Here is a 72,089-nt window from a genome sequence, read left to right as displayed (position 1 = left end):
CTTGGTGATTGAAACCCCAGCAATACCAAACACAACTAGACGTAGGCTTTACCTTCATCGTAAGGGGCCGAACTAGTATAAAACCTCTTGTGTCCTTTGTCCCGATTAACCCCTTTAAGCTTCCTAGTTGCGATGGCCCTATGACTAAGTCCTTCCACTAGGACATCTGCCGTGACAATTCCACGACAACTCCGGTAGAAACGATATGTACAAGGAACGATAAAGATCAATTACGACAACACTCCGGTTGGAAATGGAAGGTAAAGAATATGAGCTTGGCAAAATGAAAGCACTTGGATGAGAGTCCGGTTAGAAGAGGAATGATCTACACAACACTCCGGTTAAAACAAGACAGAGAAGGAATAAGAATGATATAATTTGGGCATCACTCCAATTGTAAATGGAAGGAATTGAACATGATATTGACAAAACAAGATGATGGGGCGAAGAGAGCAACATCACAATGCCTCCGGAACAAATGTAAGAATGGAATCAAAAGAAGGGAGGAGAAAACAATATCTTCTACCTCAAATGAGCTTGAAAAAGCATCTTTAGGCGAAGGGTCGAACGGAGTTGTTCGAAAACCAACAACGAAAAGAGTAAGCTTGTTGTGGGCTTATGGAACACATCCCAAAATTTGAGGTGAAATTTTTCCACTAGCAGAAACAAATATTGATTGGTATCAACAAGGAGATGAGAAGCTTATTTCACCGGGAGGATAAATGAAGAACTTGGGTCATTTATGAGCACCATAAGTAGCAAAAATCCTTAGGGGAAGTTTTAGGTGAAATATAACCCAAGATAACTCCAATGAAGAGGTTGATTGGTTGAAAAGATGTCCTGAGAGAAGAGAAAATGATGGATTTAGATATGTCACTCTTGAAAACTTGTGAATCATGAAACACGAAGGAAAATTTTCAACAATGACATAACACCACCTCAAAAGATAAGGGAGAAGGGATTAAACTTTGAAATGCAAGATGAAGAATACTAGAGCTACTCTGAAAATAATCTCGATGAACACTTTGAGAAGGAATTAAATCCTTGATGAACCATCATGTAGAGCCTCCATGAAGAACTCCGGTAATAAAAGGATGATAGAAAGAAAGAGAAGTTCAAACACAAGGTGAATCCTTGCAATGATTTAGATGAATCTTCGAGGTGATATAGTTGAGAGATCTTGAAACTCTGGGAAAAGTATGAAGCACTTGAACAGAGAATTTACTCATCGTGAACAAACTCTGAAGGAATGGATTGAACATTTGGATGAAACAAGAATAAGAATTACATTATGTGTATCCTTCATCAATTTAAATTGATGACCAACAATGGATTTGGCATACTACTTAATCTCGTAGAAAGGATTAAGATAGATATAGCGTAAACTTGAGAAGGTATTGATGGAACCACCAGTGGGATTTGGAAACAACGAATGAATTAATGTGATGGCAAAGTAAGAAGAAACTTGAACGAACCACCGTAAGAATCTGAAAAATCAACGAAGATAAAGAATGAATCACCGGGAAGAATGGGACAAACGAGCGAAGTTACTTGAGGGAAAATAGATACAAGAGAACGAAGAGATCACGAGCTGATTAGAGGGTACTTGAATGATGCGCCGGAAGAATTCGAGAATGAGAACTGAAAGCTGAGAATGAATAAACCCGAAATGATGGCCTTCGGAGAATCAAACTGAAAAGACTCCTGAATAGCTCCGGATGGGTGAAAATAATTCTCACAATCAAAAACAATTATGAGAGGATGGCATCAAGCTAGAACTTGGCATCTCTGAGAGAACGACTAAGATTTGGAGGAAAAAATTTTCTTCGGTCTTAAAATCTGAGTATGACGACAAGAAACACCACCATGAATTTTTGATGCACTCCGGAATGAAGAATAGAAAGGTTGAACCAAAAATGAAAAAAAATGTGAAAGATCTTGGAGAAAGGCATATGACTGATGGCAATTCATTCTTACATCACACTTTGAAATGAATTTGAGAATAACTTCGGAAAAAAAAGAAGAGTCAGGTAAGATCCTAGGAAAAGACCCGTGGGCTAGGGCCTACTCAAAAGATACACTATTGAACGATTATTTGAAAGGGAGATTGCACCAGTTGAATTAAATGGCCTGAATGAGATAACAATCTCGAAAGGGGTTGAACCGATCTTGAATGAAAAGACAAGCCTTCTGAGATATCTTCAGCACTCCAGAACAAATGAATAGAGAGAAGTGAATGATTAAGAGGTGCACCGACATTAGAAAGCATTTGAAACGAGGAAAAGATGTGATCAACAAAGCTTGAATTGAATCCACCATAGAAGAAAAGAGAACGAAGAATAATAAACTTGAAGCTCCGTTAGTATCTTCTTTAGAATCACCGGATAAGAACATTGACAGAAAAGAATGGAGAGACTTCCCATCAATAAAAAATATACTTGATTAAGAAATCCGAGTCCTTGAAGAAAAAGGGTGGGAGGGCGGGAAAACAAAGGCAACTTGGGAACAGATGAAACGAACAACATTGGGAAAACCGAGAGGTGATCTTGCGGATGTTGAAATGATCGGGTCCACTTGAAGAGAAACACACCGGTTGAAAAAGATTGACATGACAATCTCGATTATCATGAAGGATTAGTATTCACATAGAAATATGAGAACACTGCTTAGGAAAGGTATGGAATCCACATTTAACTTCAAAGCAACTCGAATACCACAACTCAAAACAAAACAAGGATTGGTTTGCAGAATAAGACGGAAACAAACATATGATAGACACCATATCGTATCATGTGTCTGTTGGAATGATTATTCTAGGAGCTAATTGAATTCCAACTTATAAACTCCTGAAACTTTCTGGTTATGCAATCAGGTGTTGGGGATACAGGGGAAGCATAATATCTCACCCAAACTAACAATCCCTACATCCAGCTGTATCCATCCTTCAACACAAAACCAAGAAACCTTCGGAAATCATGTACCTCAACCTTTGAAAAGCATCCGTTATACGAGTTATGGAAATACTCCCGAACTCCCTCCCCAGTACTGGGTGACCTCGAGGTTATCTCACCAACAACTGCATAAAAGAGATTTTCGATGTCGGCGAACTCAGGTATTCCAGAACTGCAATGATAAAATTGTGATGACAACACCTCGGAGCTCAACTCCCCGGGACACTGCCACAACCCCTAAATGTCAGGAGGCACCAAGAACAATGTTCTCATCACAAGAATATTGGAACAATTCCAAGATACCCGCGTGATCCAAAAAAAATCGTGAAAGTTGAGGAGAAAAAAGTCAAAACTTCTATGTCAGGAGGCCTCACTAGAGCGACAAAGGGACTGAGGAGTAAAAAGAATCCTACTCTCCGATATATATAATCCTAAGACTCAAAACATTATGTTCTAGACTCAACAACGTCAGCGATTCGATCAAGCAGGGGGCTCCTAAGTCGAGGATGGCTCTGATACCAACTTGAAACACCCACAATGCGACTATATCTCCCACGTGTCGAGGCACGACTTAGAGGCATAACCGCATGGTGGTTTAGTCGCGAGTTGGGTAATCTTCACACAATCCCATGTACTGAATAAGAAAGGGATAAAGAGTTGGCTTACAATCGCCACTTCACACAATTACAAGTTAAACATACATCATCCAGAGTACAATCAAAGGTCCGACTGCGGAACTAAAATAAAGGAAGACAACCCCAATTGCTAGATCCTCGATCATCCCAACTGGACTCCACTACTGATCAACCAGAAAAGACACAAAACAATGATCAAGATCTTTATCGAGCTCCCACTTGAGCTCGGTTGCGTCACCTGCACTGGTATCATCGGCACCTGCAACTGTTTGGAAGTATATGTGAGTCACGAGGATTCAACAATCTCACACCCGCGAGATCAAGACTATTTAAGCTTATGGGTAGGATATGGTAATGAGGTGGAGCTGCAGCAAGCGCTAAGAAATATATGGTGGCTAAAATACGCAAATAAGAGCAAGAAGAGAAGCAACGCAACGGCCATGAAGCTAGAAGTGATCAAGAAGTTATCCTGAAACTACTTACGTTCAAGCATAACACAAGACCGTGTTCACTTCCCGTAGTCCGCCGAAAAGAGACCATCATGGCTACACACGTGGTTGATGCATTTTAATTAAGTCAAGTGTCAAGTTCTCTACAACCGGATATTAAAAAATTCCCATCTGCCACATAACCGTGGGCACGGCTCTCGAAAGTTTATACCCTGCAGGGGTGTCCCAACTTAGCCCATCACAAGCTCTCACGGTCAACGAAGGATATTCCTTCTCCCGGGAAGACCCGATCAGTCTCGGAATCCCGGTTACAAGACATCTCGACAATGGTAACAAGACTAGTAAAGCCGCCTGATGTGCCGACAAATCCCGATAGGAGTCGCATGTATCTCGTTCTCAGGGCACACCGGATGGGCCAGACGTCGGGTTGGCATAGACCTTGGTTGCCTAGGGGGCGCCGGACATCGCCCAGTTTGGACCAACACTCAGAGGAGCACTGGCCCGGGGGTTTAAAATAAAGGTGACCCTTGAGTCTGCAGAACCCAAGGGAAAAAGGCTTTGGTGGCAAATGTTAAAACCAAGGTTGGGCCTTGCTGGAGGAGTTTTATTCAAAGAAAACTGTCAAGGGGTTCCCATAACACCCAACCGCGTAAGGAACGCAAAATCAAGGAACATAACACTGGTATGACGGAAACTAGGGCGGCAAGAGTGGAACAAAACACCAGGCATAAGGCCGAGCCTTCCACCCTTTACCAAGTATATAGATGCATTAATTAAATAAGAGATATTGTGATATCCAAACATATCCATGTTTGAACATGGGACAAACTTCAACTTCACCTGCAACTAGCAACGCTATAGGAGGGGCTGAGGAAAAGCGGTAACATAGCCAAACACCGATTTGCTAGGAAGGTGGGTTAGAGGCTTGACATGGCAACATGGGAGGCATGTTAGAGCAAGTGGTAGGTAGCGCAACATAGCGATAGAATGAACAACTAGCAAGCAAAGATAGAAGTGATTTCGAGGGTATGGTCATCTTGCCTGAAATCCCGCAAGGAAGAAGAACGAGTCCATGAAGAGGACAAACGGACGTAGCCGAACGCATCCTCACAACTCCGGAACGGAACCGAAGCTAAAGAGAGAAGCAACCCGGAAAGAAGCAAGCAACATAGTAAACAACCATCACATAAACATGGCATGATGCACAACCAAGTATGATGCATGTCCGACTTAAAAAGCATGGCATGGAAAAGTGCACAAACAACACTACAAGTTAACTGGAGCTCAATATGCAATGAGTTGCATATTGACGAAACACCACATTTGATTATTTAGTTCACTCCCGTTTATGTACTCAACAATATTAAAAGTTGTTAAACATGGCAAGAGGTGAAGCATAAGTAAACTAAACATTTAGGCAAGTTTAAATGAGGCCGGAAACGTCAAACAATGATTATGGTAAATCCTCATGTGCATTAGCAATTTAATGCAACAAAAATTTTAAACATTTTAAATGTTATTATCATGATGCGCATGACATGTGCAAGTTATGCAATGTTATGAAAATATTGACATGAGCATATTTTGAAGCATTTGTCATCGTGGCGGAAACGAAAGTGGTGCTGCGGCAACGACATCGGAAATGGTGCCATGACAACATTGCGGTTCTGGTAACTCGATTGAGATGCCGGTGCAAAAGAAAAAGTGATGGGAGCATGATAGAGCACAAACTAGCGAGATGCTAAATTGTGCGAGTGACAGTCCGGTATTTCACGATACTATATGAAACACGACGAACGATAGCAGCAGCAGTTGAAGATAATTAGTAGTGGAAGAATAAGCCTTCGGATGTTACTAGAGAGCAGAAACCGAAGGAAAAGGACTTGCGTCAAAAATTAACACAAGGTCAATCATGACGTAGCAACGAAGAATCCCTTGTCATGGATCGCAAAAACTCATCACGTTGGTGCCCCTGACACAAGGCGTTTTCTGGTTTCTTTATTCGACTGCTCAAAAACTAATCTCCGTACACGGCCGAAGCCAGCCCATTATATAGGCGAGACATACGTATAGACCAAACCGACTCATAGTTCCAACTTTAGATTCTAATAGACTCTATCTCTGATTTGAACTAATTACAGATTAACTAATAAAATATTCAGCCACACCGTTCACCTGTAGGATTATAAAAGGAACTAGTACCCTACTTGACAATGCAACTACTAATATGACTACGTAGGAAATAAGGACTATGTGCACATTCTTTCCAAATAGCCTTCAGATGTGTTAAGGCACTTGGATTAGAATTGCACCAATCATCACCTAGCTTGGCATACGAAAATTTGGTTTCACCTCCTCTGGCACTACTAACTTGACAGGAATTTCGCCACAACAATTTATGCTAGCAGATTGAGCACACGGTGCAATTTCCAGTATCCCTTTGCCATTCTTCTTCTACGGCACAAACAACACTTTATCACTGACATGTTCTCGATTCTGCTTCGCAGCCAAAGAATCTCTAGTGGCCACATCATCCCCTCCCTCTTGAAACGAAGCCGTCCTCGGTTTCATGATAGCTCCATGAACCTTGTTCGGATTTGAAATGATAGCATCCACCTTGATAGCATTGGCAAACATTGGTTGCAACACATATCATTTTCTGTTATTCCAAAATGAATAAGTGTTGGACCTTCCGTCATGTGTGGCACCACGATCATATCGCCATGGTCTTCCCAATAATAAGTGGCATACATCCATAGGGATAACATCACATATCACCATGTCATTATAGTCTCCAACCAAAAAATTCACACGTACCTTATGAGTAACCTTCAACTTTCCAGTATGGTACATCCATTAAATGCGATGAGGCTGCGATGTTTCCACGGGCGCAATCCTAAAGCCTCTACCAACCCCTTGCTGACCGCATTGGTGTAGCTTCCACCATCAATGATTACCTTACATTTGGTTTCATTGATTTTGCACTCAGACTGAAAAATATTCCAACGATGTCCCTTATTCTCAATGCGATCCTCTTGCACTCGTTGCACCATCAGTGAAGGATATGATTCAACTACTTCAATACCCGCAACCACATTTTTAGCATCCTTAGATTTTTCACTAGAAGTGTCAGAAACTGACTCTTCATCACTAGCGGATGCATAACCATCTCTCGTGAGCAACACTCTTTTCTCATTAGGACATTCATGCTTCATATGACCCCTTCCTCCACACTTGAAACACTCTATGTCACTAGTGCGTCTGGTCGACTGTGCACTAGAATCAACCATCGATAGTCCTGATTTTGAGGCATCCTTTTGCACGGAACCATGAGAGCGATTTGATGATGTCGCCCTGGATCTAGGACCGACATCCTCATTCTTATGATGCGAGCGTCTCCATGTGTTGAAAGTGTTAATCGGAACTGTGCTGACTTGGCGCCGCTTAATCTGTTGTTCCGCACGCATAGCTTGGTGCACAAGATCTTGTATGTTGTAGTAGACCACCATCTCAACACGATCCTCCACCTCAATATTTAGCCCGTTAAAGAAACATGCCATGGTAGCCTCCTGATCCTCCTTTGTCCCTGTACGTATCATAAGCAATTCCATCTCCTTGTAATATTCATCAACACTCATATTACCTTGAGAAAGCCGCTGCAACTTGTTGTACATATCTATTTTATAGTGCTCAGGAACAAAACGTCGCCTCATGAATTCTTTCATCCCTCGCCAAGTCGTCGGGCGATGTCTTGAATGACAAATTTGATTCCACCAAATTAGCGCGTAACCGGTGAACTCAATTCCAGCAAGTTGAACTTTCTTCTCCTCGCTATAATTATGGGCATCAAAAATTTGATCAACACGCATCTCCCACTCCAAATAGCCTTCTGGTTTGCACTTGCTGGAGAACGAAGGGATTGAAATTTTTATGCGTCCAATTCCATCATCCAAAGGCACATGCACAGCTTGACCAACTCGGTCATGCACTCTGCCACGAACGGAAGTTTCAGGACAAGGCTCATAGTGTCGTGCTCGTGGCGCGTATCTCGCCTGGTCAACATCGTCACTGAGACCATCATCTCCAGCATGAGGTTGTGCCGCCAAACGGCGATCATCCACGCCAGCATGTCCATCGCGAGCCGGTGGTGGATAATATAGTGGAGCAGCCATAGCAGTCTGTGGTGGGGTAAAATTCGTAGTTGGCATATTGATGATGTCTGCCAAACCATCGAACCGAGTGATCAAGACATCTATCCTTTTGCCGAGCGCGTCATGACATTGCTTGATGTAGTTGCATGTGTGGTCAAAACCATCCCGGATATTTTGAGGAATATCATCTGCGTACACTGGACGTACAATTTCCTCAGAATCAGCAGCAACCTCATCATCCTTGTTGACCGAGGTTGACATCTTGATCAACACAGTACCGTGAAAAACCTTAGCTCTGAATACCACTTGATAGAGCACAAACTAGCGAGATGCTAAATTGTGCGAGTGACAGTCCGATCTTTCACGATACTAGATGAAACATGATGAACGATAGCAACAGTAGTTGAAGAAAATTAGTTGTGGAAGAATAAGCCTTCGGATCTTACTAGAGAGAAGAAACTGAAGGAAAAGGACTTGCGTCAAAAATTAACACGAGGTCAATCACGACGTAGCAGCGACGAATCCCTTGTCATGGATCACAAAAACTCATCACGTTGGTGCCCCCTGACACAATGCGTTTTCCCGGTTTCTTTATTCGACTGCTCAAAAACTAATCTCCGTACACGGCCGAAGCTAGCCCATTATATAGGCGAGACGTACGTATAGACCAAACCGACTCATAGTTCTAACTTTAGATTCTAACAGACTCTATCTCTGATTTGAACTTATTACAGGTTAACTAATAAAATATTCGGCCACACCGATCACCTGTAGGATTATAAAACAAACTAGTACCCTACTTGACAACGCAACTACTAATATGACTACGTAGGAAATAAGGACTATGTGCACATCCTTTCCAAATAGCCTTCAGATGTGTTATGGCACTTGGATTAGAATTGCACCAATCATCACCCAGCTTGGCATACGAAAATTTGGTTTCACCTCCTCTGGCACCACTAACTTGACAGGAATTTCGCCACAACAATTTATGCTAGCAGATTGAGCACACGGTGCAATTCCCAGTATCCCTTTGCCATTCTTCTTCTCCGGCACAAACATCACTTTATCACTGACATGTTCTCGATTCTGCTTCACAGCAAAAGAATTTCTAGTGGCCACATCAGAGCGTGTCATGCAAGGATGGTGGGGTGATCCCGGATACCGGGTTCCCACGGGTCGACGATGGTGCCAAGCGAGGGAAACAACTAACGTTCACGGGAGGACACAACATCCAAACATGCATCTCATACAACACATGCATTCGTTCACGGGCGTTCGTCACGGGGTTATACCTTCGAAGCATGCAAACGGGATGGTTCTCGTTCGGTGCAAAGTAGAGGAAGTAGACATTCTCGGGACGTTCGTACTAGAAGTAGTCGTTCTCGCTTCGTAGTTTTACACACTCCGTAGGTGTTCGGGGTCACAACGAGGAACTTGACGTCCACGGGGTCCTCGAGGGTCGGCGGTAGTGGTACTCAGTCGTTTTGAAGAGGTACTTGGGGTATTCGAACTTGTCGATCTCGTCAACTCGAAGGGGTACTTAGCATTTCTGCTACCCGGGTCATCGGTGACGGTAGTTGCACTATGCATCAGGCGTCAAGGTACTTGTCGTTCTTAAAGATTCCAAAGACGGCGGTAGACGAACATGACGTGTCGTCGTGGTACTTGGCAAAAATATCAAAGAAGATGCCTGACGGTCTCAGTTATAGGTCTTGGCGCCTCTCTTGCTGACCCAAAACAAAGAGATACCAAAAGGGCCTCTGGCCAGAAGCAGACAAGGCATGGCGGCGCGCGAGCAGCCATGGAAATGGGCACGGGGCTCGTGGTGAAAACATCGACGAACAGAGGCGCAACGACATCCATAGCGAGCGGCACAACATGACATTGAGCAGAGGAGGTGAGGGGGTTGGCCGGGGAGGGTGGCAGTGGCATGCAGAAGCCAAAGAGGCGCACGATGAAGGAGGCCAAGGCACGGGTGAGGGGACGGCCACGGCGGCGCTGGTCGCCGGCAAGGGCGGCTGGAGGTAGCAACCTGGCAGGGGCGGCTGGAGGGTCAAGGGGCTCCTGTCCATGGCGGACAGAGGAGCTCCAGTAGGTCCTAGGCGGCGGCAGGGGAGGACCCCGACGAAGTGCAGCTTGATCCGTAGTGGCGACGGGCTCCGGAGGCTAGCTAGTGGTGCGGAGGCGACGAGGGGCTCCAGGAAGGAAATGGCGGCGGGCGGAGGCACGGGGTCGCGCTGGCATGTGGAGGAGCTTCACTCCGGCGAGGTCGAGGTCCGTTGGCAAGGGAGCCCTGGCCTGGACGGCATCAGGAGGCGCGAGGGGATCGGGGGAGAGAAGTGGATCGGGAGAGGGGTTGGCACTGTCCTCTCCCTGCGTGACGGCGCTCGGGAGGGAGATGGGGATCGGGAGGTAGAGCGATGGTGCGGGATAGATTTAGGATTAGGAGGGGGTCAACTGGGCCTTTGCCTTCGGCCAGTTTGGTGGAGGGCTGGTTGAGCTTAAAGGGCCGGCCTAGTTGGTCAGGCCTAAGAGGCCGGCTGGGCTGGCTCCTCTCTCCTTCTCTCTTCTTCTTCTAAAAACAGAAGAAAAGAAAAGAAAAAAACAAAGAAGAAAAAGGAGAAGAGATAGGACAAGAATTTTGCGCAAGTGAGTAATTTTCCCGGACTCACAAAAATGAGCTTGATCCTAGAAAAATAGAAGTGGGCATGCGCATGAAGTTGAATTCAAACTCATTTGAATTTCATTCAAATGGTTTGAACTAGGACGAAGTTTTAGGACTGTCCAAAAATGTTCGGATTTTTGGAGGAACCTCGGTAAATGGGAAGAGAATTTTGGGCAAGGTTTTGAAGTCAATCTTGAACTAGAAAAGACATGGGGAATATTTGCAAGTGTGTTTATGGGTGATTCCGAAAAATGGAATATTTTATAATATCTCCCTAAATATCGGGAGGGTATGTTTTAAAGAGAAACCACCATGTGAGTTCCCTCAATTTAAATGGATCAGAAATCCATGCAATTTATTTAAGTGAGTTTTAGTTAGCTTTGAGAAAATGATGGCATGATGACATGATGCAATGCAAAATATGCAAAGAAGAATGCAACAAGCAAAACAAATCACATGATGAAACTCAGAAAACATGGAAGGCATCTGAAGCATCGGTGTTGGGGCGTCACAGTATGGCACTGTCGCCACGCGGCCCGCGACATCACCCATGGCAGAGAAGGCCATGCTCCCACTACGAACTGTCGATACGGCCACAGGCAGTGGGCCCTACATGTCCACGAGGAGCCAGCGGGCGACGAACCCTGACCAATCGGCTCGAGGAGAGGCCGGCCCCTGACCAGGCGGCCCTCCTCTCCTCAAAGTCCATGCGCAATTAATCAGAAGAGATGGGGGATGCCTACAGTGATCGCCCGCCAAGCGGCGGTACTGTAGCCACGCCTCCCCCGACAAAGCATGCATCATTACCAGCATCGCTACAGTGCTGAGCAGCCGGCCAGACCCGCAAGCGGTGGGTACAGCCTGTCGGCCAAGTTCGAGACAGCTAACAGGGCCCACCAGGCAGCGGGCCCCAGCGGCCGGTAGAGAAGCCGACGAACATAGACACTAACAAACGGGCCAACACCCGACCAGATTACCTTTGTACCCCTAGGGGTAGGCCTATATAAAACCCCCAGGGCACCCGTGCAAAGGGTTCAGACCTTAGTTCATTTCACGCATACATATAGAGAGAGGAAGCTAGGGCTAGCCTTGTTCTTCTTCCCCCTCTAGAGAAACAGCTTAAGGACCAAACTTGTAGCCACTAATGTTTCTTGAGTGATCATGCGGAGATCCCACGAAGCAGGACTAGGGGTGTTATCTCCTAGGAGAGCCCCGAACCTGGGTAAGATTCGCCGGCGTGCATGTTTGTGCCTTATCCCGTTTCCTGGCACCGGCGACGTATTATTAGCCCCATCCATGATAAGCCATCCTTTGGCATATGTCGCACGACACCCCCTACAACCGCCAGCACGGCAGGACAGAGGTCATCACCAAGCCCACCACGGCGTCACGACGAGAAGCTTTGCAGGCAAAGACCACATTTCGTCAAGATAAGATGTTCTAGTTGTTTCCCTTCGAATTTGGCCGTTGTGGGATCCCTTCTCGCCTACATTTTGGGGGAAGAGGACCAAGGCCACTGCAAATATAGCCTAGCCACCACCATACAAGGGGACAGATCATTCAGATCATCCTTTCCCTCACCAGCTCAAGAACACACCTCCTAAGGTTGTTCTCCCACTGTACTAGTTCATCTTCAGCCCACCTCGAGGCTAATCCACCAAAAAGCAGGAGTAGGGTTTTACACCGCAAGGTGGACGGAACCTGGGTAAACTGCCTTGTCTTGTTTCCTTCCTGTTCATTGAGCTAGGCTATGAGATCGGCGAGTAGGCAAACTGAGGAGGTTGAGTTCTTCGCACGCACCCCAGAGTTTGAATCTATCCCGGGTTTGCGGAGCCCGGAATCCGACACAACCCCTTTCATATTACTTTTAAGATATACTGCCCACATTCTTTGGCCATGCCGGAATGCATCCCTCCTCGCCTTGAAAGATTTGCATCCCAATAAGTTGGAGAAAACAAATAGGCATAGCTTGGGTATTCTTCAAAAAGAAATAGTGGGCTACCTATTTTCCCAAAGAAAAATTGTTGGGCTGGTCATGTTCTTAGACGGGCCACACAGACCACACAACCCAGTTTATAGCCTGCTCCTCCGAACAAATCCTCAAGAAAAAAGTTGTGCAATTCTGTCATTAATTGACTATACATTGACAATCATGTGGGTCCCAGATATCAGCAGGGTGGATTAGAGTAAAAATGAGGGGTGCATCTGAGTAGCAAAAGTGGCGCTTGCTTGTGTTCGGGAGTGGACTTGGTGGGTATGTACTGTCATACTCACAACTATAGTCCTCTCCAAATTCACTATGTTGACAGGGCCGGACAGCGGCGCCACGACGAGCGCACCAAGGCGGAGGATAAAGTGGCGTCACGAATGTGTTGGGCTGGGTTGGGCATTCTTATCAAAAAATAATAATGGACCGGAACTATTTACGATGTTGACTACGGTTTGCTGAAGGAAATATGCCCTAGAGGCAATAATAAAGTTATTATTTATTTCCTTATATCATGATAAATGTTTATTATTCATGCTAGAATTGTATTAACCGGAAACATAATACATGTGTGAATACATAGACAAACAGAGTGTCACTAGTATGCCTCTACTTGACTAGCTCGTTAATCGAAGATGGTTATGTTTCCTAACCATAGACATGAGTTGTCATTTGATTAACGGGATCACATCATTAGGAGAATAATGTGATTGACATGACCCATTCCATTAGCTTAGCACCCGATCGTTTATTATGTTGCTATTGCTTTCTTCATGACTTATACATGTTCCTATGACTATGAGATTATGCAACTCCTGTTTACCGGAGGAACACTTTGTGTGCTACCAAACGTCACAACGTAACTAGGTGATTATAAAGGTGCTCTACAGGTGTCTCCAAAGGTACATGTTGGGTTGGTGTATTTCGAGATTAGGATTTGTCACTCTGATTGTCGGAGAGGTATCTCTGGGCCCTCTCGGTAATGCACATCACTTAAGCCTTGCAAGCAATGCAACTAATAAGTTAGTTGCAAGATGATGTATTACAGAACAAGTAAAGAGACATGCCGGTAACGAGATTGAACTAGGTATTGAGATACCGACGATCGAATCTCGGGCAAGTAACATACCGATGACAAAGGGAACAAACTTATGTTGTTATGCGGTCTGACCGATAAAGATTTTCGTAGAATATGTAGGAGCCAATATGAGCATCCAGGTTCCTCTATTGGTTATTGACCGGAGACGTGTCTCGGTCATGTCTACATCGTTCTAGAACCCATAGGGTCCGCACGCTTAACGTTACGATGACAGTTTCATTATGAGTTTATATATTTTGATGTACCGAAGGTTGTTTGGAGTCCCGGATGTGATCACGGACTTTACGAGGGGTCTCGAAATGGTCGAGACATAAAGATCGATATATTGGATGACTATATTTCGACACCGGAAAGGTTCCAGGTGAGATTGGGACAATACCGGATCACCGGGAGGTTATCGGAACCCCCTGGGAGGTATATGGGCCTTATTGGGCCTTAGTGGAAAGGAGGGGAAAGGAGCAAGGGAGGGGGCGCGCCCCCCAAGCCCAATCCGAATTGGGAGGGGGGCCGGCCCCCCTTTCCTTCCTCCCTCCTTCCTCTTCCTTCCCTCTCCTACTCCTAATAGGAAAAAGGGGAGTCCAACTCCCTGTGGGAGTGGGACTCCCCCTTAGGGCGCGCCACCCTCCTTGGCCGGCCCCCTCCTCCACACCTTTATATACGGGGGCAGGGGGGCACCCCATAGACACAACAGTTGATCATTGATCTCTTAGCCGTGTGCGGTGCCCCCCTCCACCATAGTCCTCGATAATATTGTAGCGGTGCTTAGGCGAAGCCCTGCGACGGTAAAACATCAAGATCATCACCACACCTCGTGCTGACGGAACTCATCCCCGACACTTTGCTGGATCGTAGTCCGGGGATCGTCATCGAGCTGAACGTGTGCTAAAACTCGGAGGTGTCGTAGTTTCAGTGCTTGATCGGTCGGGCCGTGAAGACGTACGACTACATCAACCGCGTTGTGCTAACGCTTTTGCTTCCGGTCTACGAGGGTACGTAGACAACACTCTCCCCTCTCATTGCTATGCATCACCATGATCTTGCGTGTGCATAGGAATTTTTTTGAAATTACTAGGTTACCCTACAGTGGCATCCAAGCCTAGGTTTTATGCATTGATGTTCTGCACGAGTAGAACACAAGTGAGTTGTGGGCGATATAAGTCATACTGCTTACCAGCATGTCATATTTTGGTTCGGAGGTATTGTTGGATGAAGCGGCTCGGACCGACATTACGCGTACGCTTACGCGAGACTGGTTTTACTGACGTGCTTTGCACACAGGTGGCTGGCGGGTGTCAGTTTCTCCAACTTTTGTTGAACCGAGTGTGACTACGCCCGGTCCTTGCGAAGGTTAAAACAACACCAACTTGACAAACTATCATTGTGGTTTTAATGCGTAGGTAAGAACGGTTCTTGCTAAGCCCGTAGCAGCCACGTAAAACTTGCAACAACAAAGTAGAGGACGTCTAACTTGTTTTTGCAGGGCATGTTGTGATGTGATATGGTCAAGACATGATGCTAAATTTCATTGTATGAGATGATCATGTTTTGTAACCGAGTTATCGGCAACTGGCAGGAGCCATATGGTTGTCGCTTTATTGTATGCAATGCAATCGCGCTATAATGCTTTACTTTATCACTAAGCGGTAGCGATAGTCGTGGAAGCATAAGATTGGTGAGACGACAACGATGCTACGATGGAGATCAAGGTGTCGCGCCGGTGACGATGGTGATCATGACGATGCTTCGGAGATGGAGATCACAAGCACAAGATGATGATGGCCATATCATATCACTTATATTGATTGCATGTGATGTTTATCTTTTATGCATCTTATCTTGCTTTGATTGACGGTAGCATTATAAGATGATCTCTCACTAAATTTCAAGATAAAAGTGTTCTCCTTGAGTATGCACCGTTGCCAAAGTTCGTCGTGCCCAGACACCACGTGATGATCGGGTGTGATAAGCTCTACGTCCATCTACAATGGGTGCAAGCCAGTTTTGCACACGCAGAATACTCAGGTTAAACTTGACGAGCCTAGCATATGCAGATATGGCCTCGGAACACTGAGACCGAAAGGTCGAGCGTGAATCATATAGTAGATATGATCAACATAGTGATGTTCCCCATTGAAAACTACTCCATTTCACGTGATGATCGGTTATGGTTTAGTTGATTTGGATCACGTGATCACTTAGAAGATTAGAGGGATGCCTTTCTAAGTGGGAGTTCTTAAGTAATATGATTAATTGAACTTAAATTTATCATGAACTTAGTACCTGATAGTATCTTGCTTGTTTATGTTTGATTGTAGATAGATGGCCCGTGCTGTTGTTCCGTTGAATTTTAATGCGTTCCTTGAGAAAGCAAAATTGAAAGATGATGGTAGCAATTATACGGACTGGGTCCGTAACTTGAGGATTATCCTCATTGCTGCACAGAAGAATTACGTCCTGGAAGCACCACTGGGTGCCAGGCCTACTGCTGGAGCAACACCAGATGTTATGAACGTCTGGCAGAGCAAAGATGATGACTACTCGATAGTTCAGTGTGCCATGCTTTACGGCTTAGAATCGGGACTTCAACGACGTTTTGAACGTCATGGAGCATATGAGATGTTCCAGGAGTTGAAGTTAATATTTCAAGCAAATGCCCGGATTGAGAGATATGAAGTCTCCAATAAGTTCTATAGCTGCAAGATGGAGGAGAACAGTTCTGTCAGTGAGCATATACTCAAAATGTCTGGGTATAATAATCACTTAATTCAACTGGGAGTTAATCTTCCGGATGATTGCGTCATTGACAGAATTCTCCAATCACTTCCACCTAGCTACAAGAGCTTCGTGATGAACTATAATATGCAAGGGATGAAGAAGACAATCCCCGAGCTCTTCGCAATGCTAAAAGCTGCGGAGGTAGAAATCAAGAAGGAGCATCAAGTGTTGATGGTCAACAAGACCACTAGTTTCAAGAAAAAGGGCAAGGGGAAGAAGAAGGGGAACTTCAAGAAGAATAACAAGCAAGTTGCTGCTCAGGAGAAGAAACCCAAGTCTGGACCTAAGCCTGAAACTGAGTGCTTCTACTGCAAGCAGACTGGTCACTTGAAGCGGAACTGCCCCAAGTATTTGGCGGATAAGAAGGATGGCAAGGTGAACAAAGGTATATGTGATATACATGTTATTGATGTGTACCTTACTAGAGCTCGCAGTAGCACCTGGGTATTTGATACTGGTTCTGTTGCTAATATTTGCAACTCGAAACAGGGACTACGGATTAAGCGAACACCGGCGAAGGACGAGGTGACGATGCGCGTGGGAAATGGTTCCAAAGTCGATGTGATCGCGGTCGGCACACTACCTCTACATCTACCATCGGGATTAGTATTAGACCTAAATAATTGTTATTTGGTGCCAGCGTTGAGCATGAACATTATATCTGTATCTTCTTTGATGCGAGACGGTTATTCATTTAAATCAGAGAATAATGGTTGTTCTATTTATATGAGTAATATCTTTTATGGTCATGCACCCTTGAAGAGTGGTCTATTCTTGATGAATCTCGATAGTAGTGATACACATATTCATAATGTTGAAGCCAAAAGATGCAGAGTTAATAATGATAGTGCAACTTATTTGAGGCACTGCCGTTTAGGTCATATCGGTGTAAAGCGCATGAAGAAACTCCATACTGATGGACTTCTGGAACCACTTGATTATGAATCACTTGGTACTTGCGAACCGTGCCTCATGGGCAAGATGACTAAAACACCATTCTCCGGTACTATGGAGAGAGCAACAGATTTGTTAGAAATCATACATACAGATGTATGTGGTCCAATGAATGTTGAAGCTCGTGGTGGATATCGTTATTTTCTCACCTTCACAGATGATTTAAGCAGATATGGGTATATCTACTTAATGAAACATAAGTCTGAAACATTTGAAAAGTTCAAAGAATTTCAGAGTGAAGTTGAAAATCATCGTAACAAGAAAATAAAGTTTCTACGATCTGATCGTGGAGGAGAATATTTGAGTTACGAGTTTGGTTTACATTTGAAACAATGCGGAATAGTTTCGCAACACACGCCACCCGGAACACCACAGCGTAATGGTGTGTCTGAATGTCGTAATCGTACTTTACTTGATATGATGCGATCTATGATGTCTCTTATAGATTTACCGCTATCGTTTTGGGGTTATGCTTTAGAGACGGCCGCATTCACGTTAAATAGGGCACCATCAAAATCCGTTGAGACGACGCCTTATGAACTATGGTTTGGCAAGAAACCAAAGTTGTCGTTTCTGAAAGTTTGGGGCTGCGATGCTTATGTGAAAAAGCTTCAACCTGATAAGCTTGAACCCAAATCGGAGAAATGTGTCTTCATGGGATACCCGAAGGAGACTGTTGGGTACACCTTCTATCACAGATCCGAAGGCAAGACATTTGTTGATAAGAATGGATCCTTTCTAGAGAAGGAGTTTCTCTCGAAAGAAATGAGTGGGAGGAAAGTAGAACTTGATGAGGTAACTGTACCTGCTCCCTTATTGGAAAGTAGCACATCACAGAAACCGGTTTCTATGACACCTACACCAATTAGTGAGGAAGCTAATGATGATGATCATGAAACTTCAGAACAAGTTACTACTGAACCTCGTAGATCAACCATAGTAAGATCCGCACTAGAGTGGTACGTTAATCCTGTTCCAGAGTCATGCTACTAGATCATGATGAACCTACGAACTATGAAGAAGCGATGGTGAGCCCAGATTCCGCAAAATGGCTTGAAGCCATGAAATCTGAGATGGGATCCATGTATGAGAACAAAGTGTGGACTTTGGTTGACTTGCCCAATGATCGGCAAGCAATTGAGAATAAATGGATCTTCAAGAAGAAGACTGACGCCGACGGTAATGTTACTGTCTACAAAGCTCGACTTGTCGCAAAAGGTTTTCGACAAGTTCAAGGGATTGACTACGATAAGACCTTCTCACCCGTAGAGATGCTTAAGTCTGTCCGAATCATGTTTGGAATTGCCGCATTTTATGATTATGAAATTTGGCAGATGGATGTCAAAACTGCATTCCTGAATGGATTTCTGGAAGAAGAGTTGTATATGATGCAGCCGGAAGGTTTTGTCAATCCAAAGGGAGCTAATAAAGTGTGCAAGCTCCAGTGATCCATTTATGGACTGGTGCAAGCATCTCAGAGTTGGAATAAACGCTTTGATAGTGTGATCAAAGCATTTGGTTTTATACAGACTTTTGGAGAAGCCTATATTTACAAGAAAGTGAGTGGGAGCTCTGTAGCATTTCTGATATTATATGTGGATGACATATTGCTAATCGGAAATGATATAGAATTTCTGGATAGCATAAAGGGATACTTGAATAAGAGTTTTTCAATGAAAGACCTCGGTGAAGCTGCTTACATATTGGGCATTAAGATCTATAGAGATAGATCAAGACACTTAATTGGACTTTCACAAAGCACATACCTTGACAAAGTTTTGAAGAAGTTCAAAATGGATCAAGCAAAGAAAGGATTCTTGCCTGTGTTACAAGGTGTGAAGTTGAGTAAGACTCAATGCCCGACCACTGCAGAAGATAGAGAGAAAATGAAAGATGTTCCCTATGCTTCAGCCATAGGCTCTATCATGTATGCAATGGTGTGTACCAGACCTGATGTGTGCCTTGCTATAAGTCTAGCAGGGAGGTACCAAAGTAATCCAGGAGTGGATCACTGGACAGCGGTCAAGAACATCCTGAAATACCTGAAAAGGACTAAGGATATGTTTCTCTAATGTGGAGGTGACAAAGGGCTCATCGTAAATGGTTACGTTGATGCAAGCTTTGACACTGATCCGGACGATTCTAAATCGCAAACCGGATACGTATTTATATTAAACGGTGGAGCTGTCAGTTGGTGCAGTTCTAAACAAAGCGTCATGGCGGGATCTACATGTGAAGCAGAGTACATAGCTGCTCCGGAAGCGGCAAACGAAGGAGTCTGGATGAAGGAGTTCATATCCGATCTAGGTGTCATACCTAGTGCATCGGGTCCAATGAAAATCTTTTATGACAATACTGGTGCAATTGCCTTGGCAAAGGAATCCAGATTTCACAAGAGAACCAAGCACATCAAGAGACGCTTCAATTCCATCCGGGACCTAGTCCAGGTGGGAGACATAGAGATTTGCAAGATACATACGGATCTGAATGTAGCAGACCCATTGACTAAGCCTCTTCCACGAGCAAAACATGATCATCACCAAGGCTCCATGGGTGTTAGAATCATTATTGTGTAATCTAGATTATTGACTCTAGTGCAAGTGGGAGACTGAAGGAAATATGCCCTAGAGGCAATAATAAAGTTATTATTTATTTCCTTATATCATGATAAATGTTTATTATTCATGCTAGAATTGTATTAACCAGAAACATAATACATGTGTGAATACATAGACAAACAGAGTGTCACTAGTATGCCTCTACTTGACTAGCTCGTTAATCGAAGATGGTTATGTTTCCTAACCATAGACATGAGTTGTCATTTGATTAACGGGATCACATCATTAGGAGAATGAAGTGATTGACATGACCCATTCCATTAGCTTAGCACCCGATCGTTTAGTATGTTGCTATTGCTTTCTTCATGACTTATACATGTTCCTATGACTATGAGATTATGCAACTCCCGTTTACCGGAGGAACACTTTGTGTGCTACCAAACGTCACAACGTAACTGGGTGATTATAAAGGTGCTCTACATGTGTCTCCAAAGGTACATGTTGGGTTGGCGTATTTCGAGATTAGGATTTGTCACTCCGAGTGTCGGAGAGGTATCTCTGGGCCCTCTCGGTAATGCACATCACTTAAGCCTTACAAGCAATGCAACTAATAAGTTAGTTGCAAGATGATGTATTACAAAACGAGTAAAGAGACTTGCCGGTAACGAGATTGAACTAGGTATTGTGATACTGACGATCGAATCTCGGGCAAGTAACATACCGATGACAAAGGGAACAAACGTATGTTGTTATGCGGTCTGACCGATAAAGATCTTCGTAGAATATGTAGGAGCCAATATGAGCATCCAGGTTCCGCTATTGGTTATTGACCGGAGACGTGTCTCGGTCATGTCTACATCATTCTCGAACCCGTAGGGTTCGCACGCTTAATGTTACGATGACAGTTTCATTATGAGTTTATATATTTTGATGTACTGAAGGATGTTCGGAGTCCCGGATGTGATCACGGACTTGACGAGGAGTCACGAAATGGTTGAGACATAAAGATCGATATATTGGATGACTATATTTGGACACCGGAAAGGTTCCGGGTGAGATTGGGACAATACCGGATCACCGAGAGGTTATCGGAACCCCCCGGGAGGTATATGGGCCTTATTGGGCCTTAGTGGAAAGGAGGGGAAAGGAGCAAGGGAGGGGGCGCCCCCCCAAGCCCAATCCAAATTGGGAGGGCCCCCCTTTCCTTCCTCCCTCCTTCCTCTTCCTTCCCTCTCCTACTCCTAATAGGAAAAAGGGGAGTCCTACTCCCTGTGGGAGTTGGACTCCCCCTTAGGGCACGCCACCCTCCTTGGCCGGTCCCCTCCTCCACTCCTTTATATACGGGGGCAGGGGGCACCCCATAGACACAACAGTTGATCATTGATCTCTTAGCCGTGTGAAGTGCCCCCCTCCACCATAGTCCTCGATAATATTGTAGCGGTGCTTAGGCGAAGCCCTGCGACGGTAAAACATCAAGATCGTCACCACACCGTCGTGCTGACGGAACTCATCCCCAACACTTTGCTGGATCGGAGTCCGGGGATCGTCATCGAGCTGAACGTGTGCTAAAAATCGGAGGTGCCGTAGTTTCGGTGCTTGATCGGTCGGGCCGTGAAGATGTACGACTACATCAACCGCATTGTGCTAACGCTTCCGCTTCCGGTCTACGAGGGTACGTAGACAACACTCTCCCCTCTCGTTGCTATGCATCACCATGATCTTGCGTATGCGTCGGAATTTTTTTGAAATTACTACGTTACCCTACATTTGCATGGGTCCGTTGGTTGCAAGAAGAAAATGATGGGAGAAAAAAGACTGGTTGCTATCTTTTCCTAAGAACAATATCGACTGAGTGTGATGACACTCTCATAGGAGATAATATCCTCCTATTAAAATTTTACTTTTCAAAAGAACTGGTGCATGAGCATTTAGATTTATTTATTGTTTATTTATGTTTAGGGGACCATGACCATGTACCTGGGCCGGATTCATGTGAGATCCCCCCTTGCAGTTAATTATGGGCTCCTCTATTGGGCCTTCATAAGTGGGCTACATGTTATCGACAAGTGGAAAATGTGTTCTGTACCAAAAATAGTATGCGCTACATACGGTATGGGGCACTAAAGGATCGGTCCATGCAATGACTTCCAAAACATTGTGTTTATCATTCTAACAACACATTTATTCAACCAACAGACAAAATATACTATTGATTGTACATTGAAAACAACAGCAGTAGCAACCAGGGCTGGGGTGCAACAGAAGCAGTAAGCAGGCCAGAAGAGTAAAGACGCAACTCTCTCTTCCAAAACAAACAGCAACCATCATTACAAAAGGGCTACCAAAAAATAACAAGTGTATGCATCAAACTAAATAAAGATCCTACTACACCAAGTCTACGCATCTAACTAACTGGCTCAGCTAGATGTTACTATTTATTAAGCCGCGGAGATTGGCTGACGACTTGAATCAGATGGGTGCCTAACGGGGGAAACTCTAGCTAGCAGGTCGAATTCTGATACTTGCGACCCTCTCTCTTACTTTGGGCTGCAGACCATGGCAGCACATATCAGGGAATGGTGCATGCAGAGACGCATGGTATGCTGTGTACACACAGTTTTTCCTAATGAATGAAATCGCATTGCCACCATGATCCTTGTCGGCGGTTATCTCCTGGTTAATCGGACAATTCAGTCCGAGAAACAGAGAGTGTCAGATTTCAGGTTCCGACAGAACCTTGAGGTTCGAACACTGGGGTGCGCGCGGAGATCTCTCCCCTACAGATCCACGTCCAATCTCCTCGCGTGATCTAAACTGGATACAACGAACAACACAAGGGACACGATGTTTATACTGGTTCGGGCCACCATTGTGGTGTAATACCCTACTCCGGTGTGTGTTGTGGTGGATTGCCTCAGGGGCTGATGATGAATAGTACAAGGGAAGAACAACCTCGTGAGAGGTGTTCTTTAGCTGGTGCGATGAACTGCTTGGGTGAGTTCAGTCGCCTCTCTCTCTCTGCTAGGGCTCTATCAGATCTCTAGATGTCTAGGTGTGTCCATCTCTTCTTTTTCTACTCTGTGGTGGCTAGCTCTATTTATAGAGGCCTTGGGCCTCTCCGCAAATAATGAGCGGGAAGGGCGCCAACAATTGGCCATTTTGAAGGGGAACATCTAGTACAAGTTATCCTGACCAAAGGTGGTCTTCGGCTGCCAAAAGCACTGGTGATGACGCCGTCTTGGGCTCCATGGTGACCTCCATCCTGCTGCTCTGCTAGTCTTGGTCTCGTTGCACCGGAATGGTAACCTTTGCCCGATGCCTTGGCCTGTGCTTGCTCCCTTAGCACCAAAGGGGAAACAAGGACACTGCACAGGCCGGCGCCCTCCTGGCGCCCGCCTAGTCTCGATCGTCATGGCTTGCGTCACGGGCTCCTCGCGATGTATCCCCGCCTTGATCTCTCCGCCTCCTCGCGAGCCTGCCTGATGAGGCTGCCTCTGAGGAAGCTTTCCGTCGTCCGCCCCGCGAGGCTTGGCCCCTCGCGAGGGTCTTGAGCTTGAGCTGATGAAGATGGGCCGCGCTGGACCCCACTTGAGCCACGCCGCAGGCCGTAGGCAGGCAAGTCTGGGGACCCCCGTTCCTAGAACGCCGACAGTAGCCCCCGGGCCCAAGGCGCGCCCGGGCTTGGCCTAGCAGGGAAGCGAAGGGGCAAGCGTGAAGCGCCGCGGGCCCCAAAAGCCTGTGGCCTTGGGCGCCGCGTGGCGATTGATTGGACGTGGGCGTCTGCGCTTCCCCACGACTCCTCGGCAACTGTCCATCTGACAAAAGAGGTGCCCGTGCCAGACTTACTTGCTTTGTTCTTGTTTGCCTTGCCCCAGATCCCCTTTCTTGCTCTCCTCCTTCTTGCTCCTGAAATCCTCCAGATCTATCTCAATCCTCCTCATCCAGCACACCATGGCGCCTCGCAAGTCCCCGACTGAGGCCTGGTACTCACCGGCTCTGGATTCCCCAAACCTGCCGGAGAAGAACCACTCCCTCACGCGCCCGATGACAGTGGCGCAAGGCAGCAAGGGGGCGACTGTGCTTAAGGTCGGCTCCGACCAGCCTGAAGGCAAGGGGAGCACCTTCTATCCGCTCTTTGTGAGTGCCATCGTCGCCGGTCTGGTGCCTCCTTTCTCTGAGTTCTTCTTTGCTATTCTCCGCCAGTACAACTTGCAGGCTCTGCATCTCCACCCCAACTCTGTTCTTCTCCTGGCGATTTTTGCTTACTAATGTGAGGCTCACGTCGGGGTAAAGCCCTCAGTGGCCCTGTTGCGTCACTATTTTTCCCTCCGGGTTTCCGGTGGCCATATCTCCGCATGTGCGAGCTTCATCGCATACTCTAATTCCAATGCTATCTTGAAGCCTGGGAAGAGAATCGAAGGCTTCCGGAGCAAGTGGGTCATGGTGGACGTCGGGCGCCTCCACCCCTGTCTGGTGTTGCCTACGGGGCATCCCAAGGCTGTCGACGCGTGGTCTCGCGCGGAGCTCGTCGACCCCCGTGTGAAGGCGGTGCTGAAGAGGATGAACGCGGACCTGAGGCCAAGCAACTTGGGGGTGGCGAAGCTGACCGGGGCCACGCTCCTGAGGGAGTTCTTAGAGCACCAGGTGGCTCCACTCCAAGAGCACTCGCTCCCGTCGTGGAGGCTTGGGGAAGCGGACACCGCCTTGCCCCTAAGCTCTGAGGCCCTGACCGATGAGAATCTGGTCGCGGCCCTCCATTCCTTGGTTGGGGGAGACGTGGCGAAGCCGGTGGGTGCCCCCGTCCCCCTGTTCCCTCGTGACGACTGGGAGCAGGTGGTGAACGCCATGCCCACCTTCAATGGTGAGGGGATGGTGCCCGCGGAAGCTCCCGAGGGTCTTGCGGCGCTGGCGATGGTGAACGTGTCCTCCGACAGCTCCAGCGGGAGCAAGGGGGAAGAAGAGGCGGAGGAGGAAGAGTCTGACTCTGAGGCGACTAGCGAGGAGTCGAGGTAGTCTTTCCCTCGGCGCAGGTCCCAGGCCCTCCGCTCCATGCTGGACGACAACGAGGCCGGCGCCAGGCAAGGAGGGGAGGACTCTCCCTTGGTCACAAGGAAGGGCAAGTCAGGGCTGGTTCCCCCAGGGTCTGCTCTGGTCCCTGGGCGGTCTTGGGCCAGCTCCAGCCCTCCCGACGTGCCCTCTGCTTCCGGGCCTCTCGAGGCTGACCCCAGCTGCAGGCTCTCGGGCTTCAAGTTTGGCCGGAGGTTTCTTGAGTTCGCGAACGATGACTAGTAAGTGCTTGATTCGTGCTTTGCTTGGTTTCTGCCGCCGAGGCTTAATGTCCATATTCTTTGTCAGGCTGGCGCCTGCGGCGAAGAGGTTGAGAGGGGCTTTTGCGGCCCTGCTTGGGGTGAGTCCATGTGCCGGGGCGGCGCCTTCGTCCGCTGGGGAGGAAGACGGCGAGGCTCGCGCCTCCCCTGCCCGGCCGTCCTCGCGAGGCCGACTGGGATGCCTCGGCGAGGAGTCAGCCCCCGTGGCCCTGCTGACCCTGGAGTCGACTGCGCTCGATGCTGCAGCCGGGGCAGCCATGGCCCAAGGGGTTCCTTCCTGCCAAGCCGTGATCACGCTGCCGTCCTCTTCGCTTGCTCCGCCAGTTCCCGCTTCTTCTATTCCCTCTGCCGCCGTCTTGGACCAGGTCGCCAGCGAACTGAGCCAGCTGCGGGAGGATCTTCTGAGCGCGGACCCTCGCCTAGTGGCTGGGCGCCTGGAGCTAGCTAGCTTCTGGCTGGGCCCGTTCCGCTGCCTCCGTCCGAGTAGCGCCGAGCGAGGCCGTGTCGTCCTCTGATGGGGAGAAGCAGGCCACCAACCAAGCCAAGGCCGCTCGCGATGCTGCCCTGGGCGACGCTGCGGCTGCCAAGGCTCGCTGCGAGGCGCTGGAGACCGAGCTGCAAGGCCTACGCGACGAGCTCGCCAAGGAGGTCCACGGCCGCCAGGAGAAAGAGAAGGAGATGAAGGCTCGGGAGGCTGCCGTGAAGGACCGGGATGTCAAGCTTGATGACCTCCACGACCGATTGGAGACGCTAGAGCGGTCGCTGCAGGCGGAGAGGACCGAGCTAGACGCCAAGGCGAAGGTCCTGGCGGAGGATCGGGTGGCCTTCGCGGAGATGGAGAAGAAGGCTCGTGCCGCGCTGAAGACGCTTTACGGGAGCGGCTTGGAGGAGCCGTTGGCCGGTGCAGAGGACGGCCCCGCCAAGCTGCTTCCCTTCCTGGTCCGTGCGCTTGAAGATGTCATAGACGGCCTTGGCCCCACGGCCGAGGCTGAGGCGCGTGCCCTGTCTTCTGCGGTGCTGACGCATGTCCTCAGCCACGTCTACCTGCGCGACCTCGACGTCGACTTTGACAGCCTGCTGGAACCCGTGAGCGGCGACCTTGCCGTCGCTGCCGCCGAGGCCGTGAAAGGCCGAGCCGAAGCTTTGCTGGGGAGGTTCCGCGCCTTCAGCATCTTGCCCGAGTGCGGTGCCGCCAGCTCCGCGGCCCCGGGAGGCGGAGTTGTCCAGCGTGACTCCAGCACAGGCGGCAGCGCCACTGGAGAGTGATCCCTTCGCGGCTTCCGTCCTGTTTTTATTCCTGCAACATGCACCATGCCTCGCGGAGGCGTTTAAACTTGTGTTTGACATTGTGAAACAATCTATGGCTTGTAATATTTGCTTTGAATTTCTTGGAATTTTCCTTTTTCTCCCCTACTTGCTCACGCTCTATGTCGCCAGGGCCCGGCCCCACGCATACCTCACCCAGCATTAGCCCCGACCGGAAACCAGGACGGGACTAAGGAGTGAGGGGCTACGGGGAAAGTTAGGCTCCTGAGTGGCGATGCTCAGGAGTCCCCCTTGACGTTCAAATGGGTTTCTATACCTTGGCTCCGCTCGGGGAGGGGCGCGTGACGACCAGGTCCGAGGGATCTGGCTGGGTGGCGTGCGCTCGGGCCTTGCCCGAGAGTAGCCCCCGTGTCCAGCCCCCTCGCGCGGCGCTCATGAGGGGAGGCGTTGCGATGGTGCCGGACACTGAGCTCTGGGCTCCATGAGGTCGGTACGGCCATAGGCCGCCCTTAGTTGTTTATCACCAGCGCGGAGCATAGCGCTTCCGTATGTGTACGGGCATAGCCGCTCCTCGGCAGTGTCATCAGCCAGCGTGGAGCATGGTGCTTCCACTGGTACGTGGGAGGGGGCTCCCCTCCGGGAGGAGCCCCTGGGGCGTGTACAGCCCCGCCCTGACACGTGGCCGGCATGGTAGGGCTAGGAGAGGTGTATCTAGGCACTCGTGAGCCAGCACGGGACTCACGAGGCCCTACCTCGAGGCAGGTTGCGCCTGGCTCTGGGCCTTTATCAATGGTGTGTTCCTGCAGGGTGGTTAGAAAGTAAATGCTCTACGTCCTCAGGTCCCGGCCCTCGAGCTAGCTCAGCCGCCGCTAGTATGACAGGTAGTGATGCCGTGGGTCAAGGCCAGGGGGTGAGGGCTGGAGAGCCAGTTGGAGCCCATGAGTCGCGATGCTCAGGTACCCCCTTTTAACGTGCAAGTGCTTTGCATGAAAGCGGACAAGTCCGCGATGAGAAGCAGATGACAATTAAGCACGAAAGAGCAAATTCATTTTAAATAGATGCGAGAAAAGCAAACGCCGCTGGGCCAGGCCCGAGCAGCTCGGGGATGATGCAGCCCGAGGGGCGCCCCCAACAAGGTAAGTAAAGATCATAAGCAAAACGGATACATGCCACAGGGATGGACCCACGCAACCTGGGAATGATGCGGCCCTGTGGGCGCTCCCAGCTAAAAACGTAACTTAGAAAGATGTCACCTGGTGCCGTTGAAGACGAAGTGATGCTGAAGAAGTGGGCGATGCGCGACGATGACGTCGACCCTCATGAGCTCCCAGGCCCAGGAGTCTCGGGAGGCTCCGGGGGCACAGGTGGGTTTCCGAGGGCCATCTACATCTCCGCCAGGACCGCACAATGCCTGACCTCCTGAGCCTCCAGAATGCTCCTCAGCAGGCGCTGATGAGCGGTGACCGTGTTTGGCAGGCCGAAAGGCACGCGAATGTAGCTATGAGGTGGACCCTCGCAACGCTCCACGCGCGAAGGCCAGAGGCGCTGCTGAGACGCGGCTCGGTTGAGCCCTGGCACGTCGATGCAGACGCGCAGCCCACCATCCTCGCCTGGATGTGGGGCTACGGCGGGCAAGCGGCGGATGCCGCGCATGACTTTCAACTCTTGTAGCTCCTGGGTGTTTCTTGCGATGAACTCCTGAGGGTTTGGTCTTCCTTGCCTTGTATCTTCCTGAGGGAAACGTGCCTGGAAGCACCCCTCCAAGTGGTGCCCGAGCACCTCCCTCACGACCTTGGCAAAGTCGGTGGCTCTCCAAGAAAGAGCCCCCAAGCCCTGCCTGAGGAGGGCACCGGGCGCGCCTTCCTATGCGAGAGAGGGTGGCACTCCCTGATTGGGCGCAGACCCTGACGCAACACCTCCGGAGGTGCCTGCCTCCTTATGTCTTGGGCCAGGCGAAACCTTCTTCTTCTTAAGGGTCGCCTCGGGAAGTCTTCCGTTTCTGTGGTCCGGGTCTTCGATTGCTGCGGCTTGGAACGCGCGCTCAAGTGAACACATCATGTCCCTTTCTTCACAGGGTACGGTGATGACTCCACCGCTTCCTGGCATCTTGAGGACATTGTATCCATGGTGAGTTACTGCCATGAACTTGGCCAGGGCTGGGTACTCGAGGATGGCGTTGTATGGCAGACGGATGTGGGCGACGTCGAAGTCGATGAGCTCGGTGCGGTAGTTGTTGTGCTGCCCGAAGGTTACTGGAAGGCGAACCTGCCCTATTGGAACAGTGGAACCATCAGTGACTCCTGAGAAGGGCTTGGTCAGCTGAAGCTGATTGTACGACACTTGGAGATTGTCGAACGTCTCGATGGACAGGACGTTGAGTCCTGCTCTGCCATCAATGAGGGTCCTAGTGACCTGCACGTTGCTGATGACTAGGGAGCAAAGCATCGGGAGGACTCCGGCCGTTGCCGCGCACTTGAGCTGATCCGCTGAGCTGACCGTGATAGCGCACGCAGACCACCTGGGAGGGTGCGTGGCCTCAAGCCTAGGGAGGACTGCATTCACCTCGCGAGCAAACTGCTTGAAGATGCACTGTGAGGCTAGGGCCTACGCTCCACCCAAGATGCAAGCGATTACGCGCGGCTCTTGGAAGCCCCCAGCCCCCTCGTCTTGATGTTGGTCTTTGTTCCTCCTTGTCGGTGGCGGCAGAGGAGGAAGGCCTGCGTTGCCGCGTGGGCGATCCTCACGAGGCTGATCTCTCCAGCCTCCCTCGTGAGGTTGGTCCTGCCAGCGATCCTCGCGAGGTCGGTCACGCCACCCTTGGCGAGGGCCACGGTCTACCCATCGTCCGCCACCTCTTCCTCCTCCTCGGCCATAGCCCCTATCATTGCGCTCGGGGCGTCGGCCGACATGTCCATCTCTCACGGCCCTGAGCTCTTGACATTCGTTGGTGTTGTGGGTGTGGAGGTCATGGTACATGCAGTACCGGCTGCCCTTGGATGACTCAGGCTGATCCCTGCCTCGCTTGGTGTCTGGTTCCGCTGCTAGCACGACAGCCCCCTTGCGCTTCACGTCCTTGGCCTTGGGCTTCTTCTCTTCTGTGTCGGCAGCCGGGAGTTCGAGGAGGGAAAGGCGCCCTTCCTCAGCCCTGGCGCACTTGGTCGCCAAGTTGAACAGCTCCAGGGATGTGCATATGTCTTCATGGATTGCTTGCTCCTCCTTCATCTTGATGTTGCATACGCCATCGGAGAAGGATGAGATGATGGCTTCTTCACTCACCTTGGGGATCTTGAGGCGAGCGTTGTTGAAGCGCTGGATGTATTTTTGCAGGGTTTCCCCTTGCTGCTGCTTGATGCGGCGCAGATCGCTCACGGCCGGGGCCGGTCGCGAGTGCCCTGGAAGTTGGCGATGAAGCGAGTGCGCATCTCGTCCCAGGAGGAGATCGTGCCAGGAGCCAGGTTCAGGAGCCAGGTGCAGGCCCCGTCCTTGAGCGCCATGGGAAACCAGTTCACCATGACCCTTTCGTCTCCATTGGCGGCTTCAATGCATAGCTCGTAGAGCTGTAGGAACTCCGCTGGGTATGCCGTGCCATCGTAGCGAGGGGGCAGGTCAGGCTTGACCTTGCCTGGCCATGCGATGCCGCGTAGCTCGGGGGTGAGGGCACGGTAGCCTGCCGTGGCCATCGACGCCTTTTGCTGGTGCTGGGCTTGTTCCTGGGGATTACCGCGCGCCGCCGCTTGGAGCAGCGCGGGGTCTTGGTGTGGAGGTGCAGGGATGCGATCTTGGCGCACCGGCGCTAGGAGCGCGCGAGCACCTTCTTGGGGGCGAGGGATCTCTTGGCAGCTCCTTTCTTGCTATGCAGGCGCCGGACGCGGAGGGTCTCGCCCTGGGGCTGCGCGCCTTGGAGCCAGGGCGCCTTCTTGGGGAGGAGGTGGTGGAGGCACCTCATGATCTTCACCTCCTACGCGGAATGGTGGGTGAGGCAGCGAGAGGGACGGCAAGGGGGAGCCCCTCGCGGCGCTGACGAGCTCAGTGATGCGGGCGAGCCAGTCCTCGTAGAGGTCCTCGACGGGGCGGTAGTGCAAGAGCTCTCTCTCTAGGAGCAGCGCGGCGTGCGCGTCCGTGGGGGCGCGACGGGCGTGGGACGACGAAGCGGCTGGAGTAAGCGACGGTGTGGCGGTGCGGCCCTCCCGCCGTACCGAAGGATGCTGGGACGAGGCCTGCTGCTCGTTCCCCGCCGGGCCAGTGGTGGCATTGGCGGCAGGCGATGAGGAACGACGAGGGCGTCCGCCAACGGGCGTCGTCTGGGTGACGCGGGTGGCGAGAGCAGCCCGGCACTTGGCGCGAGCCCAACGAGCGTCAGCCATGGACACGATGGAATATCACATGCGAACAGCGGAAGAAAGATTCCGGCGCACCCCTACCTGGCACGCCAAATGTCAGATTTCGGGTTCCGGCAGACCATTGAGGTTCGAACACTGGGGTGCACGTGGAGATCTCTCCCTACAGATCCACGTCCAATCTCCTCGCGTGATCTAAGCTGGAAACAATGAACAACACAAGGGACACGAGGTTTATACTGGTTCGGGCCACCGTTGTGGTGTAATACCCTACTCCAGTGTGTGGTGTGGTGGATTGCCCCAGGGGCTGATGATGAACAGTATAAGGGAAGAACATCCTCGTGAGAGGTGTTCTTGAGCTGGTGCGATGAACTGCTTGGGTGAGTTCAGTCGCCTCTCTCTCTCTCTGCTAGGGCTCTATCAGATCTCTAGATGTCTAGGTGTGTCCATCTCTTCTTTTTCTACTCTATGGTGGCTAGCTCCATTTATAGAGGCCCTCGGCCTCTCCCCAAATAATGAGCGGCAAGGGCGCCAACAATTGGCCATTTTGAAGGGGAACATCTAGTACAAGTTATCCTGACCAAAGTTGGTCTTCGGCTGCCAAAAGCACTGGTGATGACGCCGTCTTGGGCTCCACGGTGACCTCTGTCCTGCCGCTCTGCTAGTCTTGGTCTCGTTGCACCGGAGTGGTAACCTTTGCCCGATGCCTTGGCCTGTGCTTGCCCTCTTTGCACCAAAGGGGAAACAAGGACACTGCACAGGCCGGCGCCCGCCTGGCGCCCGCCTGGTCTCGGTTGTCATGGCTTGAGTCACGGGCTCCTCGCGAGGTATCCCCGCCTTGATCTCTATGCCTCCTCGCGAGCCTGCCTGAGGAGGCTGCCTCTGAGGAAGCTTTCCATCCTCTGCCCCACGAGGCTTGGCCCCTCGCGAGGGTCTTGAGCTTGAGTTGATGAAGATGGGCCGCGCTGGGCCCCCACTTGAGCCACGCCGCAGGCCGCAGGCAGGCAAGTCTGGGGACCCTCGTTCCTAGAACACCGACAGAGAGCGTGTATGAAGGCTACTTACCAGCCTCCAATCAAAAATTCCTGAAGGCCCAGAGAAGCTAGGATCTTGCTCAAAGACCTTGTAGTGACTGTGATTGTATTCCGCTAAACAACATGTCCTGTACGTACGCACGATCATCAATCCTTTGCCGTCATCTGATCGAGCCAGGAACCACCTGCAACTGCCATGTCGCTTTTCTTTGAAAGGTTCTGGGATTAGTAAGGGTATAGACACCAGATGGCCTACAACATCATATCAAGTTGGAGTCAAATAAAAAGGGCTCATACTGTAGTCAATCTTAAGAACATCATGTTATGAGCATGAATATTTTTTCAATAAATGTTGACAGTAATATAAGCAAGCCATCATGATATCATAGGAAAGTAACATACTAGTGTAACAACCATTTGTAACAATGACTGCAGTAGGCCAGCAATACATCCAACCATAGAAGGAGTCCACAGTGTAAATGAAGCCCTTGTGTTCAATGGCATCAGAGAACCATGGAGGATGTATGATCCTGCGATGGACATGCATATGTATCCACTTACCGCAGTGACCTGTCAGATAGCTGAGACCGCGGTTGAAGAAGGCAATTAGCCTGTAGTCTTTATAATTCGCCGATCTTGTGGGCACTTGGCAGATTACAACCTTGATCAAATCAAACTCGGTATCATGTTGGCTACTATAAGATTTCGAGTATTCCAGGCCCCGGTGCCAAAGCAGTGCGGTGTTAATCGAAGGAAGAGGGATTAATCGCCGGGTGTAGACCTCCACGAGCATCCAGCTGCCGCGACCATTGACAAGTACCATCCAAGACGTGTTCATACCGACCCAGTACATGTTGTTAATGTAGTTGAGGGTGACGGGATCGGATCGCAATCAAGGGGGTTGATGCTCTCCACCCTACGGTTGTTATGCTTTGTGACATGCCGTTTCTGAAGACCAGGAGGCATCAGCAAGCAAGGAGCTGGCTTAAAAAGCTTCGGCATGAGGGCTTGGAGTAAAGGGTACAACCCCGACGAGCACATGGCGAGCGGCATGGCACTGAGATTGTCCACATGCGAAACAATGAGCTTGATTACCTCTGTGGGGAGCGAATTCCAGCCACTCTTTCGGCGGATGTTGCTCGCTTCTGCCATTGTTAGTGCCTGGGTTTTGGAAGAGGGGGGAGGTGCCTTAGCGGGGATGGAAGATTGGACGACTTATGTGCGCACGAAGATGGAGAAGCGAATATGTGCTGCGGGAAGTGGACAGGTGATGATGACAACAGCATGCCACTTGACTTACGAGACACATCCCAGCAGCGTAGGTGAGGGAGTCCTGGACTAAGGGGTCCTCGGGCGTCCGGCCGGTTATCCATGGGCCGGACTGATGGGCCGAACATGAAGGCCGAAGACTGTACCGTATCCGGATTGGACTCTACTAGGCGTGGACGACAAGCTTGGCGACCGAAGATTCCTTCTTATGTAACTGACTCCATGTAAACCCTAGATCCCCTCGGTGTCTATATAAACCGAAGGGGATAGTCCGGAAAGGACACCACATATACTCATTACCATACCCACATAGGCTAGGCTTCTAGGGTTTAGCCATTACGATCTCGTGGTAGATCAACTCTTGTAATACTCATATTCATCATGATCAATCAAGCAGGAAGTAGGGTATTACCTCCATAGAGAGGGCTCGAACCTGGGTAAACATCATGTCCCCCTTATCCTGTTACCATCGATCCTAGACGCACAGTTCGGGACCCCCTACCCGAGATCCGCCAGTTTCGACACCGACATTGGTGCTTTCATTGAGAGTTCCGCTGTGCCGTCGACAAAAGGTTTGATGGCCCCTTCAATCGTCCATAATGACATTGTCCAAAGAGGAACCTTCCCCCGGACAGATCTTCGTATTCGGCGGCTTCGTACTATGGGCCAACTCGCTTGGCCATCTGGAGCAGATCGACAGCTCCGCCCCTGGCCATCAGGTCAGATTCAGAAGCTTGAACTACGTTGTGGATATCCATAAAGACTTGATCTTCGAGGGATTTGAACCCGCGGCGATCACTCCCCCTCATCCCTATGAACGTGACTTAAATCTGTCATCGGATCATGCCTAGGAGAAGGTCCCTGCAGCTGCAATGACCTTAGAGCCGAAGCAGATTGAGCCATCCAAGGCCGCAGATTCCGCGGCGTTGGAGCCGCACATGGACTCGATGCCTTGCAATATTTGCTTTAACAGAACTTCGGACTCGTCTCCGGTTATAAGTTCCGGATTGTGTATGCCCACGGACACCGAGCTAGATCGGTTATTGATCTTCGAGTTTAGCGCCGCTGACGTTTTCCAGCACTCGACTTTGGGTGACGTGCTAAAATCTTTAAAGAATTTGTCCTTGGAGAAGGAATCACAGCCGAACTATGTCCGGTTTGATCTAGAGACAGATGATGAGGAATCTTGCTTCCCACCCGCCACCCACTTCATAGCCACCGTCGATGACTTAACCGACGTGCTTGACTATGGCTCCAAAGACATCGACGGTATGGACGACGATGCTGACAAGGAGCAAGGCCAAGACCCGCCATTCACTGGACGTTGGACGGCTACCTCTTCGTATGACGTGTACATGGTTGATACACCTAAAGGATCTCGCAACGACAAAGAAGAGCCAGATGCAAATAAAACCTCCGAGACACAGTCCAAGCATCGGCGGCCCAAGCATCGCCCCAAGCCCCGCCGCTCAAAGGACGACAACACTGGCACCGGAGAAAATAGTACTCCAGGCGATGCCGAAAACAATGAAGACCCTGTCGGGGCTTCATCCGAACAGGAACACGACACCAGGCAAGACAACCCTGACGAACAGGCCATAGAAGATGACTTGGAGGATGATAGTTACCGTCCACCCTCCAAGGAGGAGACAAGCCTTGGCAACGAAGACTTCATCGTGCCTGAGGATCCTCTCAAGCAGGAGCGCTTTAAGCTTCAGGTCATAGCCACTGCAAGGAGCCTGAAAAAGAAACAACAGCAGCCTCAAGCTGAACAAGACCTGCTCATCGATAGATGGACAGATGTCCTGAAAGCCAAGGAATACGGCCTCAACCGCCCAGCCAAGAGCTACCCGAAACGCAGAATGCTACCTCAATTCGATGAGGAGGCGCCGGAGCACATATCTCCCTTGCGTAATGCAGATCTACCACCACGTGGTCGGGATAGGGCGGTGGAACGGCCACCCCGCGGTCAGGATAAAGCGGTAACTCAGGCCGAACAGAAGACCGCCCCACCACCCCGTCAAAATAGGGACGGAAGAGTCTGGAGTCATATGTATGACCTCCGACAGACCCTGGATAGTAGAGCAGGACACACAAGATCGATCTACGGATCATGAGGATGTGCCTAATATGTCTCCAACGTATCTATAATTTTTGATTGTTCCATACTATTATATTATCAACCTTGGATGTTTTATATGCATTTATATGCTATTTTATATGATTTTTGGGACTAACCTATTAACCTAGAGCCCAGTGGCAGTTTCTGTTTTTTTCCATGTTTTAGAGTGTCGCAGAAAAGGAAAATCAAACAGAGTCCAATTGACCTGAAACTTCACGGAACTTATTTTTGGACCAGAAAAAACCCACGGAGTATCGAAGTTGGACCAGGAGAGTCCCGGGCTGCCCACGAGGGTGGGGGGCGCGCCCAGGGGGTGGGCGCGCCCCCTGCCTCGTGGACAGCCCGAAGGTCCACCGACGTACTTCTTCCTCCCATACATACCCATATACCCTAAAAACTTCGGGGAACACAATAGATCGGGAGTTCCGTCGCCAGAAGCCTCCGTAGCCACCGAAAGCCAAGCTAGACCCGTTCCGGCACCCTGCCGGAGGGGGAAATCCCTCTCCGGTGGCCATCTTCATCATCCCGGTGCTCTCCATGACGAGGAGGGAGTAGTTCTCCCTTGGGGATGAGGGTATGTACCAGTAGCTATGTGTTTGATATCTCTCTCTCTCTCATGTTCTTGAGGTGGTACGATCTTGATGTATCGCGAGTTTGCTATTATAGTTGGATCTTATGATGTTTCTCCCCCCTCTACTTCTTGTAATGGATTGAGTTTTCCCTTTGAAGTTATCTTATCGGATTGAGTCTTTAAGGATTTGAGAACACTTGATGTATGTCTTGCATGGGATACCCATGGTGACAATGGGGTATTCTATTGATCCACTTGATGTATGTTTTGGTGATCAACTTGCGGGTTCCGTGACCTTGGGAATCTATGCATAGGGGTTGGCACACGTTTTTGTCTTGACTCTCCGGTAGAATCTTTGGGGCACTCTTTGAAGTACTTTGTGTTGGTTGAATAGATGAATCTGAGATTGTGTGATGCATATCATATAATCATACCCACCGATACTTGAGTTGACATTGGAGTATCTAGGTGACATTAGGGTTTTGGTTGATTTGTGTCTTAAGGTGTTATTCTAGTATGAACTCTAGGATAGATAGAACGGAAAGAATAGCTTCATGTTATTTTACTACAGACTCTTGAATAGATTGATCGAAAGGATAACTTTGAGGTGGTTTTGTACCCTACCATAATCTCTTCGTTTGTTCTCCGCTATTAGTGACTTTGGACTGACTCTTTGTTGCATGTTGAGGGATAGTTATATGATCCAATTATGTTATTATTGTTGAGAGAACTTGCACTAGTGTAAGTATAAACCCTAGGCCTTGTTTCCTAGCATTGCAATACAGTTTGTGCTCACTTTTATCATTAGTTACCTTGCTGTTTTTATATTTTCAGATTATAAAAACCTATCTCTACTATCCATATTGCACTTGTATCACCATCTCTTCGCCGAACTAGTGCACCTATACAATTTACCATTGTATTGGGTGTGTTGGGGACACAAGAGACTCTTTGTTTTTTGGTTGCAGGGTTGTTTGAGAGAGACCATCTTCATCCTACGCCTCCCACGGATTGATAAACCTTAGGTCATCCACTTGAGGGAAATTTGCTACTGTCCTACAAACCTCTGCACTTGGAGGCCCAACAACATCTACAAGAAGAAGGTTGTGTAGGAGACATTAAGCTCTTTTCTGGCGCCGTTGCCGGGGAGGTGAGTGCTTGAAGGTATATCTTTAGATCTTGCAGTCGAATCTTTTTGTTTCTTGTTTTAGCACTAGTTTAGTTTATAAAAGAAAACTATAAAAAATGGAATTGAGTTTACCTCATACGCTTCATCTTTTTAATATCTTTCTTGAGTATGATTGGAAGGAAAATTGTGCCAATGTGTTAGAAGAAGAATGCATTAAAATGTTTGGCACTAAATCTTTGAATGACGAGCATGATTACAATGTTGTTAGTATGAACTCCTTGAATATCCATAGTACTAATGATGATTGCACTCGTTATGATGAAAATGTCTCTTATAAATATGTCAATTTTTGTGGAGTGCATTGGGTTTGCAAGTACACACCAAATAGGGAAGATAGATATTGCAAGAGGCATAAGCATTTAGAAACTAAATGGTTGCAAGAAAGGCTAAATGTTAGTGCTGAAAATTTAAAATTTCTTAGCCATACTTGTGAACTGTGCAATGAACATGGTCATTTAAATATCAAATGCAAATTGTTTCATGATCGAATCGTGTCCAAAAATTGTGATGACTTGATTTCCCTTGAACATTATAATGAACTTAGTTTGCTTTTGGGTTATGAATAAATGAAACGTCAAACTAAGATTATTCCAGAATATAACCTCGAGAAATTCCTCGATATTGATCTAGAAGAAATTTATATGTATTGTGCTGTGAATTGCATTGAAAATCCTTATATTGCCAATTATATAAAGAAAAGAAAACAAATAGAAGATGAAGAGAATACTAATGAAAGGGAAGAGACTTCCCAATATCCCCCTATTATTTCTTATGATGAATTAGGTAACGAGGAGGAGCCTTCTATTCAACCAATCCCATTAATAAGGAGCTCCAAAAAGAGGATTGAACCCACACATGATGTGGTGAAGAAGAAGAAAATAAAAAGGAAGAGAGGTAAAAAGATATCTCTCCCAAATAATGTTGCTCCTATTATTGTTGTGCCTCACGAAAATGAATCAAAAATAATTGTGGAAGATGATGCACTTGAGGATGATCTCGTTATGCCTATTGCTTGTTGTGATGATTATGATTGGGAAGATAATGATGCTTCTTATGATCTTGAAAATCTTTTTGGCACTTGCTTGGAAGAATATGATAATTTCTATACTATTGGTGTTATCCATACTATTAATGATGAGAGTGTTTCTGCTTATGATATGAAAAGGCCCAAGCTTGGGGATGCTATGTTTGAAGAATATGATGTTTTTGAGAATATATATGCTGCAATTAATGTTAGTCCCAAGCTTGGGGAAGCTACGTTTAATGAAGATTATATTTTTAGTCTCCCAAGTTTTGATATGCAAATTTATAATGATGATAGCATGCCTCCTACTTATGATGATTATATTGATGAAAGTGGGTTTGGAAGAGTGTCAACATTAGGAAGTAATGATCCCACTATTTTGGAGGATGTTGAATCTTATTATGATAATTATGAAGGTGGATTTGGAGAGGTCATGACTTTATTCAGTGATGATTCCACTATCTTGGAAGAGGTTTCAATCGATTATGATGAGAACAAAGTTGCTACTTATGATAATTATTGTGATGATACATATGATATAAAAAGTAGTGATGATTATATTTATAAAACTTGTCATTATTATTATTTCTGAACATTACTCTTTTAATGTGGAAACAATTTATAGTATTCGAGTTTCTTATGATACTCCCACTATTCCGAATGAGAAGAATATTGCTTATGTGGAGAGTAGTAAATTTTCTATGCTTGTAGATGATGAAAAGAATGCTTTAGGTGCTGGTTATATTGTTGAATTCATTCATGATGCTACTGAAAAATATTATGAGGGAGTTACTTATGCTTGTAGGAATTGCAATAATATCATGTTTCCTCTCTATGTGCTTAAAGTTTTGAAGTTATGCTTGTTTTGCCCTCCTATGCTAGTTGATTATTGTCCCCATAAGTTGTTTGCTCACAAAATCCCTATGAATAGGAAGTGGGTTAGACTTAAATGTGCTAGTAATATTCTTCATGATGCTCTCTTTATGTTTCAATTCTTATCTTTTATGTGAGCATCATTGAAATCATCATGCCTAGCTAGGGGCGTCAAACGATAGCGCTTGTTGGGAGGCAACCCAACTTTATTTTTGTTCCTTGCCTTTTGATCCTGTTTAGTAATAAATAATTTATCTAGCCTCTGTTATGATTGAGTTTTTATGTTTTAATTAGTGTTTGTGCCAAGTAGAACCGTTGGGCAGACTTGGGAAAGTCTTGTTGATCTTGCCGTAAAAAACAGAAACTTTAGCGCTCACGAGAATTGCTTCCATTTTTATTTGGAAAGTTCTATTTAGTTAATTATTTTTGAAGATGATTAATATATAAATTCCTCAGGTCCAGCAATTTATTTTAGAATTTTTGGGGTTCCAAAAGTTTGCGTTAGTTACAGATTACTATAGACTGTTATGTTTTTGACAGATTATGTTTTTCATGTGTTGTTTACTTATTTTGATGAATCTATGGCTAGTAAAAGAGTTTATAAACCATAGAGAAGTTGGAATACAGTAGGTTTAACACCAATATAAATAAATAATGAGTTCATTACAGTACCTTGAAGTGGTGTTTTGTTTTCTTTCGCTAACGGAGCTTACGAGTTTTCTATTAAGTTTTGTCTTGTGAAGTTTTCAAGTTTTGGGTAAAGATTCGATGGACTATGGAATAAGGAGTGGCAAGAGCCTAAGCTTGGGGATGCCCAAGGCACCCCAAGGTAATATTCAAGGACAACCAAGAGCCTAAGCTTGGGGATGCCCCGGAAGGCATCCCCTCTTTCGTCTTCGTTCATCGGTAACTTTACTTGGAGCTATATTTTTATTCACCACATGATATGTGTTTTGCTTGGAGCGTCAATTTATTTTGTTAGGATTTGCTTTCTGTTTTAATAAAATACCAAGATATGAAATTATTAAATGTTAGAGAGTCTTCACATAGTTGCACAATTATTTGACTACTCATTGATCTTCACTTATATCTTTCGGAGTAGTTTGTCATTTGCTCTAGTGCTTCACTTATATCCTTTTAGAGCATGGTGGTGGTTTTATTTTATAGAAATAGATGAACTCTCATGCTTTACTTATATTATTTTGAGTGTCTTTTAGAACAACATGGTAGTTTGCTTTGGTTATGAATTTAGTCCTAATATGATGGGCATCCAAGAGGGATATAATAAAAACTTTCATATAGAGTGCATTGAATACTATGGGAAGTTTGATACTTGATGATTGTTTTGAGATATGAAGATGGTGATACTACAGTCATGCTAGTTGAGCAGTTGTGAATTTGAGAGATACTTGTGTTAAAGTTTGTGATTCCCGTAGCATGCACGTATGGTGAACCATTATGTGATGAAGTCGGAGCATGATTTATTTATTGATTGTCTTCCTTATGAGTGGCGGTCGGGGATGAGTGATGGTCTTTTCCTACCAATCTACCCCCTAGGAGCATGCACGTAATACTTTGCTTTGATAACTAATAAATTTTTGCAATAAGTATGTGATCTTTATGACTAATGTTGAGTCCATGGATTATACGCACTCTCACCCTTCCACCATTGCTAGCCTCTCTAGTACGGCGCAACTTTCGCCGGTACCTTAGACCCACCATATACCTTCCTCAAAACAGCCACCATATGTACCTATTATGGCATTTCCATAGCCATTCTGAGATATATTGCCATGCAACTTTCCACCATTCCATTATTATGACACGCTTCATCATTGTCATATTGCTTTCCATGATCATGTAGTTGACATCATATTTGTGGCAAAGCCACCATTCATAATTCTTCTATACATGTCACTCTTGAGTCATTGCACATCCTGGTACACCGCTGGAGGCATTCATATAGAGTCATATTTTGTTCTAATTATCGAGTTGTAATTCTTGAGTTGTAAGTAAATAAAAGTGTGATGATCATCATTATTAGAGCATTATCCCAGTGAGGAAAGGATGATGGAGACTATGATTCCCCCATAAGTCGGGATGAGACTCCGGACGAAAAAAATAAATTAATAAAAGAGGCCAAAGAAGCCCAAATAAAAAAAGAGAAAGGCCCAAATAAAAAAATGAGAGAAAAAGAGAGAAGGGACAATGCTACTATACTTTTACCACACTTGTGCTTCAAAGTAGCACCATGATCTTCATGATAGAGAGTCTCCTATGTTATCACTTTCATATACTAGTGGGATTTTTTTATTATAGAACTTGGCTTGTATATTCCAATGATGGGCTTCCTCAAAATGCCCTAGGTCTTCGTGAGCAACCGAGTATATGCACACCCACTTAGTTTCAGTTTGAGCTTTCATACACGTATAGCTCTAGTGCATCCATTGCATGGCAATCCCTACTCACTCACATTTATATCTATTGATGGGAATCTCCATAGCCCGTTGATACGCCTAGTTGATGTGAAACTATCTTCTCCCTTTTTGTCTTCTCCACAACCACCAGTCTATTCCACCTATAGTGCTATGTCCATGGGTCACGCTCATGTATTGCATGAAGATTGAAAAAGTTTGAAAACATCAAAAGTATGAAACAATTGCTTGGCTTGTCATCGGTGTTGTGCATGATTTAAATATTTTGTGTGGTGCAGATAGAGCATAGCCAGACTATATGATTTTGTAGGGATAGCTTTCTTTGGCCATGTTATTTTGAGAAGACATGATTGGTTAGTTAGTATGCTTGAAGTATTATTATTTCTATGTCAATATTAAACTTTTGTCTTGAATCTTATGGATCTGAACATTCATGCCACAATAAAGAAGATTACATTGATGATTATGTTAGGTAGCATTCCACATCAAAAATTCTGTTTTTATCATTTACCTACTCGAGGACAAGCAGGAATTAAGCTTGGGGATGCTAATACGTCTCCAACGTATCTATAATTTTTGATTGTTCCATGCTATTATATTATCAACCTTGGATGTTTTATATGCATTTATATGCTATTTTGTATGATTTTTGGGACTAACCTATTAACCTAGAGCTCAGTGCCAGTGCTAGTTTCTGTTTTTCCTTGTTTTAGAGTATTGCAGAAAAGGAAAATAAAACGGAACTTATTTTTGGACCAGAAAAAGCCCACGGAGTATCGGAGTTGGACCAGGAGAGTCCCGGGCTGCCCACGAGGGTGGGGGGCGCGCCCCCTGCCTCGTGGACAGCCTGGAGGTCCACCGACGTACTTCTTCCTCCCATATATACCCATATACCCTAAAAACTTTAGGGAACACAATAGATCAGGAGTTCCGCCGCCAAAAGCCTACATAGCCACCGAAAGCCAATCTAGCCCCGTTCCGGCACCCTGCTGGAGGGGGAAATCCCTCTCCGGTGGCCATCTTCATCATCCCGGTGCTCTCCATGACGAGGAGGGAGTAGTTCTCCCTCGGGGCTAAGGGTATGTACCAGTAGCTATGTGTTTGATCTCTCTCTCTCTCTCGTGTTCTTGAGGTGGTACGATCTTGGTGTATCACGAGCTTTGCTATTATAGTTGGATCTTATGATGTTTCTCCCCCCTCTACTCTCTTGTAATGGATTGAGTTTTCCCTTTGAAGTTATCTTATCGGATTGAGTCTTTAAGGATTTGAGAACACTTGATGTATGTCTTGCGTGGGATACCCGTGGTGACAATGGGGTATTCTATTGATCCACTTGATGTATGTTTTGGTGATCAACTTGCGGGTTCCGTGACCTTGGGAATCTATGCATAGGGGTTGGCACACATTTTCATCTTGACTCTCCGGTAGAATCTTTGGGCCACACTTTGAAGTACTTTGTGTTGGTTGAATAGATGAATCTGAGATTGTGTGATGCATATCGTATAATCATACCCACGGATACTTGAGGTGAAATTGGAGTATCTAGGTGACATTAGGGTTTTGGTTGATTTGTGTCTTAAGGTGTTATTCTAGTACGAACTCTAGGATAGATTGAAAGGAAAGAATAGCTTCATGTTATTTTACTACAGACTCTTGAATAGATCGATTAGAAAGGATAACTTTGAGGTGGTTTCGTACCCTACCATAATCTCTTCATTTGTTCTCCGCTATTAGGGACTTTGGAGTGACTCTTTGATGCATGTTGAGGGATAGTTATATGATCCAATTATGTTATTATTGTTGAGAGAACTTGCACTAGTGAAAGTGTGAACCCTAGGCCTTGTTTCCTAGCATTCCAATACAGTTTGTGCTCATTTTTATCATTAGTTACCTTGCTGTTTTTATATTTTCAGATTACAAAAACTTATCTCTACTATCAATATTGCACTTGTATCACCATCTCTTCGCTGAACTAGTGCACCTATACAATTTACCATTGTATTGGGTGTGTTGGGGACACAAGAGACTCTTTGTTATTTGGTTGCAGGGTTGTTTGAGAGAGACCATCTTCATCCTATGCCTCCCACGGATTGATAAACCTTAGGTCATCCACTTGAGGGGAATTTGCTACTGTCCTACAAACCTATGCACTTGGAGGCCCAACAACGTCTACAAGAAGAAGGTTGTGTAGTAGACATCAGTGCCTCGAGGCACGACGACGGCTACCTATTCGGACGTGACAAACCTAACCACGCGCGGGCTAAATGCCGCAGACGGACTCCTTCAGAGCTCCGCGACGATGCGGCCCGATATAGAGGCGCCGCACACCCGCTCTGCTTCACAGATGAAGTACTGGATCATGAATTGCACGAGGGGTTCAAGCCCGTCAATATCGAATAATATGACGACACAACCGATCCTGCAGTATGGATCAAGGATTTCATTCTCCACATCCACATGGCCCGAGGAGACGACCTCCATGCCATCAAATACCTCCCATTAAAGCTCAGAGGACCAGCTCGACACTAGTTAAATAGCCTGCCTGAGAACTCCATCGGCAGCTGGGAAGACTTGGAAGAGGCTTTCCTCGACAACTTCCAAGGAACTTATGTGTGGCCACCAGATGACGATGACCTAAGCCACACAGTTCAACAACCCGAAGAATCAGCCAGAAAATTCTGGACTAGGTTCCTAACCAAAAAGAACTAGATCGTTGACTGTCCGGACGCCGAGGCCCTAGCAGCCTTCAAGCACAACATCCATGACGAATGGCTAGCACGCCACCTCGGACAAGAAAAGCCGAAGTCAATGGCAGCCCTTACGGCACTCATGACCCGCTTTTGTGCAGGCGAGGATAGCCGGCTAGCTCGTAGCAAAAACACAGCGAACGAGGCAGGCCCCACCGATGACAAGATCAGCACTGGCAAGCTCCGGCGCAATAGACAAAAACGCCGAAGGAACATCGACAACAACGAGGAGACCACAGTCAACGCCGGATTCAGTGGCTCCAAGTCCGGCCAACGGAAGAAACCCTACAAAAGAAACAATGAAGGACCTTCCAGCCTAGACCGCATACTAGACCGTCCGTGCCAAATTCATGGCACCCCGGATAAGCAAGCCAATCATACCATCAGGGATTGTTGGGTCTTCAAGCAGGCTGGCAAGTTGAATGCCGAAAACAAAGAAAAGGGATCACAAAGTGAGGACGAGGATGAAGAGCCCCGATAGCCGAACACCGGGGGACAGAAGAAATTCACCCCCAAGTCAAAACGGTGAACATGATATACGACACACACATCCCTAGAAAGGAGCGCAAACGAGCACTCAGGATCGTCTACGCGGTAGAGCCAGTCGCCCCAAAGTTCAATCCATGGTCATCATTTCCGATCACCATCGATCGACGAGATCATCTGACTAGTATCTGCCACGGCGGTTCGGCCGCACTGGTCCTTGACCCAATCATCGACGGATTCCACCTAACACGAGTCCTGATGGATGGTGGAAGCAGCCTCAACCTGCTGTACCAGGATACAGTATGGAAGATGGGCATTAATCCCTCACGAATCAAACCAATAAAGACTACCTTTAAAGGAGTCATACCAGGTGTAGAGGCCTGTTGTACGAGCTCAATCATGCTGGAAGTGGTTTTCGGTTCTCCGGAAAACTTCTGAAGCGAAGAGTTAATCTTCGATATCGTCCCCTTCCGAAGCGGCTACCACGCACTGCTCGGACGAACCGCATTTGCTAGATTCAACGCAGTGCCACACTATGTGTATCTTAAGCTCAAGATGCCGGGTCCATGCGGCATCATAACAGTCAATGGGAGTACGTAACGCTCCCTCCGAACAGAGGAGCAAACCGCCGCCCTAGCAGCAGAAGTACAGAGCGGCCTTCTCAAGCATCATTATAATCCAGCTGCCGAGCCCCTGGACACCATCAAGAGGGTCCAGACTACACTGCAACAGGATAGCGCAGCTCGTCAAGAGCTCGATTAGCAACTAGGCCTCCATCCCAGCCCCGATGAGGTAGTGGCATTCGTACCACACGTACACAATTATGCACTCAAAATTCCATGGACATCGATGGAGGCATGAGATAACTCGGGGTCTACAATTCGGCAAAACCGATCCCGGACACACATACTTTCACTTCTTTTTCTTGTTTCAGGCACCTTTTTTCCGCGGGCCTGATATCAAGTCCTTTACAACAACTGGAGTGCAACGGAGGCAAGCAACACAGGTGTGTAGGGTAACCTTTATATGTTCTTCTTGACGGTATTCATACTTATTTCTCAGGACCCGCACGCTGCACCCTATTGATTCCGACATGGTAAATGGTCGGATACTTCTCGCACCATCTGTACAAGATATGCCTTGACGTATCCATCTAGTTATAATAAAAATGGTTCGTGGCCCAGTTTCTATGGTTTTTGCTTCTTACTTCGTTTTATTTCGATCTGCTTATTTGCTGCATCGATACTCTTTTACGTTTCATATTCGCTAGGGGCTACCTCTCGCCCCACAATAGGGCAGCACAGTCCGAACACTTCTTATATATTAGTTCGGCACCCCGAATTTAGCATTATATGCATTGGCTCCAAATCATGTCTTTGGTCAATAGTTGGGTTGCCTGGCTCCTGTGCTTGCTACCCTACGTTCCGCTCCATCGGCTAGGGTAGTAAAGGGAGAACTACTGCGATTGTGCCCTGGCTTTGACCAGACGAGCACCTCAGTAGAGAAAGATGAAAACTGAATGTCATGATGTGGCTAGAGCTGGTCAGCTACTCGAGGGTTACAAATGGTTGGAGATTTTTTCCGCGTTACGCGAGAGATCGGCACTTCCCGATCAGATGCTGACAGTACTCTGGCTTAAACCAGGGGTTGCGCCCATGCTTTGTTATAAAACTCCTATGGCTAAGTGAGGGCATTAAAGCCATAAAGTCTTGTTGCCTTGTTTGTTGTGCTAAACAACTCCTTCAAGGACCATGTAATTGGATCAAGATTGTTTAGATTCCATCCCGATCACCTCCGTACTATCTACGTGAGGGCAGAAGCCGACGACTCGCCAACCCTCAGATTACACACAACACGGCCGTACAGGAGGAAAAAATTCAAAGCATAATAAAATTACTTTACAAAAGCTGGCTTTGTTCCCATAATACAAGACAAAGGCAACATGAATACATTTATTCAAATACAATGTCCTGCGAACATTGTGCCGCTACAAGTCGAGACCATTCTATGACATCCTCGAAATATTGCTCGGGTGTGCGGTGCTCCTTGCCCTCCGGCGGTCCACTGGCGACTTCAGCAGCGTTCATCTTCGCCCACCACATGTTGTAGCGAGCGAAGGCCATACAGGCACCTTCCATACAGACGGAGCGCGTGATAACGTCCAGCCGAGGTCAGGCGTTCACCATCCGCCTCATGAGTCTGAAGTAGCTGCTAGACATAGCTTTGGCTGGCCACATCCAAATTATCAAATCCTTAATGGCTAGTTCGGCCACCCTATGCAGGTCCACCAGCTGATTCAGTTGATCGATGAAGGACACGGGATGCCCTGCTGCCACATACTATGACTATAAGAGCCTCTCCGAAGAACCCCCTCCTTCAGCTCGATAAAACTCCAAGGCATCTAATACACTACATGCCAAATCCGCAAAAGCCCCTGGTGAACTCCGAACCTGGGTTAGTAAAAGGTATTGCTTCTCCGCATACTTGCTTTGCATCTTAATAGCCTTACCCGCTGTGATCTTCTTGGCCTCTTGGATCTCCTGGAGGGCGGCCTAGGCCTCATTCCGTGCAGTCTCCATGCTCTGACGAGCCTTGGCGAGTTCGGTCCCTCGAACCGGCACATCATGCTCCAAGGCCTCGCATTTTTTCACCACATCCTGGAGCTCTTGGTGGACTTCCTTGACCCGGGCCATTAGCTTCTTACGGGCGGCTTGCTGCTGGACAGCCTCCTCCTCGGCCTCGCCCAGGGCCTTCCTCAGGGCCTCGACCTCGGTCGCGATTTCTGCACATATCATAGTACCGCTGTCAATATACAACGCTTATCCTTTCCCGAACATATAGCAAGTTGTTCCTCATCTTGCTTCTCCTGGAGCCGAACCTTAACCTCGCCGAGCTCGTTCTCGGTCCGCTCCAGCCTCTGCTTCAGCTCGGAGACCTCGGGAGCATGCGAGGTCGCGACCAATAGGGATGCCTACTTATCGAAACATATTGAGTCAGCCTTTTATAATTAAGGATTGATCCCCTGGCCGGTTCTCCTCACCGAACGCGAGACAGCGTCTCAGGGGCTACGGACTATACGGTTTTTTTTCTCTTTCTTACCTCGAAACCTGTTAACAGGCTGCTGTAGGCTTCGTTCAGTCCGCTCTTGGCAGACTAAACCTTCTCGATCACCGCACCCATAAGGATACGGTGCTCGTCCACGATGGAGGCGCTTCGTAGCGCCCCCATCAAGTCATCTGGCGCTCCTGGATGGACAGGAGCCACCGGTGGAGGCGACGCACCCCCTCCTTCAAAGGGGGCTGCTCGCCCGACTCCAGAGCCATATTGGTCTCCGGAATCGTATTCGGCTGAGGGCCGAACTGGATGCAGCCCTCTTTGCCAGTCTCCATGGGGATTGACTCCCCCATGTGTCCGGCAGTGGAGGTCTCGCCTTGTGGCGCCTCCCGAACAATGTCCTGGCTCCTCCCTTCGGAGCAGTCCTCCGAGATAACACTTCGGTGTCGTCCCTAGCCCCAGGAGAGTAAGGAGGCGGTGGTGACATGCTCGCCATCTCCGACGGAGCCAACGAACCCCCAGATGAGGATCGCTGGATGAGGTCACGGGCCGGACTACAATAGTGTGGGTTAACCATGTTAGAATAATAAAAAGAAAGGTTGGATGTGCGCATAAATAATCCATGTCACTTACGATGCGACCTGGGGCCTAGTACGGGGGCGACGTTCCGGGCTACTGTCAACGTCCCACGGGGTGTCGACCGCTGGGGCACCCTTCCCCTTTTTGGGCGCTTTCGCCTCCAGATGTGCCGAGGCCACCCTCTTCTTCTTCTCCTCGGGAGGAGGGTAGTTTTCCTCCACCTCTTCCTCGTCGTTGTCCTCAGGGACAGAGGAATGGGCCTCGTTGTCTTCGGACGTTGCGTCCAAAGTACCCTTGCGACGGGGGCCACTCTTGGCCCCCTTGGCTTTGTTCTTACCCTTCTTCTCTGACACCGTATATGGCGCCGGTACCAGCATCTTCGCCAAGCGCGGGATGACTGGTTCTTCGGGCAACGGAGCCGGACACTGGATCTGCTTCGCCCTCTCCACCCAGTCCTGAGAGAGCAATACTAAGATCTTAGACATCATCCTCAAAACATTTAAGTTGGGAATACGTCAAAAGTGACATACCTCGTTGGCAGGGCGGTTACAATTGTGACCACGGTCTGAGTCCGTGGCCGGTGGCTTCTCATTGCCCTTAAAGAGCAACTTCCAAGCCCCTTCGTGAGAAGTATCGAAGAGCCTTTTCAGGGTCGGGTGCTTCTTTGAATTGAACTCCCATAAAGGGCGACTTCGGCACTGGCACGGAAGAATCCCGCGGATTAGCATCACTTGGATAATGTCGACGAGCTTGACATCCTTGGTCACCATGCTTTGAATGCGTGTCTGCAGCGCTATCAGCTCGTCAGGTGAACACTAGTCCGGACTCTTCTCAACCCAGGAGGTGAGTCGCATGGGAGCACTGGAGCAAAATTCGGCAGCTATGGCCCAGGCGGTGCCGCGAGGTTCTGTAATGTAGAACCACTGCTTATGTCATTCCCTTACTATCTCCACAATGCTGCCTTTGGGCCAGGAGACGTTGGATAGCTTGCTCACCATGGCCCCTCCACACTCCGCGTGCTGGCCATCCACCACCTTCGGCTTCACGTTGAAGACTTTGAGCCACAACTCGAAGTGGGGATGGATGCGGAGGAAGGCCTCGCACACGATGATAAACGCCGAGATGTTGAGGAAGGAATTCGGGGACAGATCATGGAAATCTACCCGTAGTAGTACATCAGCCCACGGAGAAAGGGTGGAGTGGAAACCCTAGCCCGCGGAAGAAATGGGGGATGAATACTACCCTCTCTGTGGGCTCCGGCATGGGGACAACTTGTCCCTCGGCTAGCAGACGATGGGCGATCTCCTTCGCCAAATATCCGGCCACCCGGAGCTTAGTAATGTCCTCCTCCTTGACGGAGTAGACCATCCACTTGCCCTGACCACCAGATCCGGACATGGTTGCTTGAGTGGAAAGGAGATGAGAACTTGGGTGTTGGAGCTTGAGATCAGAAAGGCAGAGACAGAGAGAGAGCGTGAGGAGAGGAAGAGGGAATGCTTATCCCCTTATAAAGGCAGCAAATATTAAACGCCTCCTCACTCGCCTTAGGATTCGCCTGTTCCCTAGGGCTGTATAAACGGCATGGTTGAGTTACCCATGCCCGCATTGATGAGAATCCTGCAATAAGGGGGTACGATCTCTATTTCGACAAGACGTGCCAATAGCAACCGCGTCTTGAAGCGTGGAATGACAGAAGAAAAGCGGTTCGAAATTATAACTGGACAGACGTGATGTCGTGTTGGAAAAAAGCTATCAACAGATTAGATTCGTGCAAATATTATATTCTCTCTGTGGTTGTGTATGGTGTGCGTAACAGGTCAGGATAGTATCATTCCATCCGAAGACTATCTTGGAGTTCGGAGAAAGGGGAACCCACTTTACAATGCCGAAGACAATCAGCGCGCCGGACTCCTCGTCATTGAAAGCCAGGTTCAGGGGCTACTGAGGGAGTCCTGGACTAAGGGGTCCTCGGGAGTCCGACCGGTTATCCATGGGTTGGACTGATGGGTTGTGAAGACATGAAGGCCGAAGACTGTACCATGTCCGGATTGGAGTCTACTAGGCGTGGACGGCAAGCTTGGCAACTAAAGATTCCTTCTTATGTAACCGACTCCATGTAAACCCTAGATCCCCTTGGTGTCTATATAAACGGAAGGGGATAGTCCGGAAAGGACACCACATATACTCATTACCATACCCACATAGGCTAGGCTTCTAGGGTTTAGCCATTATGATCTCGTGGTAGATCAACTCTTGTAATACTCATATTCATCAAGATCAATCAAGCAGGAAGTAGGGTATTACATCCATAGAGAGGGCCCGAACCTGGGTAAACATCGTGTCCCCCGTCTCCTGTTACCATCGATCCTAGACGCACAGTTCGGGACCCCCTACCCGAGATCCGCCAGTTTTGACACTGACAGTAGGGTCATATCAATGCCAGACAACTTGCTTGAGTGATCACAGTACTAGTACTCCCTACAGTACCTACTACTATGCCCTAGTTTGCATATAGTGGAGTAGGACTCTGCTCTACCACTAGCATCGGAGGAGTAGTATATTCTAATCTAAAATAGTTACAAACTTCAATGCCCAAGCATGGAACTACTACGAACCGCCATCGGTGCTAACTCCAATCCCCAGCAAACATTCGCTGGGAGACATGACAGTTGCAAACGCCCGCGATACAGTTACAGTACGTGTGTAAGGGTGGCCGTTTTGTCAAATACTATGGCTTAAAAACAGGCCACCATCAGATGGAAATCTGACGGTTACGTGGGATTCGCCAGGATTGAGCTCATGGAGAACAATCTCCAGATATCATTACTAAAAAACGGTTAGAACACCCGGTGCTATAACTTGCACCGGCTGACCACTAACAATGATACTAACATAGTTGTAAAATGGTCAAAGACCGTTCCTACACAGTGTTTGGAATTATATGCAAACTAGCAAGATGCCCGTGCATTGCACGGAACATCAAGATGCATTTTTTTTCAAAACACATGTTGTGATTGAACCATGTAAGAGTAATCCCATGTGTAAAAACTAATGATATCTCGTGAATTTTATCGGAAAAATGGTATCTCGAGAATTTCATTGAAAAAATGATATCTCGAGAAAGATGAGAGATAAGGTGAGAAGGAGTGGGGTGTGTTGGGGACTGGTGGTCGGACTGGGCGGAGGCATGGGGATGGACGGCGCTGGCAGCGGCCACCATGCCAGTTTGTTCCAGAGACATCCTTTTTTAATTACTCAGTAATGAGGTTGTGGAAGATAAGGATGAACGAGGCAAGGCCTTTTCTATAAATGTGGAGAGGTGCGGGTATCTTTTGTAAAATTGTCATAGTTTGCTTTCTATACGTCAGATATAGATTGGACGGTCTATATTACAAGATGGCAGGCACACCATCATCACCAACTCGGTTTTTATTAGAGTAGAGACTAGGGAGTACTAGTAAGGACACCATCTACTGCTTCGTCTGCTACTCTTGTGCTCCATTCGGTGGGCGCAACGTCCCCTACAACCACTCCCTCCTGCGCCCCATTCGGCGGGCGCAATGTCCCCTACAGCTACTCCCATTTCATGGACGACCTGGTCAATACCTGCAAGGTGGCCTGCGTCTACAAGAGTTATGGCTGCGAGAGGTACGTCGACCAGCACTAGCTCGCGGAGCATAGTTTCAGATGCGCGCACGCGCCCTGCTATTGCTATGAGTGCACACCGACGTTTGAGGGCTCACCGGCGACCCTTGTGCATCACCTCACGACACCGTCCATCACTCACTATTGGCCCGCGCGCGGTGTACATCAAGTATGAGAAATGCTACCCGTTCGCCGTGCCGGAGTCGCTAGAGGATCACCGCCGCCTGCTAGTCACAGAGGAGGACGACAACATCTTCCTCTTGGTCGTGGGCACCGGCAAGGCCCGCGTAGGCCGCCGCCCAGTCTCTGTAGTGTGCTTCAGGGGCAATGTCGCTAACGCTGACACGGGGCTGGTGTATGGGTGCATGCTCACTGTTACCGCCCCTCCGAGGTACGAGGGTGCCCACTCCGCCACACTCACGCTGACTGGGACTGTGCCGAGCTGCTCTGTTCCCGGCAATGTGGACATGCAAGATGCCTGGTATGAATTTCACCCCAAGATGGTGTACGGGGACTCCAAGGAGGTTCATCTGGTCATATGCATTACCAAGTAAAATGTTCATCATTGGTCTTCGCTCAATGTAATCCACTATCTAAGCATGTGGAGACTTCTTATTTATATAGTATAGAACCTTCCATGCATGATCTTGCTTTATTAGAGTATAGCGCTTGAATAAAAGTGTATCCATTTATGGTTTAGTCTTGAATCTTCCATGTATGCTTTTGCTCCATTAGAGTTCTTCCTTTCCATTTATGAGATTAACTGATAATTTTTAATACAGTAATGGTGAAAGACTTATGATGAACCATTTCTTACATCTCCTCTGCCCCCTTCCAAGTCATCCTGACTTAACCCCTCCGTATAGGTGTATAAGAGCATGGTTAATACTTAATAGTATAGCCAACTGTTGACTATAAGAAAGTGCCATGTCATCTATAGCCAACTTATAGCCAACATGTATAACAATTAGCTATAAGTATGTGCTACATTATTAATACATGGCCCACTTTCCACTCTCATATAGTGCCTAGGAGCACGTGCTGCAACTGGCTCTTGCATGAGAGCCTGCTTACATTCTCTCTACTATCCTCTCTCCTCCAACTAAGCATTAGAAATATTACTTTACTTCCTATAGCCTTCTGACTGTACCTTATTGTACTCGCTCTAAGTCACCTTACGAAAACCAAATAATCCCAAAACACTTAGGCGTGGTGCATTAACTCCCACCCCGTTTCTTGTTTCTTGACATATCAACCAATAAGAGATGTCGGGCGTGCATGTTTTCAGTGACTCAAGACTACCAAACATGACATGCAGTGGTTAGTTCATTGCATGCAATGCTATTAATTAGCAAATAAACATTAAGTTCTCTCATTTTCCCCTCATTCTTGGTCACGGTGCACAACTTAAGATGACATATTCTGATAGAGGCAAAGGTGTCCCGTCTTTCGATGAGATGGTGGCTATCGTTTTGGAGGAAGTCGACTTGGATGGTCCGACTACGAACGTGCGAGGACGTCGCGCCTTAGCAATCGCTAAACCAACTCCGAGAGGTTATTGACCATGCCGGAGCACGATCAACCTGACCACGAAGGTCTGTTTCCTACAGGCAAACGAAGAACAAACAAGAAACTAAGATTGCAATCTGGATATTGCGAATATAAGAGGAAAGCTTTATTGATCAAGGTGGGGTACTGTGACGTCTTGGTCTGGTCGTTGAACACGAACGAAGTACACGAAGTTGCAGCTATGGCGAACTTTTAATCTAAACAAAACCCAAAGTCTAAACGACGCCCTAAGGGCTGTATATATGGAGGAAGAGGCGCGCGGGGGGGGGGGGATTTGTTTCCCTCGGAGGAGGGATCCGAAACCAACCCTAACTCTTGTTTCCCCAGACACACGGACTCTAAAAACAGCCTATACTTAAGTATTTCGACAATACATGGGCCTGGCCCAATAATAAGGTGACGCAGCACCTAGAATAGCCTCTGGACGAAATTTATGAAGTGGCATTTTGTATATTTCGTCCAAGGCTTCATGCACTCCTTATGGTGGCTTTAAAGTCCTGAAATCATCACTTGTAACTCCGTTCTTGATCCCCTTGCACATGCCATCACCTCCATGCTTGGTCTTGCTCCAGTGTTCATCCCTCTTATCCATGCCAGGCCCTTGATTTTAAGCAAAACAAATGTATCCAATTTAGGCAGCATCATATTCTCATGAACATTAGAATCATTACCAAGAAAAGAAAGTACCTGATAATTTAATTGGCGTGCGCGAGCTCTAGTAATTGGTCCAGTATGTATAGCAGCAGGGGCTGTGGGTGTAACAATGGTATTGATGTCCTCATCATCCTCCCCTTCTTGAAATGAAGTCGTCCATGATGGAAGCTCATCTTCCTCACCCAAATAAGGCTTCAAATCTGCAATGTTAAAAGTGGGACTAACCCCAAAATCTGCCGGTAGCTCAAGTTTATATGCATTATCATTTATTTTCTCTAACACCTTAAAAGGACCATCATCACATGGCGTTAGCTTTGATTTGCGCACATTAGGAAATCTATCCTTACAGAAATGTAACCAAACAAGATCTCTAGGTGCAAACACAACATGTTTTCTACCATTATCTCTAGCAAGTTTATATTTAGCATTCATACGCTCAATGTTTTCCTTAGTTAACTCATGCATTTTTAAAATCAATTCAGCACGTTCTTTAGCATCAAAATTAACCTTCTCCGAAGATGGAAGAGGCAACAAATCAATAGGTGCACGAGGTAGGAAACCATACACAATTTCAAAAGGGCACATCTTAGTAGTAGAATGCAATGAACGATTATAAGCAAATTCAATATGAGGCAAGCATTCTTCCCACATTTTCTTATTATTCTTCAAAATAGCCCTAAGCATAGTAGACAATGTTCTATTGACTACTTCAGTTTGTCCATCAGTTTGGGGATGACAAGTAGTACTAAAAAGCAGTTTAGTCCCCAACTTAGCCCATAAACATCTCCAAAAGTGGCTAAGAAATTTTGTATCATGATCTGAAACAATAGTATTTGGCACACCATGCAAGCGAATAATTTCACGAAAGAACAAATCAGCAACATTAACAGCAACATCGCTTTTTTGACATGGTATAAAGTGTGCCATTTTTGAAAATCTATCCACGACAACAAATATGCTATCCCTCCCCTTCTTTGTTCGAGGTAAACCTAAAACAAAGTCCATAGATATATCCTACCAAGGAACACTAGGTACAGGCAAAGGCATATATAAACCATGAGGATTGAGTCGTGACTTAGCTTTTTGACATGTAGTGCAGCGAGCAACAAAATGCTCAACATCCCATCTCATCTTTGGCCAAAAGAAATGTGTAGCAAGTACGTCCCCCGTCTTCTTAACGCCAAAGTGTCCCATTAATCCTCCTCCATGCGCCTCCTGCAACAACAAAAGTCGAATGGATCTAGCTGGAATGCATAGCTTGTTAGCACGAAACACAAATCCATCATTAACAACGAACTTGTTCCAAGTTCTCCCTTCCTTACAATTCTGCAATACATCTTTAAATTCAGCATCATGCACATATTGATCTTTGATGGTCTCCAAACCAAATATTTTAAAGTCAAGTTGTGAAAGCATAGTATAACAATGAGACAATGCATCAGCAATAACATTTTCTTTACCCTTCTTGTGTTTAATGACATAAGGGAAAGTCTCAATGAATTCAACCCATTTAGCATGTCTATGGTTCAGTTTTGCTTGACTTTTAATGTGTTTCAAAGATTCATGATCAGAATGTATAACAAATTCCTTGGGCCATAAATAATGTTTCCATGTTTCTAAGGTCCGAACAAGAGCATATAATTCTTTACCATAAGTAGAATAGTACAGACTAGGCCCGCTCAATTTTTCAGAAAAGTATGCAACAGGTTTGCCATCTTATAATAACACACCTCCCAATCCAATTCCACTAGCATCACATTCAAGCTCAAATGTCTTATTAAAATCAGGAAGTTGGAGTAAAGGAGCATGTGTCAAGTTATCTTTCAATACCGTGAAGGCTTCTTCCTGTGCGGTATCCCAAACAAAAGGCACATCCTTCTTTGTAAGCTCGTTGAGAGGTGCAGCAATGGTGCTAAAATCTCTCACAAAACGCCTATAGGAACCAGCGAGTCTAAGGAAACTCCTCACTTGTGTGACCATTTTGGGCTGCGGCTAACTCTCAGTAGCTTCAATCTTGGCTTTATCACCTTCAATTCCCTGTGGAGTAACTACATAGCCAAGAAAAGATACCCGGTCGGTGCAAAAGGTGCCCTTTCCATGGTTACCAAAAAAACGTGCATCACGTAGAGCAATAAAAATAGCACGTAAATGTTCCAAATGTTCCTCCAAAGATTTACTATAAATAGGTATATCATCAAAATAGACTACCACAAGTCGTCCAGTGAAAACACGTAAAACTTCGTTCATTAACCTCATGAAAGTACTAGGTGCATTAGTTAACCCACAAGGCATGACTAACCACTCATATAAATCAAACTTAGTTTTAAATGTTGTTTCCTATTCATCTCCCAATTTCGTATGAATTTGATGGTATCCACTATGCAAATCAACTTTGGAGAAAATTGTAGAGCCACTCAATTCATCAAGCATATCATGTAGCCTAGGAATAGGATGACGATAATGAATAGTAATATTATTAATGCCTCTACAATCAACACACATACGCGATGTACCATGCTTTTTAGGCACTAGTATAATAGGAACAACACAAGGACTAAGAGATTCGCGTATGTAACCTTTGTCGAGCAGCTCCTGTACTTGATGCATAATCTCCTTCGTCTCCTCTGGATTGGTACGGTATGGTGCACGGTTGGGTAGCTATGCACCGGGAATTAAGTCAATTTGATGCTCAATCCCTCGAATAGGTGGTAATCCCGGTGGCATGTCTTGTGGGAGAGGTCAGCGAACTCCTACAAAATGTTAGTGATAGCAGGGGGTAAAGAGGAAGGCACGTCCTCGAATGAAAATAATTCCTCTTTGCACACAAAAGCATAGCAAACAGATTTGCTAAAATCTAGCTCATCAATATCAGATTTTGTGGCAAGTAAACATGCACTTTTCAATTTAATTTCAGAAGCAACACTAGATGGTTTATTATTAGGTTTCATTTGTTGCTCAAATTCTTTTGCCACAATCTGATTTTCACTCTTATTTTTCTCCTGTTTTGCTTTATTAGCTCTATTAATATCATCTTTCAAAATGAATTCAGAAGTCATAGGAAGAAAAGTAATATGGCTATCCTTATGAACAAGAGTATACTGATTATTTCTACCATGGTGTACAGATTTTTTATCAAATTGCCATGGTCTACCAAGTAATAAGGAACATGCTTGCATGGGTACCACATCACAATCAACATAATCATCATATGTAGAGATACTAAAATGCACACGAACAGTACGTGTTACCTTAACCTTGCCGCTGTTGTTGAACCATTGGATGTAGTAAGGATGTGGATGTGGTCTTGTGGTGAAAGATAGCTTCTCCACCATATCCATGCTAGCCAAGTTGTTGAAGCTCCCTCCATCTATGATGACGTGAACAGAACATTCCTTCACAACTCCCTTTGTATGGAACAAATTATGCCTCTGATTTTGCTCAGCTTGTGTGACCTGCACACGGAAAACACGTTGTGCAACTAAACATTCATAACTGTCAGCATCTTCAGGAGCCATGTATTGCGTCTCATGATAAGAATCATCTCCACCGTGTTCTTCACATGTAATAAGAGCCAAAGTCTCCTCATCATAGTCACTAGCGGACTCATACCCACCAGCCTCAGTAGCAATCATCACACGCTCAGATTTGCATTCTCTTGCATAATGACCTCTTCCCTTACAACGATGACAAATAATATCACTTGTGTGCCCTGTTGATGCCATGGAAGAAGAAGAGCTCTGTGCAGGCCCGACAGGTGTGTTCTTGGCAGATAGTGGTGGTTGTGCCTGCATTCTTGTATCACGGCTGGAGGTGGCACCTGATTGAGGTGCTGGTGCAGTGGAAGTAGAGGATGCACGTGATGTCCATGATGAAGGTCGACCTGCAGAATAGTTAGTGCATGCCAATGCCTGTCGATCCTGCACTTCACGTTCAGCTTTACAAGCAAGATGGAACAAACGAGTGATATTATTATACTCCCAATACTCTAGAATGGTCTGAATCTCTCTATTTAATCCACCCATAAAACGTGCAAGCATAGCTTCATTCTCCTCAACAATACCACATCTAACCATGCCAGTTTGTAATTCCTGATAATATTCTTCTACATAATTTTTTCCTTGTCTTAAGCGCTGCAATTTTTGAAGTAATTCACGTTGATAATATGGTGGAACCCAACGAGTACGCATAGCAATTTTCAAAGCAGCCCAAGTAGCTGGAATAGGATATAATCTACAATGTTCAGACCACCAAAAACATGCAAAACTAGTGAAAGCACAAACAGCAGCAGGAACACGTCTCTCCTCGAGATATTGTAAACATGTAAAACGTTGTTCAGTTTCTAACTCCCAAGTATGATATATATCAGGAACATATCTACCCTCAAATGGTGGAATATTCAATTTCAGTTTAGGAAAAAGGTCATGATCTCGTACATCAGGTGGTGGTGCAGCCCTACCGTTGCGATGATATATCTGAGGACGACCTAGTGGTGGTGGTGCTGGTGGTTGCACGTAGTTCTGATTTTGATCAACCTCGTCCTCGTAATGGTCCTCCACCTATGCAGTAGCAGCAGGAGCTACAGAAGCATCAACAGCGGCACCAGAATTTTGCCCAGGGTCAATGGGAACACGTTATGCTCGTCCCACTTGATTTGGAAGGCGACATTGTTGTTGTTGTTGTTGTTGTTGTTGTTGTTGTTGTTGTTGTTGTTGTTGTTGTAGAGGTGCGATAGGTGCAGCCGGCGATGGTGGTGGAAAACATGAAAGCAATTCAGTAAACTTGTTATCGAGCTTTGTTTCGAACGTCTTCTCCATGCCATCTATCTTCTCCATGGCGTCTTCAAATCTGTTTAGCACATCTTGCACCTGTCCACTCATCATTTGCTGAAACTTATCATGAAGCTCCTTGTTCGTTAAGTTCTCCCAGTAAATCTCGTCGGCTTGTGATCCTGGCATGGTTAGAAGCAATAGAAACACACAAGAATATGATCCTACAGACTACTAACAAGTGGTGGTTCTGGGTGCACAAATCTGTCAAGAAAATCTCAATTTGTTACCAGTTCTGACCCAACAGCAGGCGGTGATCGGCAACCGATGTAGTCAAAACTCTCAAAGCTTGGATAGAGCGATTACCAGGGTGAGTCAAACGCACGACGTAGATGTATGTGGAGCTAGGAAGGCTTATAATATGGTAGCAAAAAGATTAGTAATAATCAATTCAGAGATGCAAAGTTGAATAAACGCTCAACGACGGTACTATGCTAGTCCTAGGCAAGACCGTGCTACAGACGTGAGCCTAGAACACTAACAAAATCATGGTGCTGCACATAAACAAGGGAAAAGCAAACTCTGGAAAAAAATCGCTCTGTTTTTTTGGCGCTCCTCTTTTTTTTGCGCTCCTCTTTTTTTGGCGAAAAATCACTATAATGGCGAGTGTCTCAAAACTCTTCCCAGGTCAAACTGACAGGATGGGCATGAATTTTTTTTTGACTTTTTTTTTGCAAATCATGGCAGCGATGACGAAAAAGTGCTACAAAAAATCACTATGATGGCACGTGGCTCAAAAGACTCAGAAAAGCCTAAAAATACGATAGGGAAAAAATATTTTTACATGTGAAAATTTTGGCCTAAAAACTGCCCGGGGGTCTCCAGACTTTTTTTTTCCGAAACCTACTCAGGCAAGGAAACACGAATCGGAAATTAGAAGGACCTAGAAAACAAGCCTAATATGAAAGGAACTCAGATTGGTGGTGGATATATGATGGTAGGATATGGCAGCGGTGGTGGTATATGGATATGGATTGGTGGTGGTATATGGATAAGGATTGGTGGTGGTATACGGATACGGATTGGTGATGGTATATGGAGACGGATCGGTGGCGGATAAGCGGTGGTGGTAGATGGCAGGGGCGATGATGATGGTGCGGCGGCGGCGTGACAACTTATGACCAGAACTCGAAAATCTAAAAGACTAGACTCTAAGACCAGCAACTAGACACGACGATGTAATCGCAAATTCAACAAAGCAAAATACTGAAAAGACTACGCAAAGGCTCAGACTGGGTCGGATATGATGAACTAACACTAATTTCTTTCCTTTTTCGTGGACTGTAGGTATGAAGAACATTTCCGATCTAAACTACGAAAAACTGTAAAATCTCACCGAGCAACCTGGAAATATGATACCACTTGATAGAGGCAAAGGTGTCCCGTCTTTCTATGAGATGGTGGCTATCATTTTGGACGAAGTAAACTTTGACGATCCGACTATGAATGTGCGAGGACGTCGCGCCTTAGCAATCGCTAAACCAACTCTGAGAGGTTATTGACCACGCCGGAGCATGATCAGCCTGACCACGAAGGTCAGTTTCCTGCAGGCAAACGAAGAACAAACAAGAAACTAAGATTGCAATCTGGATATTGAGAATATAAGAGGAAAGCTTTATTGATCAAGGTGGGGTTCTATGACGTCTTGGTCTGGTCGTTGAACACAAACGAAGTATGCGAAGTTGCAGCTATGGCAAACTTCTAATCTAAACAAAACCCAAAGTCTAAACGACGCCCTAAGGGCTGTATATATGGAGGAAGAGGGGGTGAATTTTGTGCCCCTTCGAGGAGGGGTCCGGAACCAACCCTAACTCTTGTTTCCCCACACATACAGACTCTAAAAACAGCCTATACTTACATATTTCGAAAAATACATGGGCCTGGCCCAATAATAAGGTGACGCGGCACCTAGAATAGCCTCTGGACGAAATTTATGAAGTGGCATCTTGTATATTTCGTCCAAGGCTTCATGCACTCGTTATGGTGGCTTAAAAGTCCTGAAATCATCACTTGTAACTTCGTTCTTGATCCCCTTGTGCATGCCGTCATCTCCATGCTTGATCTTGCTCCTGTGTTCATCCCTCTTATCCATGCCAGGCCCTTCATTTGTAAGCAAAAAAAATGTATCCAATTTAGGCAGCATCATATTCTCATGAACATTAGAATCATTACCAAGAAACGAAAGTACCTGATAATTTAATTGGCGTGCGCAAGCTTTAGTAATTGGTCCAGTATGTATAGCAGCAGGGGCTGTGGGTGTAACAATGGTATTGATGTCCTCATCATATTCACTTAGATGGAGGGCTGCACGGCCCGTCTTCATCAACAAGGCATCCAAGACCCTCATGAGGGGCCAAGACTCACGAGGCAGACGACACGAGACCCCCTATGGATTGGCCTAGTTGGGCAGGCTCACGAGGAGCGGAGATATCAAGGCAAGGCGAACCTCACGAAGCTCTCATGACGTGAGCCATGATGATTGACACTAGGCGGGTGCCAGGCGGGCGCCAATGCACGCAGCGTCCTTGTTTCCTCTTTGGTGCTAAGGAGGCCAACGTAGGCGAGGAGTACCGAGGCATCAGGCAAAGGTTGCCACATCGGTGCAACAAGACCAAGACCAGAAGGACGGAAAGATGGAGGTCATCGTGGAGCACAAGACGGCGTCACCACCAGAGCCTTTCGCAGGCGGAGACCACCTTTGTCAGGATGGCTTGTACTAGCTGTCCCCCTTCAAATTTGCCCGCCATTGTTGAGGTTGGTGAAGTCGACACACATGCACTCCTTCCCTCCTTTCTTTGGCACGACGACCGGATTTGCCAGCCACTCTGGGTACCGGACTTTGCGAATGACACCCACTGCCACCAGCTTGCGGGTTTCTTGAATGATGAAGGACTGCTTCTCCGTGGATTGCCGCCTTTCCCTCTGCTTCACAGGGCGCACGTTGGAGCACACCCTTAGATGATGCTCGATCACTTTTCTCGGGACCCCAGCCAGCTGCTTAGGTTCCCAGACGAATACTTCCCTGTTCGCCCTCAAGAAGTCCACCAACTCTTTTTCTTGATCTGGGGTGAGGTCGGCGCCTATGGTAAAGGTGGCGCCAGAGGCCCCGTCTTTGTCGACCGGTATCTGCTTCATCCTGGCTTGACCCTGAGTGAACAACTGCTTCTTCTTGGTCGGCGCGGCCCCCTTGGTTCTGGACACTTCCTTGTTGGTCGGGCTAGTTGCCTCCGTAGGCCTGAAGGCGAGCTTGAGGGTCAATCCAGGACGAAGCAGATACAGGTCGACAAAGGCCCCGTCTTTGTCGGCGCCTATGGTAAAGGTGGCGCCGGAGGGAGGCGCATGCGAGCCATCGAGGAGGGACGCGACGACAGGGGGGTGCCAGTCCTCCGAAGCATGCGATGAAGAGGTCACGCAACTCCTCCCAGGAGGCCACAGAAGATTCTGGCAGATGGAGGAGCCAGGCGCGTGGCACGCCAGCTAGGGCCATTGGGAGCCAGTTGGCCATGACCTTACCATCACTCCCGGCCTCCAAGACGGCCTCCTCGTACGCCAGCAGGAAGGCCGCCGGATCCGCCACACCATTGTAACGGGGCGACATCTCCGTCTTGAACTTGTGCGGCCATTGCACCCACCGCATGGCGGTGGTGAAGGCCCAGAGCCCTCTGGTGCTGCCGAGGGTGCCCGTCGATCCAGTCGGAGAAGAGGCGGCGTCCATGAGAGCCGGTCGGAGAGGCGAGGCCATCGGGGGAAAAAGGCTCCGGCGCACCCCTACCTGGCGCGCCAAATGTCAGATTTCGTGTTCCAGCAAAACCCTTGAGGTTCGAACACTTCTGTGCGCACGAAGAGCTCTCCCCCTCTCTAGCTCACGCACTCACGATCTCACGGCCTAGCTCAATGAACCCAAAGGACACGAGACATAAGAATTATACTGGTTTGGGCCACTGTTGTGGTGTAATACCCTACTCCAGTGTGGTGTTGTGGTTTGCCTCTTGGGCTGAGGATGAACAGTACAGGGGAAGAACAACCACGCGAGGAGAGGTGTTCTTGTGCTTGGTGAACTTGAGTGGTTGGGTGCTATGGATTCGATCTAGGTTTCGATCCCCCTCCTATGGTGGTGGCTAGTCCTATTTATAGAGGCCCCGGTCCTCTTCCCAAATATTGAGCGGGAAGGGATCCCACAACGGCCAAATTCAAAGGGAGACAACTAGTACAAGCTATCCTGACAAAAGTGGTCTTCGCCTGCCAAAGGCTTTGGCGGTGACGCCTTCTTGGGCTCCACGATGACCTCCAGCTTGCCGTCCTACTGGTCTTGGTCTTGTTGCACGGATATGGAAACCTTTGCCTGCTACCTGGGACTCCTCGCCTGTGCTTGCCCCTTTAGCACCCAAGAGGAAACGAGAACACTACGCACGCTGGCGCCCGCCTGGCGCTCGCCTGGTTCCAGTCGTCATGGCTTGCGTCATAGGAACCTCGCGAGGTGCCCCTCGCATTAATCTCTTCGCCCCTCGTGAGCCATCCTGGTGAGGCCACCCCTGAGGAGGTCTTGCATCGTCCACCAAGAGAAGCTTGGCCTCTCGCGAGGGTCTTGAATGTTTGCTGGTGAAGATGGTCCGTACAGGGCCGCCGGTGGAGCCACGCTGCGGGCCGCAGGTAGGCAAGTCTGTGGACCCCCGTTCCCATAATGCCAACAAAATTTATGGCCAAAATTTGACACACATTACAATGGGGACCAATAAACTAGGATGGAGGTAGTAGTTATGGGATTACTGATCTAGAAGCCTAAAAGAACTCGCCCATGGTACTCCTAGTAGTAGTACTCAAGTTGGAATTTCAATTGCACGACACAACTTGGTAGGCAAAAAATTCGATACAGGGTGTACGGAGCGGTTTGGGAATTTGCATGCCTTCCTGACCAGTGAGATACTCCGTACAAAGTATGATAGATGTCACAGCCCTAGAATTGTTTGCAACTAGTGGCACAAGAATCCATGCATTTTGTCTAAATTACTTTTTAAATTTGAAATGGGGATGCTTAAACCCTAGCACCATGTGAATTCAACTAGGGTCAAAATAGAATCTTTTTCTTTGAACTCAATATGCCTTTGAAAATGTTCAACATTTCTGGTTTGAGGTGGAAGCATCTACCAAAAATGGTTTACATTTTTGCAGGACATATTTGGGCTCTGAATTAAATCATATAGTATTTGCATTTGGGCATATAAATGCTATTAAATAAATTAAATGCCCAAATAATTCTGGATTTAAGTGAGGGCTGTTAGGAATAATCCCAACAGAGCCCACAATTATTTTCAGGATTTCTGGAAACGTTTTAGTATTTTTAATAAAGCCCAACAGTTGCAGAAAATTAGAAAACAGAAACAAATAAAAAGAGAGAGAGAGACTTACTGGCTTACCTGTAGCAGCAGCCCACCTGGCCAGGCCACCTGGCAGCCCAGCCCACCAGGGGCACACCCGTCTTCCACCTCCTGCCAGGAGGACAGGCAGGTGCGTGGCGCCAGCACGCGCGCCAGCCTCCACCTCCTGCTTGCCTCGACACACGACGACGCCGCGGATGACCACCCCGTTGCCGTACGGATCCGCCCGACCTCTCACTTGCCCCCACCCTGCTCTCTGCCTCGCTCCCCCTCGGACCCGAGAACGCCGGAGCGCGCCGCCGAGAATCACCGTGGTCAGAGCCCTCAAACCACCCCACCGCCTGGTTCCGGAGCATCACCCTGGCGTGGAGCTTCCCCTCAACGACGCACGCAAGCTTGGGAGCAGCACACCGTCGCCATCGTCGCCGTTTCCCTCGCCACGGCCACCGGACGCCACCGGTCGATTCGCCGCCTGCAGATCATCCCCGGCCACACCGAGAAGCTCTCCGTGACCGCTGTGAGCCCCTGATTATTTCCCTTAGCCCCGCCGCCGGTTTTCTTCCTCTGCCGCGCTAACTACCAGAGCCGTGAGCTCCCACCCCCCGGCCATGTCACCGCCGTGGCTAGAGCCCACACATGTCGCGTCTGAGCATGTTTTCATTCGCACTGCGCCCCTAGGAACCCGCAGACACCACCAGCGCGCCCGGAAACGCCCCGTAGCGTCGTTTCCGTCAAGGTCCGAACTCCGGCCGCCGCGGAACTCGACGCCGTCAACGTATTCGGCCACGCCGCGACTAGCTGATGGCGCCATTGGATGCGGGCGAGTGCCAGCGTCTCGTAGCTGCAAACCACGCTCAAAACCATCACTTGTAGCTCAATCCCGAGCAGACTCCGCCACGGCTTGAGGTCGCCGCCGGCCAAACTCCGGCATGCCGACGTGGTGGCGTAATTAGTGCTAATCTCCGTTAATTACCCATCCTAACAGACACTGACATGTGGGTCCCCGAGCCTAATTAGGTTAGTCTAAATATTTTGCTTAAATTAGTGCTAATCCTACGGACCCCACGTATTAGCTTGACTTTGACTTAGTCAACGTTGAACGGGCCCACCTGTCGGCGACCTAACTAGCCCAGGGTCACTGACCAATGGGTCCCGCAGGTCAGGTTTGACCTGGCCGACCAGTTGACCCGCTGACATCACCCTTGCGCAATGCTGACACAGTAAAACTTTTCTGGGATTTTAAATAAATCAGAAATGATTTATATATTTCAGAAAATAGCTAAAACTTCTAAAAATCATAGAGAATAATCTATAACTCCAAATGAAATAAATTATATATGAAAAATTATCAGAAAAATTAAAGGAATCTCTTTATGGCATTTTCATGCAAGTTTGAACAACCTATGGTTTCTGTACAGGGCAATTTGCATAATTGGCATTTAAATAAGCACATATGGAGTTTGAATTTGAACCCTTGGTTCAAACCAACTTCATTTAATATGATTGCTAGTTGCATTAGCTCTATCAACAACATATTGCCATGACATTATCATGCATCATAATTGTTGCATTGCATTGATTGTGTTCCTCTTTGTTTGCCGGTATTTGTCCCCTCTCAATAGACGTGGTTCCGACGATGAGTTTGATGACACCAATGAAGAACTATACTATCTTCAGAAGTGCCAGGAAAGCAAAACCCCCTTGTTCATTCCGATACAATCCCACTCTCTCACTCCTGCTCTCTTTTACTGCATTAGGACAACAACGATTCAACTGTTACATGCTGCGGTAGTTGAACCCCTTTCCTCTGCATGACCTGTCATTGCCACAGTAAATAGATGAAACCCGCTAGCATGAGTAGGAGTTGTTTGAGCCCTGATGTGCCTACTCATTCATGATTGTTTGTCATGCCTGCTATTGCATAGAGTTGTGTCGGGTCTGATTCATCGGGAATGAAATGGAATGGTGATGAACATGTCCTACTGTGTGTGAGCTAAGTGTGTGAACACGATTTGGTAAAGGTAGTGGTGAGAGGCCGTGTAGGAGTACATGGTGGGTTGTCTCATTCAAACCGTTCTTAGGAACTGAGTTCTGTGTCTGTGATCCATGAACAGCTACTACCACTCATTGGGATCCTTAATTGACCCTCTGAGCTTCTTAATCACCCTAGTCCTTTGTCCAGGAGTTGCAACTAGTTTCTGGTGTTTGTAGGATATGTGTTGGCGGCTGTGCGTAGCGCTGACCCCATGGATGGGCTATGTTGCGGTAGATACACCGTGGCCGGGCATGCCGGGCACCCGTTTGGTGTCTCGGAACCCTGTACACATCATTCGGGGCCATATGTGGAAACCTCGGCCGGACTCCCTGCGGATGGAACCTGGATAGGCGATAAACCTGGACTAGAGACTTGAGTGTTTAGGTAGGCCGTGGCCAACACCCTCGTTGGGCTTCCGCTTGAAGGTTGCCGAGTACATGTCGTGTAAACGACGGTAAGTGGTGGGAGCGTGTGTGAAGAAGTACACCCCTGCAGGGTTATCATTATCTATTCGAATAGCCGGATTCCTCAGATATGGAAACTTGGACCCCTTGCATAGTTCATAGACAAGTGAAAGTGGATACTCTAAAACTCGCAAGATAAGCGTGAGTGCTATGGATGGCATTCTTGTAGGGAGGCGGGAGCGGATCCATTGTGGTGTATTGAATGGTGAATATGTGGACTCATGTGCGCCACCTCAAAAGAGTTGCTTGCTGCTGTCAAACTCCACCACCCCCTTTGCTAATACTGATGCATATGTAGTTAGTTCTGATGTAAGTCTTGCTGGGTACATTTGTACTCACGTTTGCCTATTTTATGTTTTGCAGAGAGACGTCAGTCTTGCTAGTAGTTCCGTGTGGACTTCGACGTTTAGCTTGATACCTCAGCTACGATCTTGTGCCCTAGGTAGGATCTGGTAGATAGTCAGGCTTCTCAGCCTTCTTCATTTGTAGTTGTCTGTACTCAGACAAGTTAAGCTTCTGCATGTGCTTTGATTTGTATGCTATGATTGTTGGGTCAGGAGACCCATGTTTGTAATATCTCGCTCCTCGGAGCCTAATAAATACTTGAGTCGTAGAGTTATGTTGTGATGCCATGTTGTATTTACACATATCGAGCATATTGTGTGTATGATTGAAATGCTTGGTATGTGTGGGATCTGACAATCTAGTTGTTTATCCTTGGCAGCCTCTCTTATGGGGAAATGTAGTCTAGTGCTTCCATGAGCCATAGTAGTCCGCTACAGCCTGGTTCACCGGAGTCCTGTTAGCCCAGCACTACTGCTCAGGACACCTGACTGGCCGGCATGTGTTTCACTTCGTTCCTGTGTCTGTCCCTTCAGGGAAATGTCATGTGGTGACATCCGGAGTCCTGCCTAGCCTGATACAGCCCGGGTTCCCGGAGTCCTGTTAGCCCAGTGCTACAGCCCGGATTCACACGCTGCTGACCGACATGCTCGATGTGATTCATGTATGCCTGTCCCCATAGGTTAGTGCCGCTTTGGGTTCACGACTAGCCATGTCGGCTCGGTTCTCTGTCATATGGATGCTAGCAACACTATCATATACGTGAGCCAAAAGGCGCAAACGGTCCCGGCCATGGTAAGGCGACACCCGTGGGAATACCGCGCGTGAGGCCGCAAAGTGATATGAGGTGTTACCGGCTAGATCGATGTGACTTGGAATCAGGGTCCTGACAGCTTTGGTATCAGAGCCTGACTGCATGTAGGATTACCAAGCGAAACCAGTCGAAGTTGTGTCTAGAGATGCTTTAGTTATGTAGGGGAATTGATTGTGGAAGGGAACGTAAGGCTCTTTTTACTCCTTTACCTTATGGCCTTCTGATCTGAGTCATCCTCTTCTCTTCTACGGGGTTTAAGAACTAGGCTTTCTAATCTATCTATCAGGGTGACGTGTTACTAATCCATAGACTTATAGGATTGATGGATTCAATTCTTAGTTCAGTTGCTACTATTTATGTGTGTTGACAGTTGATCTCGAAACCTTGATATTGTGTTGTTGAGTGGTTATGCCACCATTTTGCAGGATGTCTCAAATCGTTCGAGCATTTACAGCCGTTATGCTGTCCGAGTCATCCCAGGTCTCCAAATAGTTTGATGCAATTGCAAACCCCTTCCTCCTGTTCCTGATGTCCATTTGGGCCAGATTAATCACACTAATCGGTGAGTTGAGGTACTCTGTTGCCTCGACATATATGTTGGAACTATTATTATGACCCTAGGTGTTTTAGGGAGTCACCTAGTGATCCAGCCATGCTTTGTATCCCCAGTGTGTGATTCTGGCCATTATTCTCGAAAGCATCCCGTGATGCCATTAGTTAGTAGGCATTCTATTCCTGGGTTTTTGAACCCGAGATTCACCCTACTTACTTCATGTTGATAGTGTTTGCTCGTTCCTTTAGGTTATTAGTAACCTTTGCATCAGTCCTCAAGGTCCGTGGTATTTCCTTCTTCCAAATACTATGAACCACTTATGGCAGAAGTTTGTTGGATCAAAGATCACAACCAGGGTTCTCTTGAGGAGTACTCCATTCATATTGTGACTCTGCCAATCCTACCTTTCTGCATGGGTTATCCGGAAGAAACTTGTTAAGTTTATACAACATGCTCACCGATGCATCTACAACTTAGAGAAAGTTATATGTTCCCTGAGTTGTTCTCTTTAGTTGTATTCTGACCTCCGTCTATCAATTTGTAGCCAGGAGTAGTTGTGCACTCGTGTTATCGACGCCTATTACTCTTGTGGTTCGTCAAGCCATTCTATTCCAGAATGACTAGGAGAAACAGACTCCAGTACCTCATCCATATCCAGGATTGGGTCAAAGCAGTTGTAATCCACAAATCAAATGCCAATCCAGCTTTTGATTCTGTTCTACCTTGGAGTATTACCATCTTTATATCAAGAATGTCATGGAAATTGCACACCATCCTATGAACCCTTGATACAGTGATACTTCTTGCCATCATTATTCATTCCTTGGTCCCCATGTTATCCGACAAGTGAATCGTGATGCGTGAAATCTATACTCCTAGAAACTCCGTTGATTGGTAGTTAATGGACAATAATTTCATTCTTAGTGTATTGGTTACTGAATCATCATCCTAAGATTGATCGTGCTACCTAGCCTTATTCCCAGTGCACTTTTCGATCAATGAGTTAGGATTGTGTCAATCCCTCGCTCTTTTGATCATACATCTTGCCTCAAAAGCAAGATTGCTCCCGAGCTTAATAACATTTCGGTGGTTCGTGATTTTCCGAATATCTTCTCGGAAGTGTTACCAGGTTGTCACCTGACTGCTAGGTTGAGGTCGTGATCAAGTTGGTTTCTTGTAAACTGCTCCTTCTCCAGGAATCCGTGTTGGATACCCCGAGCTAGTTGGTTAAGCTAAACAACAACTTGGAGAGTTGGAAGATAAAAGCTTGTCTGACTTAGTTTGTGTTAAGGGATAAATTTTATGTGTGTGTGTTGAAGAAAGATAAAAATCTTCATCGATTGGTCCTCGTGATAAGTTATTGGATCTATTGTCTTATCCAAACTTTTATTTGAGTGTGGGCTATCCTCAAATCAAATTTGAACCAACGATGTTCATAATGTTGTCTTACTCGTGGTTGATCCCTCGGGCATACACCATTACATCCTTTGGTCTGACCAATGCCATTACCGTGTTCACTTAATTATGGAATTCCATCTATATGGAAGCCTTGATGGTTTGTTGTTGAGCCCATTGACAACAATTTCATCTTGTCCATGATTCATGTTGAACATGTAAATTAGTGTTGGAAACTTTGTAAGCAATGCTTCGTGTTCCGTTCATGAAGCTTATGCTTGGATGGAAGAAGTGACTTCCTCGAATTCATGCGCATTCTATGCAAGTTGCCGCCGTGAATATGAGAAAGATTGTTTTTGCTTCCTCTGGAATCATCCCAAGTTAGTCATGCACGTGCGAAGTGCCCTATGGTTTGATAGGTTGGCCGCCTCCATTCTATATGTGTTCCTAGCACACCAAGCCACTGATTGACTTGCTCAAGGATAAGAAGTTCATCGATAAGTGCACAAGGACTTCGATATCCTCGATGATGGTTCCCCACTTGAGCTCGGTAGTGTTTTATTATAAGACTACCACGTGGTCATGCTTGTCTTGGATAGCGTGTTCACAGGTTTGTAGCAGAACCAGCTCATGTTTTGGAGCTTGCTATCGTAGCTCATTCCCCGAGAATCTCGCAATATCATCTTGTCGAATTGCATTGCAGACTTTCATTTTTCTTTCTAGACTTGATGAGTCTGGAATATCCTGACACCAACCAGATCTGAATCTTAGGCAGATATGATGGTTGGAACGTACTCCAAGAACTATAATGTTGGTCTCTCTATAACCGGTAACGTGGATTTCATGGCCAACACACCTAGCCAGAAGGCCTATTATTGTAATATCTTGGTTGAAGAAGTTGGTCACCTCCCCATAAGGATCTCGCAGGATCTGCCTCCGTAGTTATTCCTGATGGATTCTTGAGCTTCCTAAGTCCTACCTTTTACTTGATGTCCTAGTTATCAAACCATATCTATAAATGGGTTGCGCTAGCACATCAAGGAGAACATTAGAAGCGGGGTGCTAAATGTCTCTCGGTCGATCATCCAGATTTCGTTCCCTTGGCCTTGCTAAGGTGAAATCTGAGAAAGGGGTGTCTTTCTATGCATCTGCATTGTCCATCACTATTCGTCAAGGTAGTAAGATGTGTTGCCAGGATCCTCGACACGTATGTTGGTAGAACCTTGATGAATATGGAAATGCTCAAGTTCTTGAGAGCACGCGCAAGCAAAATCATCCATTGAGTTGTCTTCAAGAAGGTAGTCCACATCGTCCATTCTAGTATGGGTATGCCATTCTTGCGAACCTCCTTGAATGATCGTTTGCGATTGCCTTAAGCTGGTATGAAGAGTTCCAATGATCTATGGATCAAAAGTAATTTTTTTGCCACTTAAGGGAATAGTTCTTCGAGTCACCTTCCTTAAGGTGTCTCGTTGTGGTATCATGGCAACCCAACTCCTCGCTATGTTGGCACCGTTCACCACCCTCCTAGGTGTGGGAATTACGCTACTTATTTAAACCTTGTCATATGCTCATTTCCATCATTCTTGATGTGTGTATCGTGTCTCATCTCGACAGATGTCGCTACGTCTCGTTCTGTGGGTTGATCGTCGGTTGCTCGATCTTCGAGCAGATCGATTCTTTGAGAGTTTCTTTTCTTCCCGTTATCATGTAGGATGGAGTTCTCAGAGCAAGACATCGAGACAAAGATGGTGATCGTGACAACGTTCCTATGAAGTGCAACCTGGATTGTGAAGACCGTGTTAGCTTGTGCCCCCTCTGTCTTCTTACCTCACGTCTTGAATCTCGGGACGAGATTCTTGTTTAGTGGGGGTGAG

Source organism: Triticum urartu, chromosome 7 (assembly GCF_003073215.2).
Source record: "Triticum urartu cultivar G1812 chromosome 7, Tu2.1, whole genome shotgun sequence".
NCBI lineage: Eukaryota > Viridiplantae > Streptophyta > Magnoliopsida > Poales > Poaceae > Triticum > Triticum urartu.
This window is presented reverse-complemented; position numbering follows the sequence as displayed.